Source organism: Leucoraja erinacea, chromosome 6, assembly GCF_028641065.1.
Source record: "Leucoraja erinacea ecotype New England chromosome 6, Leri_hhj_1, whole genome shotgun sequence".
Classification (NCBI taxonomy): domain Eukaryota; kingdom Metazoa; phylum Chordata; class Chondrichthyes; order Rajiformes; family Rajidae; genus Leucoraja; species Leucoraja erinaceus.
This window is the reverse complement of record NC_073382.1, coordinates 79685753-79757841: the sequence shown is the minus strand read 5'-3', so window position 1 is coordinate 79757841 and position 72089 is coordinate 79685753.

Here is a 72089-nt window from a genome sequence, read left to right as displayed (position 1 = left end):
CTTGGTCTTCTGACAATAAACTGTGCATTGCCTGCATTGTCATATGTATAAGCGCAATACAAGAATGTTATTTTAAGCCTCTGAGAATTTCACATAGAAAGCTCATTTCTCAAATGAAATTGAAATGCTAGGAGATTTGAATGAGAAATAAGTACTTGCTCCCTTGCTCACGGCATTTATTCTAACTTCAATCTCCAGGGAAGGGAAGTATATTTCATGTCCTCTTCTCTTTTAAATGCTTTAATTTGCAGCTGTCCATGTAGGCATCTTGACAATACTTGTCACTTATTTCCAACTGTCATGCAATAATGATGGCTTTGTGTTCCTTGTTCATTATTATTTGCCACGTCTAAACCTTTCTTCGCACTGTTCCCAAGGCTAGAGGGTCTGTGCTGTAGGGAGAGGTTGAGTAGGCTGGGACTCTATTCCTTGGAGCGTTGGAGGTTTTCGAGATACAGTGCGGAAAAGTGCCCTTCGGCCCACTGGGTCTGCTCCGACCAATGATCCCTGCATATTAACACTATCCTACACACAAAAAGGACAATTTTTACATTTACCAAGCCAATTGACCTACAAACCTGTACGGCTTTGGAGTGTGGGAGGAAACCGAAGATCTCTGAGGAAACAGGGAGAACGTACAAACTCCATACAGTCCTGTAGTCAGAATCAAACCCAGGTCTCTAGTGCTGCACATGCTGTAGGTCAGCAACTCTACTGCTGCGCCACCGTGCTCCCCAGGTAGAGAGGTGATCTTATAGAGGTGCATAAAATCATGAGAGGAATAGATAGGACAGATCAGTCTCTTGCCCCCAGAGTACGTGAATTGAAGACAAGAGGCCATAGGTTTAAAGTGAAGGGGAAATGATTTAATAGGAATCTGAGGGGTAACTTTTTCCCACAAAGGGTGGTGGATGTATGGAACAAGCTGCCAGAGGAGGTAGATGAGGCAGGAACTATCCCAAAATTTAAGAAACAATTACAGGTACATTGGTAGGACAGGTTTGGAGGGATATGGGCCAAGCACAGGCAGGTGGGATTAGTGTATGGGACATGTTAGCCAGTGTGGGCAAGTTGGGTGGAAGGGCCTGTTTCCACACCGTTTCACCCTATGACTGTGCAACTCTATGAGACTAGCCAAAACCTCATTGTACTACATATCCCAAACAGAATTATGCGTATCTATTTTCAAATGCTTGTGTTTCACTTTGGGGTCACTGTAATAGAATAACTAGTAAATGACATCCATATCACAATCCAATAATGTACAGAACTGCTGTAAGTTCACATAATGAATAATTTACACTGGCATAATGAATTTAATCTTGTGGAGCAGAGAATGATCACTGATAAAACCTCCAAGAACAGAAATGTCTGAAATTTCCCTTCAGCGAAGGAATCAATTTCATAAAAGCATTTATCAGTCTGTTGCACACTGCAATATTTTTACTATCTTCAATTCTTGCATTATCTATGTGCTGGCTTGTTAGAAGCTCATCAATGGATTGAAAGTAAATGGTTCATCACTTGCATATAAATTGAAAGTAGTTTCATGAAACTGGTAGTTTTACTAGAAATTACTTAGTTTTTTTCTGGTCATTGAGTTTAAAGGAGAGGATTTGTTTTGTCTTTACTTTGCTTGTACATTCATTTTAAAATAATATAAATAACTCATAGCTGTGTAACATTTTTGTAATTCAGTGAGGAGGGGAGGCTTCATTGAAACTTGCCAAATAGTGAATGGCTTGGATAGAGTGGGTGTGGAGCGGATGTTTCCACTAATGGGAGATTCTAGGACGAGAGGTCACAGCCTCAGAATTAAAGGATGTTCCTATAAGAAGGAGATGAGGAGGAATGTATTTAGTCAGTGGTGAATCTATGGAATTCATTGCCACAGAAGGCTGTGGAGGCCAAGTCAGTGGATATTTTCAAGGCAGAGATAGCTAGATTCTTGATTAGTACGGGTATCAGGGGTTATGGGGAGAAGACAGGAGAATCGGGTTAGGAGAGAGAGATAGATCAGCCATGATTGAATGGCAGAGTGGACTCGATAGGCTGAATGGCCTAATTCTACACCTACAACTTTTGAACGTGAACTCAGAGCAATAGGTGCTTGGGATGTAATTTTAGTGGAAGTGATAGATGCAGATATGAAAGGAAAGATAAGATGTTTGTACAATCACACAAATTTCCCATTCCCGACTCCCATATTTCCATATGAATTGCGGAGTACACTTGATGGGGAAAATCACCCAATTCTGCTCCTATAACTTATGAACTTACGAACTTATGAAAATCTATTTTCTGTTGTGTTGAGCCAACATACCATTTTAGTCTCGACTCCATTTGCTGGTCCCTGATTTTTTTTTGTAATTTTGCAAAGATTTTTAATATCTACTGTACTTGGTGCTTGGTTTACCTGAAAGGCAGAACCCCTGACAGTTAAACCACCCCCTATGTTGGTCGGTGCCTCATTGGATTATGTGGCTAAATCCCTATGCTGTTTTATGGTGTGAATCCCCTTGTTGTCCAATTCCTGGTCACCTTGGCTCATTGCATTTAAATCCAAGATCTTTCATAATGTGCGTATATTGAAGAGACACAAAATGAATCAATCTCATATTTACTTTCAAAATAGCAAGGGGCCAGTTGGCCTCTAGTTTTAGTTTAGTTTAGTCTATTGTCACGTTTACCGAGGAACAGTGAAAAGCTTTTGTTATGTGTTAACCAGTCAGCAAAAAGACAATTCATGATTACAATCGATCCATTTACAGTGTACAGAAACATGATAAGGGAATTACATTTAGTGCAAGGTAAAGTCAGCAAAGTCTGATCAAGGATAGTCCGAGGTTCACCAATGATGTAGATAGTAGTTCAACACTGCTCTCTGGTTATAGTCGGATGATTCAGTTCCCTGATAACAGCTGGGAAGAAACTGTCTCTGAACTGGAGAGCAGTCCTGAACTACTATCTACCTCACTGGAGACCCTTGGACTATCTTTGATCAGATTTAACTGGCTATATCTTGCACTAAATATTATTCCCTTCATCGTGTATTTGTGCGCTGTGAATGACTCAATTGTAATCATCAGTTCCTGCTGACTGGTTAGCACACAACAAAAGCTTTTCACGGCACCTCAGTACGCATGATAAATAAATAAATAAATAAATAAATGGATAAATAAAAATTTCCCACCATACATACAAACTCCACACTGCCAGGACCATGGGCCAGAATCAAACCCAGATTGCTGGAGAGGTGAGAGAATAGAACTGATCTTCAAATTGGAATAATCTCGCAAAGTCATGAGAAATGAATCCTTGAACCTCTAGTCTCAAAGCTACTCTGTGCCTGAATTTGTGATCAGACCTTTTTGGAGGCTTGTGCTATATATGTTTATAATCTCCTAGCTTTGTAATAAATGTGCTCATAATGACATTGTGAAAAAAGGACATATTTGATCGCATGCAGGGGCTTTCCAGTTTGACAGTTCCAGCAGACATTCTGCAGGTAAAGCAAGTTACTTTACACATGAGGAATAGGAACAATAGTAGGTCATTTAACCGAGCAAATCTTTCCAGCTATTCAGCCCAACTTTCCCATGCCGACCATTATGCCACATTTACATTAGTCCTACCTGCCAGTCCCATATGCGATATGATCCAATACAATATGATAGAACTTTATTTATCCCAGGAGGGAAATTGATCTGCCAATGGTCTTAAAAATACAAACTACATGAAACATGAAATTAAAGTAGCAAGCTGAAAGGATTGGGGATATGCAAAAATTGGGGAGGAGGGGGGGGGAAGGAGGGGAGTGATGGGAGCATGTCTCAGTCTAAGTTGCCCCTCAGGTTCCTATTATATCTTTCCCCCCTCACCTTAAACCTATGTCCTCTGGTTCTTGTTTCCTCTACTCTGGGTAAAAGACTCTGTGCATTTACCCGACCTATTCCTCTCATGAACTTGTAAGATCACCCCTCATCCTCCTGAGCTCAAAGGAATAAAGTCATAGCCTGCACAACCTCTCCCTATCTCTCAGGCTCTTGATTCCTGACAACATTCTCGTAAATCTTCTCCGCACCCTTTCGAACTTAACAATATTGTTCCTAATTCAGGATGACCAAAACTGAACACAATACTCTTAATGTGACCCTACCAATGCCGTGTACAGATAGAAACATAGAAACAAAGAAAATAGGTGCAGGAGGAGGCCATTTGGCCCTTCGAGACAGCACTGTCATTCATTGTGACCATGGCTGATCATCCACAATCACTAACCTGTGCGTGCCTTCTCCCCATACTCCTTGATTCTGCTAGCTCCGAGAGATCTGTCCAACTCTCTTTTAAATTCATCCAGTGAATTGGCCTCTACTGCCTTCTGTGGCAGAGAATTCCACAAATTCACAACTCTCTGGGTGAAAAAGTTTTTTTCTCATCTCAGTTTTAAATGGCCTCCCCTTTATTCTTAAACTGTGGCCCCTGGTTCTGGACTCCCCCATCATTGTGAACATTTTTCCTGCATCCTGCTTGTCCGATCCATTTATAATTTTATATTTGTATATAAGAATCCCCCTCATCCTTCTAAATTCCAGTGAATACAAGCCCAGTCTTTCCTCATATGAGAGTCCCATCATCGTGAACCTACGCTGCACTTGCTCAATAGCAAGGATGTTCTTCCTATAATTAGGAGAATGTTACATGACCTCCCTGCGTCTATACTCAAAACTTTGACTGATGAAAGCCAATGTGCCAAAAGCCTTCTTGACCATCCTATCTGCCTGCAGTGCCACTTTCAAGGATCTATTTACCCGTACTCCTAGACCTCTCTGCTCTACGATACTGCTCTGCGCCCTGACATTCACTGTGTTCTGTCCTACTTTGACTTCCGAAAATACAACACAAGGCATTTATTTGTATTAAACTCCATCAAGTTAATTTCCAAACTTAATAATCATGCCTTGTACATTCTCATTCAAATCATTTATATAGATGACAAACAGCAATGGACCCAGCACCAATCCGATCTCTGGAACTCTCTGCCACAGAGGGTAGTTGAGGCCAGTTCATTGGCTATATTTAAGAGGGAGTTAGATGTGGCCCTTGTGGCCAAGGGGATCAGTGGGTATGGAGAGAAGGCAGGTACGGGATACTGAGTTGGATGATCAGCCATGATCATATTGAATGGCGGTGCAGGCTCGAAGGGCCGAATGGCCTACTCCTGCACCTAATTTCTATGTTTCTATGTTTCTAATCCCTGAGGTACTCCACTAGTCAGAGGCCACCCGTTCAAAAACCAACCTTCCAGCATCACCTTCTGCTTCCTTCCATGAAGGCAATTCAGTCAGCTGGCTCGCATTGGATTCCATAACCTTCCAGAGCAGCCTACCATATGTAACCTTGTTAAATGCCGTGCTGAAATCTATATAGACCATTACCACCGCTCGTCCATCATCAACATTTTTGGTCACATCTTCAAGAAACTTAATCAGAATTGTGAGACACCATGTCCCATGTACAAAACCGTACTTACTATCCCTAAGATAGACACAAAAAGCTGGAGTAACTCCGCGGGACAGGCAACATCTCTGGAGAGAAGGAATGGGTGATGTTTCGGGTCGAGACCCTTCTTCAATCAGCCCTTGTCCATCTGAATCCATGTACTGTATATCTTATCACTCTGAATATTCTGTAGTAACTTTTTGACCACACATATTGGACTCATTGGCTTATAGTTCCCCTACTTTTCTTTGCAGCCCTTCTTAAATGGAGGCACACCATTTTTGCCACCCTCCAGCACCTCACCTGTATTTAATGACAACTCACAAATCTCATCCAGGGCACCTGTAAACTCCAGCTTCCCAAAGTATCCTCAGATATATCTCATCAGTCTCCCTTCATTATCTCATGATTTATTGTCCTCACCCTGGTTTAAACTGCCTTGTTTATTTTTACTCCAGCTAGCAATGCCTAATCTAAACACTTTCTGTATCTATTTATTGCCTCCCACCATAACCTTTACTGAAGAAGGGTTACGACCGGAAACATTGCCCATTTCCTTCGCTCCATAGATGCTGCCGCAGTATCATGCTTTCCCAGTTTATACGCTCTTGGGTTTAAGATATTACAACATTTTCCTAATTTTCTAATCATTTATAAGGTTTCCTACAACACTGCATTTCCAAGAGGATAGGATGTGAAAACTTTGGAGAGGGAGCATAAGATCATCACTAGAATGTTGCATGTACTGTATTAAAGTCTATTGGAAGAGGTTGGAAAACTTGCCAATTTTCCATAATGTAAAGCTGCATCACATGCACATGCATCAAAACATGTGAATTGATGTGGTCTGCATTTATGGACTTATTATAAGCATAAGGTGCAATAGTAATTTAAAAAATAAATGGTGCCAGGATCTGGTAATGGGGGGTGAAAAATATGGTTGGTATATCCCTTTTTGCATTTTTTTTCTTTTTTAATTTTTATAATAGAGCGATTGTTACTCTTTCTTTCTTTCTTTCTTTTCTTTCTAGGGTCTATTTCTTAACTTTCTTCTCTAACTCCTTTTCTAATGGGCTTTCTTTTCCCAACATTTTCCTGCACCTTCACGACTCTTTCTCACTTTCCTTACTTCTTTTATTTCTATCTTTTTTAAAGTTCAAAAATGAAGGGGTACAACAAATGTAATGAGATATATGTGGTGTGTATTACTGCAACTTAATGTACTTCTAATTTAAAAAAATAAAAATAAATAAATAAAAAATACTAATTTGTTTTGATTTATTTCCATTTTATTCCATGAGAATGATTTTTATTGAGCAGTGATCAGTGAATTCTGTCAGATTGAATTTCTGTAACTCGAACAGTTGTACAATTCTGGTCACGTGTACCATAAGTTCATAAGTTCATCGACTCTAGGAGCAGAATTAGGTCATTTGGCCCAACAAGTCCACTTCACCATTTAATTGTGGCTGATCTATCTTTCCATCTCAACTCCATTCTCCTGCATTCTCCCCATAATGCTCCGCATCCTTACTAATTAAGAATCTATCTGTGTCTGCCTTAAAAATATCCATTTACTTAGCCTCCACAGCCCAGATGGTATAGCTTTACTATGTGATGGGAAGTGTTTAAAGGAGATGTGCAAACCTAGGTTTTTGAAAAGAAAGTGGTAAGTGCTTGGAATTCACTACCAATGGAGGAAGTGGAAGTTTATACCATGTCAACATTTTAGAGGTATTTACACAAAGCACATACATGCACAAAACAGAGTAATATAGAGACTGTGCAGGCAAATTGATTTAATTTAACTTGGCATCATGGTTGGCATAAATATAGTGAGCTGAAGGGTCTGTTTTGTTCTATGTTCTTTGTTCTCTGTGCTACAACCTATGTTCTAAAGGTTGTACAGGTGCACAACCTTTTATCCGGAGTTCCGCAAACCGAAAAACTCCGAAAACCGGCCATTTTTCCAGGATGTCGTCTGCACACCAAAGCTCGCGTTTGGCGCCAAACTTGACCCGAAACGACCCACGGTCAACCCAGGTCTGTACTACTGTAGCGGCTGCCTCCTCCCCGGAGACTAAAACATCTGTAAATCATTGCTTAAATGTTAGTCAGTTAGTTTGGAGGGCTTTTATGTGAAGGGGGGGTGAAGGGGTGAACTTTAATTCTTAGTCCCCTACCTGGTCGGAGAGGCGGGGAGCGGTCAATGCCTTACCGGGTCGCCATGCAGTAAGCTCCGCAGCGCTGTGGCCGCCAACTCCCAGCTGGGGCTGCGGGCGTCTGGCCGCGGGCGGCGCCGGTTGGAGCTCCGGCCCCGGCAACTCTACCCCTGGCTGCGAGGCGCTCCAAATCCACCGCCGCCCGCGGCCGGACGCCCGCAGCCCCAGCTCCCAGAATGTTGGGAGTCGGCGGCGTCGCAGCGCTGGGATACCAGCGGGGAGCGGGCAATGCCTTACCGGGTCGCCGTGCGGTAAGCTCCGGAGCGCTGTGGCCGCCGACACACAACATTCGCGGAGCTGGGGCTGCGGGCATCCGACTCCCAACATTCGCGGAGCTGGGGCTGCGGGCGTCCGGCCGCGGGCTGCGCTGGATTTGGAGCGCCTCGCAGCCAGGGGTAGAGTTGTCGGGGTCGTGCTCCAACCGGCGCTGCCGCGGCCGGACGGAGCCCCCAACTGTTGGGAGTCGCCGACCAGGTAGGGGACTAAGAATCAAAGTTTCCCCCTTTACGCCCACCACCACCACCACCACATAAAATCCCTCCAAACTAACTGACTAACATTTATGCAATGATTTACAATGATTCCCCGGTCTCCGGGGAGGAGGCAGCCGCTCCAGACTTTTCAAGCCGCCCGTGCTACCTTCCTAATCTACGCTAAAAATCTTCCATTCGTAAATACGAAAATGTCCGAAATCCGACAAGTGTCTGGTCCCAAGGCTTTCGGATAAAAGGTTGTGCACCTGTACTGGGAACTCATGATCAAAATATGATTGAATCCCAGAAACAGTCTAAGGGTGAACATCATAATACCAAGTCACTGTATTTAACCTAAATAAAGACAACTAGAAAGGCATGGAGGTGGGGTTGTGGATGGGGAAAATAAAGAAAGAGTCACATCATTAGATGAAGAGTGACAACGGGTCCATTACTCTCAGCGGAAATTTATCAAAATCAGAAAAAGTGATTGAATTTGTGGTGAAATTGTGTTGAAAAAAGTATGTCAACAATAATGTTAAATTAAAAATTGGCAAGAGTGTGAGATATATGTAGGAAAGAACTGCTTATGCTGGTTTAAATCGAAGGTAGACACAAAATATTGGAGTAACTGAGCGGGACAGGCAGCATCTCTGGAGAGAAAGAATAGGTGACATTTCGGGTCGAGATCCTTCTTCAGACTGATGTGAGTGTGAGATGGGTCAGAGGGCTGAGACATTTTTAGGATCCAGCAGTGAAAGACAAGCAAGCTCAAAAGAAGGAAAAAATAGATTTTAGAGAAAACTTGTATTTAATATGAAAACAAATATTCAAAGTCAAAGTATCCTTTATTGTCATCAGACCTTCCAGTCTGAACAAAATGTTGTTGCCTTGCAGTCATACATATAATAAAATAACAAAACACACAATAAACACAAATTTAACATCCACCACAGTGAGTTCACCAGACACCTCCTCACTGTGATGGAAGGCAAAAGTCTCTTTGTCTCTTCCCTCCTTGCTCCCTCTGCACTGAGGCGATCCAGGCCTCCAATGTTGTGACCCCACCGGGTAATGGTAAGTAAGTCCCGCGGCTCAACCGTTCTCCGCAAATGGGCCGATTCAAACTCCGTGGCACGGGGTGGTCGAAGAAATATTAAGTATTTCTATAGGTATATTCATGGGAAGAAGGCAAGTTAGCTAAACGTGGGATAAGTAGAGAACAAGGCTGGTGAATTAATTACAAAAAAAACAAAAATATGGCAGGCACATTCATTTTATTTTTGCATTTGGCTTTACCATGGATGGCTCTGCAAATGTCACTAAGATAACATATGGGCTAAGAATGCGACATGGTGACACAGCGGTAGAGTTGCTGCCCTGCAGAGCTTGATGCGCCAGAGACCTGGATTGGATCCAGACTACGGGTGTTGTCTGTACGGAGTTTGTACGTTCTCCCCGTGATCTCTGTGATCTTCGGTTTCCTCCCACATTCCAAAGATGTACAGGTTTGTAGGTTGATCGGCTTGGTATAAATATAAATTGTCCCTAGTGTGTACAGGGTAGTGTTAATGTGCAGGAATCGCTGGTCAGTGCAGACTCGGTGGGCCAAAGGGCTTGTTTCCATGCTGTATCTCAAAACTAAACTTCAAGTAATGCAAAACAGAAGATGAAAGTAGATAGAATTAAGGAAGCTCAAGGAGCCAAAGGCATACAGATCACCAATTTCTATTCTCAATACCCTGACTGATGAAAGCCAATGAACCAAAGCCTTCTATCTCACCCTATCTGCAGGAGATGTCACTTTCAGAGAACTACCTGGAGCCCTACCATTCATTATGAAGGTCTGGCCCAGGTTTGACTTCTCATAATGTAACACCTGAAACTTATCTCAATTAAACTGCATTTGCCTTTCCTCAGCCCACTTGCTCAGCTGATCAAGATCCTATAGTAATTATTCTTTTTATTGACTACAATAATGAATTAAGTGCATTAGATTACTTATCCCTTAAGCATGCTCTGTCATTTAATAAAATCATTTTTGTTTTAGTTCCCTTACCCATTCTTCTCTAACAATGATAACCTTTTAACCCCCTTGTTTATCTATCTCTGCCTTAAAATTGTGCAATGGCCATGCCTCACCCTTTAAGAGGTTTGAAGACTTATAACCATTTGAAAGAAAAATAGATTCACTTTGTCTTTGTCCTCCATTTGTTGATTTAGGTCCATTGTCAAGGTACGTGAAGCCAACAGTTGTGAACCTGGGTTTTAGGATGGACAGTGACTTTAAATTAGATCGCCAAATATGCGCGGTGGTTAAGTCCAGCTTCTTTCACCTAAGGAAGCTGGCGAAGGTGAAGCCCATTCTCGAGCGGCAGCATTTTGAGACAGTAATCCATGCCTTTATTACATCTAGGCTGGATTACTGTAACTCGCTCTATTTTGGTGTTGCTCGTTCTTCACTGGCTCGTCTCCAGTTGGTTCAGAATGCTGCTGCTCACCTTTTAATAGGGACTCGAAAGAGGGAGCACATATCGCCAATTATGGCCTCCATACACTGGCTCCCGGTGCACTTTCGAGTTCATTTTAAGATACTGTTATTTGTTTTTAAATCTCTGAATGGGCTCGCCCCGCCTTACCTCTCTGAGCTGCTCCACCCATACGCTCCTGCCCGGTCCCTCAGGTCAGCTGGTCAGCTGCTCCTGGAGGTACCGAGGTCTAGTCGGAGGCTCAGAGGGGATAGAGCCTTCTCTGTTGCTGCTCCGGCACTCTGGAACACCCTGCCGTTGCACATCAGACAGGCCCCCTCACTGTCCATCCTCAAATCCAGTGTTAAAACACATTTGTACTCCCTGGCTTTTGACCATACCTGAGGCTTTGCTTCTGTTTGTGGTGTTTTTGATGTTTCTTTATTTTACATGTCTTTTCCTACTATTTCTTTTGATTGTTATTTTTGGTGTGTATTAACTTTTTTGTCAATGATTAGTGATGTACAGCACTTTGTTGCAGCTATGTTTGTTTTTAAAGTGCTCTATAAATAAAATTATTATTATTATTATTATTATTATTATTATTATTATTATTAAATGAATAACTGTTTCTTTTTAAAAAGCAAGTCCTCAGTCCTAGGTTCTCCCACAAGAGGAAAAGTCCTCTTCAAATCCCCCATCACATTTTCTCAGGATATTTCAGTTGTTCCCTTTTACCCATCTGAGCTCCAAAGCGCACAGTAAACTCTGAAATAAAAGTCAAAATGAAGAAATAGATGTACAATAATTAAGAGTTAATAATTAAAATAATTTAGGGTGGCATGGTGGCGCAGCAGTAGAGTTGCTGCCTTACAGTGCCAGTAGACTCGGGTTTGATCCCAACTACAGGTGCTATCTGTATGTAGTTTGTATGTTCTCCCCATGGCCTGGTGGTTATTCTCCAAGATCTTCGCTTTCCTCCTACACTCCAAATGTTTAGGTTTGTCGGTTAATTGGCTTGGTATGAGTGTAAATTGTCCCTAACCAGTGTAGGATTGTGTTAATGTGCAAGGATTGCTGGTCGGTGCGAATTTGGTGGGCTGAAGGGCCTGTTCCTGTGCTGTATCTCTAAACTAAAGAGAGATTATTTGGAACTAGGACTGAGAGGCAGATTTTGAGAAGGACTATGAAGGGTTATATAGATGACAATGTAAAAGGATCTTAGGAAGAATATTCCAGCATGAGTGGTTCAATAGAGGGACTCCTGCAGTCAAAAATGGTAACAATCTTATGAATATAGGAGCAAATCGCTGAACAGATTCCAGAGTAGAAAACAGGGGGGGGATTTGTGATCAGGCAAGATTATGAAAATAATATAGTCACAAATAGGAAGGCAATGGTGACTGGCAAACATATTTCAGTACACAAGCTGCTGTGGGATAGAAGTTAAACATATTGCAAATGGAAGCTATCGTATGATCCGATACAGACACTGAAAATTGAGTAATTTGTGGATGTGTATATTTGTGTGTGTGTGTGTGTGTGTGTGTGTGTGTGTGTGTGTGTGTGTGTGTGTGTGTGTGTGTGTGTGTGTGTGTGTGTGTGTGTGTGTGTGTGTGTGTGTGTGTGTGTGTGTGTGTGTGTGTGTGTGTGTGTGTGTGTGTGTGTGTGTGTGTGTGTGTGTGTGTGTGAAAGAACTGCTAACTCAGCGCGACAGACAGGATCTCTGGTGAGAAGGAATGGGTGACGTTTCGAGTCAAGATCGACCCGAAACGTCAACCCATCCCTTCTCTCCAGAGATCCTGCCTGTCCCACTGAGTTACTCTAGCATTTTGTGTCCATATATGTATTCTCTATAATATAGTTCTGTATTTTGTTTCACCACATGGAATCAGTATCCCAGGTGCATGAGGGATATGATCCTCACCATAAACTCAATAGCTTAAAATGTATATCACCAGATGTCACTTACATGTAACATAGTGAGATAGAAACATGGAACATAAATTTGTGGTGATTTCATAATAAAAGGATATTTTAATGAGATTTAAAACCTTACTAAAACCTAAGGTCATAGGTTTAAGGTGAAGGGGAAAAGATTTAATAGGAATTTGGGGGGTAACGTTTTCACACAACTGGTGAAGGGTGTATGGAACAAGCTGCCAGAGGAGGTAGTTGAGGCTGGAACTATCCCAACATTTAAGAAACAGTGGACAGGTACATGGATAGGGCAGGTTTGGAGGGATATGGAGTAAACACTGGCAGGTGAGACTAGTGTAGATGGGACACATTGGCCAGTGTGGGCAAGTTGGGCCGAAGAGCCTGTTTCCACACTGTATCATTCTATGACTCTAAGACATTATTTACAAGAGGTCAGTAGTCATTGAGTTTGTTATCATAAGATATTGTCGGGAGATTGTGGCTACAACATGTGGACCAGCCATTGCCATTCCCCAGTGATTGCCTTCTCTCTTTGTGCCAGCCAGGATACAGACCCGTGCGCTGCATCTCAGTGCCTCAGCCTAACCAACGTTAGGTCTCAATGGAAGACACGCCTAGCCTTCAGACAATCTGTTGCCCTGGGACATCAGCAGAGCTCATGGATTTACTATAGGCTTCTCATACACCAGTGGAGATGGTTGGGTTTACATTGGCCAATTGCTCAGGTTCCCAACACATCAGTACACAGCAGTGGAGAAGGTCAAGGGTCCTCTCGTACACTTGACCCTTGGAAAGTATATGGTGAACTAACCAAGGTACCAGTGTATCATGAAAATATCATATAGGTTATCATGTGAATTGCATCATTGGTCATGTTATATATAACGTGTAAACATGTAAATAAGATTTAGAAGGATATGGGCCAAACATGGGCAAATGGGACTAGCTTAGATGAGACACCGTGGTTACAAACATCGTGGTTTCAATGATTTTGATGAGAACAAACAGGGCAAGATTAGTAACGTTTGCTGATGATACAAAAGTGAGTGGGTTTGCAGATAGTGAAGATGGCAATGGAAGAATGCAGCGTAGGAATTGTTGATGGAATTTAATACAGAGAAGTGTGAGGTGTTGCATTTTGCGATGTCGAACAAGGGCATGACCTACACAATAAATGGTAGCCTCTAGGGAGTGTTGTAGAACAGAGGGATCTAAGAATACAGGTGAATGGTTCCGTGAAGGTCGAGTCACAGGTAGATAAGGTGGTCAAAAAGGCTTTTGGCACTTTGGCCTTTATCAGTCAGAGTATTGAGTATAACAGTTGGGAGGTCATGTTGCAGTTCTATAAGATGTTGGTGAGACTGCATTTGGAATATTGTGTTCAGTTCTGGGCACCATGTTATAGGAAAGATGTTGTCAAGCTTAAAAGTGTTCAGAAAAGATTTACGAGGATGTTGCCAGGACAAGAGGGTGCGAGCTATATGGAGAGGTTGAGTTGGCTGGGTCTCTATTCTATGGAGCACAGGAGGATGAGGGGTGATCGTATAGAGGCGCACAAAATCATGAGAGGAATATTTATTTGTGGAATATCCATTATTGTGGAATTCCCTGCCACGGAGGGCAGTGGAGGCCAAATCACTGGATGGATTTAAGAGAGAGTTAGATAGAGCTCTAGGGGCTATTGGAATCAAGGGATATGGGAAGAAGGCAGGCACGGGTTATTGATTGGGGATGATCAACCATGATCACAATGAATGGGGGTACTGGATCGAAGGGCCGAATGGCCTCCTCCTGCGCCTATTTTCTATGTTGCTATGCTTCTATGAGTAGATCGGGTAGATCCATACAGTCTCTTGCACTAGGAGAATTGAGGTCCAGAGGACATAGGTTCAAGGTGAAGGGGAAAAGATTTGATAGGAATATGAGGGGTAACATTTTGCATACAAAGGGTGGTGGGTGTGTGGAAAAAGCTGCCAGAGGAGGTAGTTGAGGCTAGGACAATCCCATAGTTTAATTCCCAACAGTTAGACAGGTCCATGGATAGGAGAGGTTTGGAGGGATATGGACCAAGCACAGGCAAGTGCGACTAGTGTAGCCGGGACATTGTTGGCTGCTGTGGGCAAGTTGGGCCAAGGCCCTGTTTCCACACTATATAACACTATGACTCCATGACTCTATATCTCAGCTAAGGCTCCTGCAATTTCTTCTCCAGCTTTTCACAGCATCCTCGGATAGATCTGATCAGACCCAGGAGCTTTATCTACTTTAATATGCCTTAGAGTGACCCGAACCGTGATATGAACTGTCTTCATTATTTGACATTTCCGCTATAGTCACTGGCTCCCTCATCTTCATATTATTCTCCACAACAAAAACAGAGGAGAAATACTCATTGATCATCTCCTGCAGCTCCGCACATAGATGGCTACTTCAGTTATTGTGAGGCCAAATTCTCTCTCTAGTGGCCCTCTTTACCTTAATGTACTCATATAATACATTTGGACTCTCTTTAATCATATCTGACAGAGCTGTCTACTGCCCCATTTTTTTGCCCACCAGGTTTCCTTCTTCACTATGCTCCTCAGTTACATAAATCCTCCAGGGATACATTTGAACCAAGCTACCTTTACCTGACACCTGCTTCTTCTTTATCTTGACCAGAGCCTCAATATTTCTCATCATCCAGGCTTCCTAGCTCCCCCCTGCCTTGTCCTTCACTCTGTGCCGTATACCTCCATGACTATGAATCATTTAAACTCATTCACAGTTAAATTACAGTGAATTTTACATGTATAGTGAAGCAGGAGGTCCAGCTGTAGATACACTCCATTGTCACTTGTGCAAATGGCAGAGAACAGTCTTACCAGGCAATGTTCTCTGTAATGTTACATCTAGCAACTGAGTGCATTACATACACTCACATAAAGAAAGTTGGACTAATTGCGCAAGGTATCTGTTGGACAACACTGGCTTGGTCTTTATTGGGTAACACTCCATTGCCATGGCTGTGCAGCCAAACAAAGGTTTTACTGTAACTCCATCTTCACATTTTTTTGAAAAATTGTGGAAAATTATTATTCGGAGTAAAGGAGGGAGATCAACCATCTGACTGAATGTTGCCAGAACAACCACCTTGCTCTCAACATCATGGTGGCGCAGCTGTAGAGTTGCTGCCTTACATCGCTTGCAATGCCGGAGACCCGGGTTTGATCCTGATTACGGGTGCTGTCTGTACGGAGTTTGTACGTTTCCCCCAGGGACCGTGTGGGATTTCTCTGAGATCTTCGGTTTCCTCCCACACTCCGAAGACATACAGGTTTGTAGGTTAATTGGCTTGGTAAATGTAAAACTTGTACTTGGTGTGTTAATGTGCAGGGATCACTGGTTGACACAGACTAGGTGGGCAAAGGCCCTGTTTCCTCTCTAAACTCAAATGAATCAGTCAAACCAAATAACTGATTGGTGACTTTAGAGGACGAAGGCTGAGGACCCATAAATCTGCCTTGATCTGTCTGAAGAAGGGTCTCGAGCTGAAACATCACACATTCCTTCTCTTCAGAGATGCTGCCTGTCCCGCTGAGTTACTTCAGCATTTTGTGTCTATCTTTGGTTTAAACCAGCATCTGCAGTTTCTTCCTACAACAACCTGTCTTGATTGATGGGTAGTGGAAAGTTAACAACTTCAAGTTCCTGGGAGTGTATATCTCTGAAGATCTTGTCCTCGACTTAGAACATTAATGCAATCATAAAGCCCACCAACGCCTCTACTTCCTGAGAAGATTGAGGGCATTTGATATGTTGATGAACACTCTATTGAATTTCTATCGGTGCACAGTAGAGAGCATATTGACTGGTTGCATCACAACCTGGTTTGGCAACTTGAACGCAAAGGAATGAAGGAGATTACAAAAAGTCCTGAACACTACCCAGTCCATCACGGGTACTGACCCTATCACCATCAAAGGTATTTACATTAGGCATTGCTTCAAAAATGCAGCCAGCATCATCAAGGACGTGCAACACCCTGGACAGGCTCTCATTTCACTCCTGCCATTGGGATGAAGTTATAGGGGCCGAACAACTGTAACATCCAGGTTAGCACTATATTTAGAATCCCAGATAAACACAAAATAACTCAATGGGACAGGCAGTATCCCTGGATAGAAGGAATGGGTGCCGTTTCGGTTCGAGACCCTCCTTGAGACTGAAAATCAGGGGAGAGGGAGACACGTGATATGGAAGGGTAAGGTGTGAAAATTAAACATCAAAGGAGATGAGTTTCATGGAAAAATATAATATAGATCATTGTTAGCTAGGTGAATGTGACAACGAAGCATACAGGGATAAATTTTAATCAGGGAACTGTCAGCCTGGTCAGAGAACCACGTGTTTAGAAATCTGTTGTACTGCTGCAAGTAAACATAGAAACATAGAAACATAGAAAATAGGAACAGGAGTAGGCCATTCGGCCCTTCGAGCCTGAATCGCCATTCAATATGATCATGGCTGATCATCCAACTCAGTATCCTGTAGCTGCCTTCTCTCCATACCCCCTGATACCTTTAGGCACAAGGGCCACATCTAACTCCCTCTTAAATATAGCCAATGAACTTGCCTCAACTACCTTCTGTGACCGAGAATTCCAATGTTTTTTTTCTCTGTTTAGTCACACAATGGCACAGTAATAGATCACACCATTCACTAACAGTCACGCTATTTAAAGGGTTGTTCATACACTTCCCACCATATTTTGCAACCTGCCCGGCAATACAGGGTATGGTTCAGTTTAGAGATACAAGATGGAAACAGGCACTTCGGCCCACTGAGTCCGTCCCAACCAGCGATCCCCGCATATTAACACTGTCCTACACACATTTGGGAACATTTACACTTATACCAAGCCAATTAACCTACAAACCTGTAGGTCTTTGGAGAGTGGAGATCTTGGAGAAAACCCATGCAGTCACGAGAACATACAAACTCTGTAGTCAGGATTGAGCCCGGGTCTCTGGTGCTGCAAGCGCCATAAGGCAACAACTCTACCGCTATGCCACCTGCACTATGCTGCTGTACAGTGCCATTTCACCAGTCTTTGTGTCTTTGGAATCCCTTGGGTCAATAATGACATTTCTATTTCAGTTCAGTCAAGGCTTTGCTTCATAGACGGACAATCCAGATCTGCACATTGCTTTACCTCCCTCTATTTGAGCAGTTGTAACAACTGATAGCAAGGGTAGCTTAGAAACTGATCTGGCAAATGGGGAGAGTTGATTGTGTCGAAAGTAAAAAGTTATAAAGGCAGTGATGGGTAAAGATTGCAAGCCATTGAAATGGCAAGCATATCTGAAAAATGAATACATCAAGCAACAATCTGAGAAGGCAAAATCAAACACAGAATAAGATTGAAGTCGTATAATGAACTGCATAAAGATGATGGATCATGTTGCAACAGAATATATTGCTAAAAGGGCAGAAACTGTAATTGCAAATACATTTTGAATAATTAATCTGCGTGTGTTTGCATTAAAATGTAACTATTACTTACACTGATTATTTTCAAATTGTATAATGATTATTATGTGCACTCAAGGATGCATTAATTAGAAGTTGCTTGGGCACAATACAATAGAGAAACCATTGCTTCTGCTGAAGTAAATGAAGGACAATTCATTTTGACACATAAGGTCATAACGTCATAAGTGATGGGAGCAGTAGACTTGATGGGACCATTCGGCCCATCAAGTCTACTCTGCCATTCAATCATGGCTGATCTAACTCTCCCTCCTAACCACATTCTCCTGCCTTCTGCCCATAACCCCTGACACCCATATTAATCAAGAATTTATCTATTTCCGCCTTAAATATATCCACTGACCTGGCCTCCACAGCCTTCAGTGGCAAAGAATTCCACAGATTCACCACCCTCTGACTAAAGAAATTCCTTCGCATCTCCTTCTTAAAGGATCGTCATCTAGGACCGTCTAGTCCTAGATTCTCCCACTAGTGGAGACATCCTCTCCACCTTCACTCTATTGAAGCCTTTCACTATTCTGTGTAAGAAGGAACTGCAGATGCTGGTTTAAACCGAAGATAGGTACAAAAAGCTGGAGTAACTCAGCGGGCAGGCAACATCTCTGGAATGAAGGAATGGGTGACATTTTGGGTCGAGACTCTTCTCCTGTCTGAAGAAGGGTCTCGACCCAAAACGTCACCCATTCCTTCATTTCAGAGATGCTGCCTTTCACTATTCAGTAAGTTTCAATGACTCATTGATGGGCCAAGAGTTTGAGGATCCTCTCCCAAAAATTCCATGTGGATTCCTGATAAACAAGGTGCTGCAGCCAGTCACAAACAATATAATTAATCATTTGACAAGCCCTCCCTTATGAGGTTACAAACAGAAAAGAGCACTGAACATTACCATGATTCTCGGACAAGATTTTGTGCAAGACATGGCGAGAAACAAAGACGTTGTGCATCAATAGGAGGAGGAGGTCATCCAAGCGCAGGCACGGCGATCATTTCGCTGCACACATCTGCTCAGTCTGCCTAAACCTACCTGATTTCCCGGTTGCCAAATACTTTAACTGCCCCTCCCATTCTCACACTGACCTCCCACACACACAGTCCTGGGCCTCCTCCACTGTCAGAGTGAGGCCCAGAGCAAATTGGAGGAACAGCACCTCATATTTCGCTTGGGCAGCTTACATCCCAGCGGTTTGTACATTGACTTCGCCAACTGCAAGCAACCCTTGCTTTCCCTCTCTCTCCATCCTTTCCCCGTCCCAGCTCCCTGACCATGGATTGTCTCCCTGATTAAATGTTATCTTTGTATGCTTTGTTGTCACCTTCCCCCAGCTAACAATGATCTATTTTACATTTTCCTCGATGAGCATCTCTTTTGATGTCTCCCTTTCACACCTTACCCTTCCTTATATCTGTCTCCCTCTCCACAACTCTCAGTCTGAAGAAGGGTCTCGATGCAAAACATGACCCATTCCTTCTCTCCAGAGATGCAGCATGTCCCACCGAGTTACTGCAGCATTTTGTGTCTATCTTCAAACATTTGCCCAGCTGAGGATGGAAAAATGATTGGTGCAGCAACATGTCCACAAAGCAAAACATTTTGATGAACAGAAACAAATTATCAAGATGAATGAACAAACTCCAAACGGAATATTCTCCTAATTCTATAGCTGGCTTTTTGACCAGCATTTCCATCAACTGCCTAATAATAGAAACATAGAAACATAGAAAATAGGTGCAGGAGTAGGCCATTCAGCCCTTCGAGCCTGCACCACCATTCAATATGGCTCATGGCTGATCATCCAAATCAGTATCCTGTACCTGCCTTCTCTCCACACCCCCTGATCCCTTTAGCCACACGGGCCACATCTAACTCCCTCTTAAATATATCCAATGAACTGGCCTCAACTACTTTCTGCGGCAGAGAATTCCAATAATGATTGATCAATCTTGATTTTGCAGGTATGCAAGGTCTAGGTTCTCAGGTGCAACAAAATATCTGCAGGATTCATGGATGCAGATCAAGGAATGGAGAATGCACATGCTGAAGTGCGCAAATAACTATTTATTAAATCAAGAGACAATTAAAATACAGAACAAAACTGTATCAATAACAATACAAAATAGCAGGCTCTCTGTGTATTTGAGTCTATTGTTTGCACTGTTTACACACCACGGTCTAAGCTCTTCCTCGCTCTCTCTCTCTTTTCCCCTTTAGGTGAAGATTTTTTCAACCCCCCCCCCCCACGGTGAAGGTCTGCTGTAAAGGTGGCAGCATGAAGTCACAAGGTTATAGGTGATAGGAGCAGATTTAGGCCATTCTTCCCATCCAGTCTATCCCACCATTCAATCATGGCTGATCTATCTCTCCTTTCTTACCCCATTATCCTGCCTTCTCCCCATAACCCGACACCCAATCTATCTACCTCTGCTTTAAAAATTTCCACTGAAGGCCTCCGCAGCCTTCTGTGGCAAATAATTCCACAAACTCACCACCCTCTGACTAAAGAAAATCCTCCACATCTTCCTAAGGGGACATCCTTTAATTCTGAGGCTATGACCTCTAGTCCTAGACTCTCCCCCTAGTGGAAACATCCTCTCCACATCCACTCCATCCAAGGTTTTCACAATCGTGCACTTTCTGTATAATAAGCATGCACTTATACAATGACTTTAATCTCTGAGAACAACAGGTGACTACAGTATGTGTCAAACTAGCTGTCTTCCTTGTTACCATAATGTCATGAGCAACATAATGTGTCCTATCAGATACAAAGCTAGTCTCGGATATCTCTGGGAAGGAGAAGATTATCTCAATGACCTCGCAGGTGGCTTAATGATCTACCAATACCTTTGAGTCAGCCCAAGTATTCTTTGAAAACATCTATTTGGGTCTCGACGTCAGTAGAAACAGATTAATCAGATTGTGAAGCCAATTAGTGTGAAATGCTAGTTTTATGCCAGTCGTCTTACCTACATCTTGGTATTTTAGCTGAAGAAGAGTCTCGACCTATTCCTTTTCTCCACAGATGCTGTCTGACCCACTGCATTACTCCAGCTTTTTGTGCCAATCTTTGGCACAAACATTGTGGGCCTCCACTGTGCTATGTTATAGGCTCTATGTTAACATCTCAGTAATTCTTTCTGCATTAACTCCAGTGTATTAATTCCAGTGTATCCTTCCGATAGTGGATGACAAGAACTGTATACTGTGCTTCAGCATCTATACTAACCAGCATCTGCAGTTCCTTCTTACACATTTCAGCTGCTCCACTGCAAAATCTCCTCAAGGTATGTCTATGTTGAAGAAGTTCACCTCCTTTCTCCAACGAGAGTTCAGCAACATCCTCTCTCGCTCCTCCTCCTCTGTGATTCCTTCTGCTCTCCGATTCTATGACCACGTTTTAACCCAGAACCGTTACCACAGCCATGTGTGTTTTCTCGGTGCTTGCCTGCGCCTCCATCTTCTAGCACATGGATTCCTGCTCCGGTTCTAGACATCCCAGTATGGTACCAACCCGGATTACAGTTACGTACAGTCGATCTATCGGTTTTTGCAACTGTTCTCCTTCCGTGCCCTTTATTCTACCCTGGCTGCGATACGCTGGCACCAGCAGGCCCTCGTTCTGACTCTCAGACAGCTCCGGGCCTCACTCACCCACACCTGCAATGGACCCGAATTGCACTTAATTTAACGGCAGATCCATCCCCTCAACAAACGCTTCCTTGCTTACCTGGTCTCTAGCAAGTATCACAAGCTTGCCCTTTTTCAGACCGGCCCCTCCACGGACACTCCTCGACTCGACCGCCGATGGCCTGCGGCTCCACCACTGGACCTCACCACCTGCCCGAACACCACAAGGCCAAGATTGCCACCACAAGGAGCAGCACCAACATCCACCGTCTCTCCGCCCTTCATTGCCTTCCTGGCCGAATCCAGGCCCGGACCACCAAAACTGCTGCTGCCGCCGACTCTCACCCACCTCCCTGGGGCCATCACTGTTGTTGCCGATTCTCACCACCTCCCCGGGGCCATGGCCGCCGCTGTCGCCGACCTTCACTGTCTCCCAGGACAGAAAGGTCAGATTGGGAATGGGATGGGAGTGTTAGTTAATACCCTGCCCTTAATGCCCTGACCAATAAAGGCAAGTGCACCAGATGCCTTCTTCACCACCCTGTCCACTAATGTCACAATTCATATAACTATATTCCTGCACCCCAGGTCCCACCATTGCAGTTCACTCCCAGGTCCCTACCATTTACTGTGTAGGATCTGCCCTGGGTTGTTCTACCAACATACAGCACTTCACATTTATATGAATCAAACTCCATCTGCTATTCCTTGGCTCATTGGCCCATTTGGCTAGGATTCCATGGTAATCTTGGATAATTTACTTCACTGTCTACTATATCACCAAATTCATTGTAATTTGTAAACGCACTAACAATGCTATCTAAATTCACACCAAATTTGTTTATATGAACTACTGGAGACCCAACACCAATCCTGGCAGTGCACCACTTGTATTTAGCCTTCAGTCTGATTGTTAATAAGGTGAGTACGAAGGAACTGCAGATGCTGGTTTAAACTGAAGACAGACACAGAATGCTGGAGTAACTCAGAGGAACAGGCAGCATCTCTGGAGGGAAGGAATGGGTGACTTTTCGGGTCGAGACCCTTCTTCAGACTTGATGAGTTGAGATGAATTTCTGAAGTTGATGATGTAGGTCAATAATTATTTTGCAATGTGCAGAATGTAACAAGTCTTCAAGTTAGCTCATTGAGTTATGAGGGGATCCTCCAGTGAGGAGTGGAAAAGACAAGATCAGATAAGAAGCACATAATACAATGCACAAACCTACTGCTTCATGGCAAGATCTGCAGACAGTGCATATCTCAGCTGCTTATCCCTGGCAAGGTACATTGAGATTAATTGACTTCCATTTATACATCCGGTATACTGCAGTGCACAGCAGATTATTAGATGCTGCTCATATCTCCAAAGCAGCCTGGAAGAAGTTAATAGATACAGTCACCTTAAAGTCAAAAGCAATGCTACCTCGACCATAGATCGACACAAAAAGCTGGAGTAACTCAGCGGGCCACTCAGCATCTCTGGAGAGAAGGGATGGGCGACGTTTCGGGTTGAGATCCTTCTTAATTCGACCATGTTTTACAATTGCAGTCATGGTTGTAACACATCTGGATATTTCATAAAGACCTCATTTTTGAAGGGGTGCCTTACTCATTCATCTCTACAGAGGGTGAGATCGTGGAATTGCTTCCTTAAAAGTGTAGATGAAGGGACCTCCGACTGACAGTTATTCTCCCTTCCATCTCCTCTTCTACCACTCTGCCTGGTCTTTCTTCATTCTCTATGTCTTGCATGGTTCGCAGAAAAAACCTATTAGGCCACAACTTGTTTTGGCTTCGGTTTTAAAAGTCTAATAAATCACTTCAAAAACTGGAACTTTAGCTGATTATTTGAAAGCATCAGAAATGAACAAAATTGTAACAGTAGTCAATAAAATAATTCAAATACAAACACGTTATTAGCTTGTTGCACTAAAGTACTGAAGAAACTGTTCTGACAGAACTTGTGTCTGTGTCCTATCAGATGGAGATAAAAGACTCATCAAATATAAAATATTACAGTCAGGAACAGGCCCTTCAGCCCACAATGTCCATGCCAAACATGATGCCAAATTAAATGAATCTCTTTTGTTTGTTCATGATCTATATCTCAACATTCCCTGCATATCCATGTGCCTATCCTGAAGGTTCTTAAATCTTATCTGTCTCCACTGCTGTCGCTGACAACATGTTCCAGGCATTCACCAGTCAATGTTTAAACTATTTGCCCCACACATCTCCTGTAAACATGGATCCTCTCACCTTCAAGTTCCGCCCAATATTCATTGACATTTCTGCCCAGGAAAAAAGGTTCTGACTGTCTACTCTATCTATGCCTCTCATTATTTTACATACATCTATCAGGTTTCCCCTCAGCTCAATGTTCCAGAGAAAATAATCAAAGTTTGCACAACATAGAAACATAGAAACGTAGAGAATTGGTGCAGGAGTAGGCCGTTCCACTCTTCGAGCCAGCATCACCATTCAATATGATAATTGCTGATCATCCAAAATCAGTATCTGGTTCCTGCTTTTTTCCGATATCCCATGATTCATTTAGCCCCAAGAGCTAAATTGAACTCTCTTTTGAAAACCTCCAAAACCTCTCCCTGTTGCTAAAAAAAAGACACAAACTGCTGAACAATGGGTCAGGAAGCATAATTGGAGAAAATGGATAGGTGACGTTTCAGGTACTGACCCAAAATGTTGCCTATCCATTTCATCCACAGATAATGCATGACCCGCTGAGATACACCACTATGTATTTTGCTCAAGATTCCAGCATCTGATGCTCTTTGGGTCTCCATTATCGTAAACATCTTCTGCACTCTCTCAATGTCTCCACTTCCTCCCTATAGTGGAGCGACCAGAACTACATACAATACTCCAAATGTAGTCAAACCAAAGTTTTATAAAATTGCAACATGCCTTCCCGCCTCTTTGACTCTATGCCCCAACCAATGTCGGCAAACATACCATGTGCCTTCTTTACCGTTCTAACTACTGGTATTGCCACTTTCAGGGAGTTATTGACTTGGAATGCAAGAACCCTCTGTAAATGAATGCTGTTAATGGTCTTGCCATTAACTATATACTTTTTCCTGTTTCAGAAAGAACTGCAGATGCTGGAAAAATCGAAGGTAGACAAAAATGCTGGAGAAACTCAGCAGGTGAGGCAGCATTTATGCAACAAAGGGATAGGTGGTGTTTCGGGTCAAGACCCTTTTTCAGACCCTTCTTCAGACCCTATGTTTTTCCCTTATATTCAACCTGCCAAAGTGCAAAATGTCACACTTGCTAAGATTAAACACCATCTTTCATTTCAGGACTCATTTCTGTAGCTAATAAATCCCACTCTTTATTTGACAACATTCCTCAATGTTTGCAAACCTAACCATTGTGGCGATGTCTGCAATATTACTAACCAACCTAAAGATAGACACAAAGTGCTGGAGTAACGCAATGGGAGTTCCTACTTATTTCCTGTACATTTTGTTTACCAACCAACCCATCTATATTTACATCCACGTTGTTTATATATATGCTGCTTTCTGCAGCACTAGTATAGGTGTTGTGGGCCGAAGGGAATGGTTTCCAGAGGGCTAATATGGACATTGTGGGCCAAAAGGATTCTTGGGCTGGCAGCTCAGCCACTCAGTCACTCGGTCACTCAGGCCTGGTGCGTGGAAGCTCAGTCACTCAGGGCTGGTGGGCTGGCAGCTCAGTCATTCAGGGCTGGTGGGCTGGCAGCTCAGTCATTCAGGGCTGATGGGCTGGCAGCTCAGTCACTCAGGGCTGGTGGGCTGGCAGCTCAGTTACTCAGGGCTGGTGGGCTGGCAGCTCAGTCAATCAGGCCTGGTGGGCTGGCAGCTCAGTCATTTAGGCCTGGCGGGCTGGCAGCTCAGTCACTCAGGACTGGTGGTCTGGCAGCTCAGTCACTTAGGCCTGGTGGGCTGGCAGATCAGTCACTCAGGGCTGGTGGGCTGGCAGTTCACTCACGGCTATTCCTTGAAATTTCATTTCAGGCAGAGTGCAGGCCAGCAAATTCAATTTAGATATTTAGATAGATATGCCATTTATTGTCACTATACATGTACAATGAGATTAAAAGCAGCTCTTACTCAGTGCATACATATATTTTAGTACAAAAAACAAGAAACAGAAAACAAAAACAAAAGGGGGGGGGGGGGGGATAGGTGCACAATTCTGCGGCGCTATATACATATCTATAAAAGCAAAATGGTGAAGGATGAATAGGTAGTATTCTTAGGCAGATGTTTAAAGATTATATTAAATATTAAAAATGTTTTTAAAAAATATTTAAAATTACAGTTACAATACACATTACAGTTCCAAATTTCAGTACGTGGATAGAATAGATGGAAGTCCGGGTGTTGGGCTGTGAAGTCAGTGCATGTGTGAATTAAGAGTAGTTATGACTTTCGGAAAACAACTATTCCTGAGTCTATTTGTCCTAGATTTGATGCACCTATAGCGCCTTCCAGAGGGCAGCAGGTTGAACAGTCCAAACGCAGGATGGGAGCTGTCCTTGATGATATTATTTGCCCTGCTAAGGCAGCGGGAGGTGTAGATATCCATCAGGGAGGGGAGAGGGCAACCAATGATCTTCTGCGCTGTCCTAGTTACCCTCTGAAGCCTCTCCCTGTCTGCCATGGTGCAGCTGCCGTACCATGCTGTAATGCAGTATGTCAGCAGGCTCTCGATGGACGGGCGGTAGAAGGTCAGCAACAGGTTAGAGTCCAGGTTGTGCTTCCTGAGAACCCTCAGGAAGTGCAACCGCTGCTGAGCCTTCTTGATGACCGCTGTCGTGTTGTCTGTCCAGGAGATATCAGCAGAGATAAGGACGCCGTGAAACCGGAAGGTGTTGACCCTCTCCACACACTCGCCGTTGATATGTAGGGGGACTAAGTCGGTGCTGTGCCTTCTGAAGTCGACAATAAGCTCTTTTGTTTTCTTGGTGTTCAGAGCCAGATTGTTTTCTGAGCACCAGGTTGTCAACTTCAGGACTTCCTCGCTGTAGGCTGCCTCGTCTCCCTTTGAAATAAGTCCGACTACAGTAGTGTCATCAGCAGATTCGACGAAGAGGTTGTTGTTGTGGGCCGGACTACAGTCATAGGTGTAGAGACAGTATAGGAGGGGACTATAGCATTTCAAGCCGAGTGCAGGCCAACAAATTCAATTTCATAGCATTTCAAGCAGAGTGCAGGCCAGCAAATTCTATTTCATTGTATTTCAAGCCAAATTTCCATTTCTCTTTGACCTTATTGTTCTGGGTCACCCTAGTAAGCTGGCATTATCTCTGGATTGAAGGAATAGGTGACATTTCATGTCGAGACCCTTCTTCAGACCTAAAACGTCACCCATTCTTTCTATCCAGGGATGCTGCCTGTCTCGCTGAGTTACATCAGCATTTTGTGTCTTTCTTAGGTGTAAACCTGCATCTGCTGTTCCTTCCTACACAAAGAACTGTAACCTACAAGGTTATTAATGACAGTGGGTGAGCAAGTAATCTATCTTTATCTAAAAATTAGGTCAAATGGCTTCCTATCTGTTCTGTGAATTGATGAGTATTATATTTTTTTGATGATTCTATGATATATAAATTCAACAGAATGCATACACTTTCTTGGAACTAATGTTTGCGAATTGAGAAGGCAAGAATATGAAGGCAGCTCAGACAGATTCAGATTCTCTTCTCCATATGGCGAGAAAATATGAAAATATGATGTGCACAAAAGCATTCAATACAGTAAGTGGAAGATGGGTGGTGAATGATCAAATGATGCTTGAATATTAGAGGGATTCAGAGATAGTCAGTTAGTTTAGTTTGTTGTCATGTGTACTGAGGTACAGTGAAAAGCTTTTGTTGCATACTATCCAGTCAGCAGAAAGACAATACATGATTACAATCGAGCCATTTGCAGTGTGTAATGATAAGTGAATAACTTTTAGTGCAAGATAAACCTAGCAAAGTCCCATCAAGGATAGTCCGAGGGTCACCAATGGTGTCATGAGTAGATCAGTACTGCTCTCTGGATATGGTAGCGTGATTCAGTTGCCTGATAACAGCTGGGAAGAAACTGTGTGTTTCCATGCTTCTATACCTTTTGCCTGAAGGGAGAGGGGAGAAGAGGGGAGTTGCCAGGTTCAGTAGGATTTATATAATCAGTGCCAGTGTCGGGGGTAGAATATCTTCCTGCTTGGTTATGTTCTGAGCACACGAGAATACTACTCATTTTTGTTTTAAGCTGTCTTCTGTTTTATGTAAGTTTACTGAATCAAAGAATCACAGATAGACACAAAATGCTGGAGTAACTCAGCGGGTGAGGCAGTATCTCTGGATGACGTTTCAGGTCGAGACCCACAAGTGGTGTCCTCTTGTGCTCAGAACATATCCAAGCTGGTAGATATTCTACCCCTGAACTGGAGCTGATGATATAGACTCTAGTGAACCCTTGGGTCTCGACCCGAAACATCACCCATTTCTTCTCTCCAGAGATGCTGTCCGGCCTCCTGAGTTATTCCAGCATTTTGTGTCTATCTTTGATTCAAAACAGCATCTGCAGTTCTTTCTAACACATCAAAGAATCACAGATAGGTTACAACATAGATGGCAGACAATGTGGATCTTCTAGTCTGCACTTCAAGCCTCGTGAATCATTGTGGATCATCAATTCATTTTAGTTTAGTTTATTGTCACGTGTACCGAGATACAGTGAAAAGCTTTTTTGTTGCGTGCTAACCAGTCAGCAGAAATGATTACAAGCGATCTATTTACAGTGTGTAGATACATGACAAGGGAATATCATTTTGTGCAAAGTAAAGCCTGAAAAATCTTATCAAGGATAGTCCGACGGTCATCAAAGAGGTCGATATTAGTTCATCAAGTATCTACTTAAAAGCAGATTCTATTAGGAATCCGAGGGGTAACTTTTTCACACAGAGGGTGGTGGGTGCTTGGAACAAGCTGCCATAGGAGGTAGTTGAAGCTGGGACTATCCCATCGTTTAAGAAACAGTCGACAGGTACATGGATAGGACAGGTTTGGAGGGTTATGGACCAAGCGCAGGCAAGTGGAACTAGTGTAGCTGGGACATTGTTGGCCGGTGTGGACTGAAGTTGGGCTGAAGGGCCTGTTTCCACATTGTACCACTCTATGACTATGACTCTCTCTATGAGCTAATCCCACATGCCTATTGTCTCTACATAACCCTGCAAATTTGTTCTTTGGATTCCTATCCAGCTCCCTTTACTTGGCTGCAGTAGACGCTGCCACCACTAATACCACTGGCATTTAATTCCAGATCGTAACCATCTTCTTCATACAAAATGTTGTTTTTCCTCACATCAATTTTTTTTTGCCAAACTCCTCTATCCTAGAGCTTCCTTCTACATTGTGACCAACTGGTTCTCTACCCTTCACCCCATGTGAAGAGTGTATTTTATTCCCCTCGCAAACTTCCTCCATTCAAACCTAACCAAATGTCTCCAAGATATCAACATAACTAAAGTTTCTCATCCCTGGAAACTTCACAGTACATTTCTTGCACATCCTCTCTAAACTTTTAACAATTTTGTGAAGAATAGCACATGTAGTTGCGCAACAAAATGTCCCACCTCGACGAGCTCAATGCATTCTCTGTATAGGTAGGAACTGCAGATGCTGGTTTAATCCAACGATAGACACAAAAAGCTGGAATAACTCAGCTGGTCAGACAGCATCTCTGGAGAGAAAGAATGGGTGATTTTTCACTTCAAGACCATTCTTCAGACTGAGAGTCAGGGGAAAGGGAAATTAGAGATATAGACAGTGATGTAGAGAGATACAGAACAAATGAATGAAAGATATGCAAAAAAGTAATGCTGATAAAAGAAACAGGCCATTGTTAGCTGTGGCCTAGGTGAAAATGAATACTGACAATGAGACTCAACAAGATGACTTTGAAGCTGGTACGACTTGGCTGAGGGAGGGATGTAGAGAGAGGGAATGCTAGTGCTACTTGAAGTTGGAAAAATCAATATTCATACCACTGGGCTGTAAGCTGCCCAAGCAAAATATGAGATGCTGTTCCTCAAATTTGCGTTTAGCCTCATTCTGACAATGGAGGAGGCCTAGGACAGAAAGGTCAGTGTGGGAATGGGAAGGGGAATGAATGTGTTTGGCAACTGGAGATCAGGTAGGTCCAGACGGGCCGAGCAAAGATGTTCAGCAAAATGATTGCCCAGTCTATGTTTGGTCTCGCCGATCTATAAAAGTCCAAACCTTGAACAACAGGTGCAGTAGATGAGATTGGAGGAGGTGCAAGTTAACCTCTGCCTAACGTGACAAGACTGTTGGGTGTGCTTAATATTCAGTTTGAGCAACAGACATGTCACATTAATGGGCGGAACAGTGGTGCAGCAGTAGCGTTGCTGTCTTATAGCGAATGCAGCGCCAGAGACCCAGGTTCGATCCTGACTAAGGATGCTGTCTGTACGGAGTTTGCATGTTCTCCCCATGACCGTGTGGGTTTTCCCCAAGTTCTTCAGTTTCCTCCCACACACCAAAGACAGGTGTGAGGTTAATTGGCTTGGTATAAATGTAAAATTGTCCATCATGTGTGTAGGATAACGTTAATGTGCGGGGATCGCTGGTTGGGACGGACTCGGTGGGACAAAGGGCCTGTTTCTAAACTAAACTTCTCTAAGTACTCTAAACTAAAATTAAGATTCACAAAAGTTTATCAGTGGGTGAAACTTTACAGGCCATGGTGTAGTGGGTGAACTTATCTGCAGGTTAGCAACAGTATTTTTAGGAGTTACCCATTCTCTATAACTCCAAGCACATTGTGCATAATTTGCCTGTTGTGGCATCAAATGCTTTAACTGACTTGATATCGCATTCTGACTTAGAACAACACAAGAGATTGCAGATGTTCAGCTTACACAGAATGTAATCTGGAAGGACAATTCCGCAGTCCCTTGCGCTAAAGAAAATACCAGGACAAATAGGTCAAAACTCTGTTTGTCTGTATTCCATCTCTTTGATTTTGATCACTGATATTGTATACATGGTGACCACTGGTGATGTTTATATTTATATCAACATTACATTTCTACACTTCTCCGGAGCAATTGGGAACCATAGTTAAGGAACGGCAGGTCATCTAATTCAAAAGCTAGTCCACTCGCAATTGGACAATTGTGCTTGCGAGAGCCAAGGTCGGCATGGACATACTTTTCAAAAGGTTAGATCTTGAGTACTCAAAAATTCATTGCTTCGGGCTAGGTAGGAACTGACACTTAAATGGTCAGGGGGGATTGGATACAGCATGTTTTTCCATTTCAAAGAACATAGACTAACAGTGGAAGAAGTCTGGGGCTTCGTGGAGGCTGATTCTCTGACACAAATTTAATAGGTAGCACGTTTCTGTCAGAAGATCACATATTTGGCTGAAGTTTCATTTCATTGGTAGAGTGGTTCATCTGAACTCAGTGTGGGTGCTTTGAACATATATGTCATTCAATTACAAATTTGATTATTTTCATCCACTGTGTGTAGGACCAATCTACTGTGGTAGATTTTGGACCTGCTGCTGTGTGTCTGGTTTCATTTTAAGTTAAGAAAGACACAAAATGCTGGAGTAACTCAGCAGGACAGGCAGCATCTCTGGAGAGAAGGAATGGGTCGGGTCGAGACCCTTCTTCAGACTGCTTCATTTGAAGTTAATTTATCTGATGGAATTATGATCATGAGCCTGCAGTCAAATTCCTTGCTGTCTGCTGACTGACTGATATTTGTACACCAGCTAGTCCTTTTGAATTGGCCCATCTCACACTCTCTCGTAAGTTAGTTCAAGATGGCATAATTTATGTCATTTGATTGCATCCATCCATTTGGCTTAAGTCTCCTCCTGTTTTTATCCAACTATTTGCACTAAAGTCACTGCTTCATACAGCATGGAAACAAGCCCTTTATTCTAACATCCATGTCCCATCTAAGCTAGTTCCATTTACCTGTATAACCTCCTTTGTTTGCTGGAATGCAGGAGACAGAGAGGTGACCTTATGGAGGAATATAAAATCATGAAGGGCATAGATAAATTGAATGATCCATGTCTCGTTACCAGAGTAGGAGAGTTTTAAATTAGAGGGCTTACGTTTGAGATTTAAAGGGGACCTGAGAGGCAGCTTTTTGCACAGAGTGCAGAGTATGTTAACTAAACGTTATTTCCTTATCATGCATTTATACACTGTAAATGGATTGATTGTAATTGTGTATTGTCTTTCTGCTGACTGGTTAGCACGCAACAAAAAGCTCTTCACTGTACACGTGACAATACACGTGACAATAAACTATTTATAGGACATTTGGATAAGCACATGGATAGTAAATGAGTAAAGGGATAAATGCTGGCACATAGAACTGGGTGCAGATGTTCAGTGGAGCAGTCCTATTATTTGAGATTAATTCTTCCAACTCTAGAGACCAATACTCAATTCTTTGCACTGAATGGCTTTTAATTTTAACTTTTAAGTTTGTTGAAATTAAATAAAATTTGATATCATAGTAAATACAGCTTTTAATATTTTATTTTATTTGACTGAAGATGTACATTTTATATATTTTAAAATGATTGAAATGCATCCATAACAGTTTAATTCTGCATACGTGTCATGCCCAGAAAACTCCTAATTCGTTTATCAGGGATCTTCCATCTCAATCAACCTGCTGCTGACTCTGACAATTTTTGCTCTATTTGTTTATAGTCATAGAGTGATACAGTGTGGAAACAGGCCTTCGGCCCAACTTGTCCACACCAGCCAACATGTACCAGCTACACTAGTCTCACCTGCCTGTGCTTGGTCCATATCCCTCCAAACCTGTCCTATCCATGTACCTGTCTAACTGGCAATTAAACATTGGGATAGTCCCTGCCTCATCTACCTCCATTGGCAGCTTGTTCCATACACCCACCACCCATTGTGTGAAAAAGTTACCCCTCAGATTCCCATTAAATCATTTCCCCTTCACCTTGAACTGATGTGCTCTGGTCCTTGATTCCCCTACTCTGGGCAAGAGACTGTGCATCTATACATGTGGATGTATAAGAGCTTGTTTCTCCCTTGAGTTGCCCATTTCTTTTTTCTGCTGTTGGTTTCTGGTGTATCCTCTCTGTACATTTATGGTAGATAGACTTCTGATTGAACAAGCTGGCCTGTTGGACTGTATTTTGTCAATGCGGAGCACCTGGACTTGGCTTCCCTCTCTTATCCCCCTTGTCAGGATGCATCTGTCTGAAGATGTGGAGAGGCAAGATGTTGCTCTGTGCACCAGTTTCAACCTTGCATCTTCAGGTTGTTCTTCTGAATGTGGACTTTTGTGAAGATCTCTTTATGATGATACTTATAATCCAAGTTATGAATTTGAATGATCCCTACGTTGAGCTCAAGGAACTCCACATTATATTGTTCTTGTGAGTGTGCAATGTTTCTCTCTTCTTTGTTTGCTGTGATTTGTATTGAGCTCTGCAGACTGACTGCCGGTGGTTCTGTTTTCCAACTTCCTACAAGTGGTTCCAAAGGCTGGGCAGTTGGTTTTATCACTCAACATGTGATCCGCCACATCTGTGATCGGCCTACTCCTGCACCTATTTCCTATGTTTCCATGTTTCTAATTCCTGCATATTTGCGGTTTCATTTTGATTGGGGGTTGGGACATTTTCTCAGATCTTGGATGTTTGGGTCTATAAAGGCTTTCATTGCATCCACTGTCCTGCCTCTAAGACACATTGGGGACATCAGCCTGTTTGTAGCTTCATGTGCTATGTCTATGGCTTCTTGGAGAGTCAATTGTTCATCCCTACCAATGAGAGACATCTGGACCTCTTTGTGACATTAATTGGTCAAGCACCCTCTTGCATATCACTGAACTTACATTTCGATGTAATGTTCTTCAGCTTTGTGAGATAGTCATCCACAGATTCATCACTAGCTTGCGTGAGCCCTTGAGAAGTGTAGCGATGCATGCGATGATTAGTCTTTGGTTCGAAGTGTTCATCAAACTTAGCTAAAATAACTTTTGTCTTCTCTTTGTCCTCCTCTTGCTCAAATGTCCAGCTGTTGCTCAACTCTAGTCCTTTCTCTCCTGAACAGAGAAGCACTTTCACTAGCATTCTTTAACACACTGTTGAACATATGTCCACATTTTTGTCTAAATCTGGCAAAGGCATTTATTATATCAGCTGCTTCCCAGTCTATTTATGGTGCTAGAATAGGTGTGTTTGTTGCAGTCGTATCTATTGTGATGTGCACAGCATTGTCGTTCCAATTGTACGTGGTAAGTTAATAACAGATTCAATCCGTTATACATATTTAAGTCTGCAGTGTAGTTACTCATTCATTTTCCCTGTGTCTAGCGACAAAACAAAGTAATCTTGCGTTGAACGATTGAGTCATCGGTAGCTGAGTAAAGCATATTTAGCACTTGTGGGTTGCTTTCAGAATCATAGTCTCAAATACCACTGCCACTATGTTATGTTTTGTGTTAGAAGGAACTACAGAGCTGGAAATAGGCACCAAAAATAGATTCAGATTCAGATTCAGATTCAATTTTAATTGTCATTGTCATTGTCAGTGTACAGTACAGAGACAACGAAATGCATTTAGCATCTCCCTTGAAGAGTGACATAGCAAACGATTTGAACAAAAAAATAATAAGTGTCCGGGGGGGGGGGGGGGGGGGGGGGTGGGCAGTCACCGAGGTACGTTGTTTAGTAGAGTGACAGCCGCCGGAAAGAAGCTGTTCCTCGACCTGCTGGTTCGGCAACGGAGAGACCTGTAGCGCCTCCCGGATGGTAGGAGGGTAAACAGTCCATGGTTGGGGTGAGAGCAGTCCTTGGCGATGCTGAGCGCCCTCCGCAGACAGCGCTTGCTTTGGACAGACTCAATGGAAGGGAGCGTGGAACCGGTGATGCGTTGGGCAATTTTCACCACCCTCTGCAATGCCTTCCGGTCGGAGACAGAGCAGTTGCCATACCATACTGTGATGCAGTTGGTAAGGATGCTCTTGATGGTGCAGCGGTAGAAGTTCACCAGGATCTGAGGAGACAGATGGACCTTCTTCAGTCTCCTCAGGAAGAAGAGACGCTGATGAGCCTTCTTGATGAGACACAAAATGCTGGAGTAATTTGGTGGAGCAGGCAGCATCTCTGGATAAAAGGAATGCATGACGTTTCGGGTCGAGACCCTTCTTCAGACACAATGCTTTCATTGTGTATTCAATACGACATGATACGATATGATAGTACTTTACTTATCCCAGGAGGGAAATTAATTTGCCAACAGTCATGAAACAAAAATACATGAAACATGAAATTAAAGTGACGAGTGGCAAGGCTTTGGGGATGAGCGAAGATTGAAGAGGGTGGGGGAAGGGGAGTCAGTCTACCCCACGACAGAAGGGGGAGGAGTTGTACAGTTTGATTGCCACAGGGAAGAAGGATCTCCTGTGGCGTTCTGTCCTGCATCTTGGTGGAACCAGTCTGTAGCTGAAGGTATTCCTCACGTTAACCGGTGCGTTATGGAGGGGGTGAGCAGTATTGTCTAAGATGCTCCGCAGTTTGGGGAGCATCCTCCCCTCCAAGACAATCTCCAATGAATCCAACTCCACTCCCTGGATGGAGCCGGCCTTCCTCATGAGTTTGTTGACCCTATTGGTGTCCGCAGCCTTCGTCCTGCTGCCCCAGCACACGGCAGCGAAGAAGATGGCACTAGCTATGACTGAATGGTAGAACATCTGCAGCATCTCACTGCAGATGTTGCAGGAGCGGAGCCTTCTCAAAAAGTACAGGCGGCCCTGGCTTTTCTTGTACAGGGCCCCAGCGTTCCTGAACCAGTCCTGTTTACTGTCCAGTCCATGTTATGTTTTGTGTTGCCTGGAAATCTTTCTTCAAGTTGAAGAATGGAGTCAGCACCTTGTGTCGTAGTTCTCTTTTAATAGTTCCAACTATTTAAGTGGCTTCCACTGGCTTCACATTCTGCATCTGTTCTCGCTCTCCAGATAACGTGACTTCTCTATGTCATTCATTTAATTTGCAAGTCACGGCCCAGTTTTAATATTAACAATATAACAAATGCTGTCAAAGAGGAAATGTTGCCCATTCAAGCATTGATATTTCTCTCCAGGAGGCATCATGTGATATATGTTCTCCGAGTTAATTTGTTGTCCATACCTGCATTGAGTAGGTAATGGACATTTCTTCATAGAGAATAGTCATAGCTTTGCATGGACATCATGGCTTGAGGTTGTACAGAATCTGCAGCACGTAAACCTGGGGGAATGTCTCTGATAAGATAAACCGCTCCCGCACTCTCCCAGTGACATAACACCAAATAATGGAAGACCTGGATAGAGTGGGTGTGGAGAAGATGTTTCCACTAGTGGGAGATTCTAGGACCAGAGGTCATAGCCTCAGAATTAAAGGATGTTCCTTTAGGAAGGAGATAAGGAGGAATTTATTTAGTCAGAGGGTGGTGAATCTGTGAAATTCCTTGCCACAGGAGTCTGTAGAGGCCAGGTCAGTGGATATATTGTAGGCAGAGATTGCTAAATTCTTAATTAGTATGGATGTCAGAGGCTATGGGGAGAAGGAAGGGGAATGGGGTCAGGAGGGAAAGATAATCAGCCATAATTGAATGGCGGAGTAGACTTGATGGGCTGAATGGCCTGATTCTACTCCTATCTCTTATAACCTTATGACCTTATGATCTTATGGACATTTACGACAGGCGGTACTGGAGATTTTTCAAAGTATCTTGAGCTGTGAGCTCTGGAACTTCAGCGCCGGGTGAAGTCTGGTGAGCTCGCTCACAGCATGCACTGACATAATCAATAAACCCGAGTCTCTACCTTAATCTAAAAACTATGTTTTAAAACTAACAAACCTTGTTAGTGCTGAATATAAGTATGATTTATTGCATCAGGTGCAAAGCTAGTCTTGGATGTTTCTGAGAAAGAAAAGTTAATTTGATCTTCTGACATGGTGTGCTTGCATTTGTGTGATCAGGGGCGTCTTGATTTAATGGTTCTTCCAAGTGAGCACAAATAATTCCCCATGCGACTAGTTGTTTTCCTAAGCGAGCCTGCTTGGTTGACATATGATACTGTTAGCAGACAAACCTGTTTAATCCCTTTGTTACAATAGCCTAATTAAATGATCCAGGATGGACGGGGTGCAGAGAAGAGTTACAAGGATGTTGCCAGAACTCGAGGGTCTGAGCTATAGGGTGAGGTTGACCCGGCTGACTCTATTCCCCGGAGTGCAGGAAGATGAGGGGTGACCTTATAAAGGTGTATAACATTGTGAGGTTTGGTAGACACTCCTGTCCAGAGTAGGGAATCAAGGTTGAGGTCTAGGAGGAAAGATTTTATAAGAATCTGAGGGGTAACCTTTTCACACAGAGGGTGGTGTGTGTATGGAATGTGCTGCCAGAGGAGGTAGTTGAGGCAGGGACTATCCCAACGTTTAAGAAACAGTTAGACAAGTGCATGGTTAGGACAGGTTTGGAGGGATATGGACCAAGCGCAGGCAGGTGGGGCTAGTATAGCTGGGACATGTTGGCCGGTGTGGGCAAGTTGGGCCGAAGCGCCTGTTTTCATGCTGTATCACTCTATGACTCAAAAATGCTTAACTGGAACATTCTCAAACAAAGTTTGACATGAAATAGAATCGTGAGTTATTAGGATATGAACAAAAGCTTCAGAAAGTGAAACATTTAATACAATATATGAAGCATGTTGTCATTATGAAAGCCTCATTAAAGATTCACAAGATATGTTTTTATTTCCCTGTTAAAGACAGACGTCAAAGTATTCTCAAATGCTTATTGCTTTACTTTTCAGCTGCAATCGGGGAGCCAAATTGAACATTTCCATATTCTTTAGCAGGATCGGCATTTTGTATCTGATGGATTTCCAATGTCCCCAACTGTTTTCTAGCAAACACTGCAGAGACGGTTCATGTAGCAATTGCACCTAAGGCTGTATTGGACAGACAGTCTGCCAAATTGTTTAGATGCTCTAACTACGAATTAACTCCAGTTGAGTAAGTGACCTAATTACTACTTGTCCGTTTAGCTTCTTCAGCAGCGAACTGCCAACTCCTTCTCTCGGAACACATTTGAGGCATTAACAGGCCTCAACCTACAGCTCAGTTGCTGCATACACATGTAACTAATATTATTTATTGTGTAGGAAGGAACAGCAGAAATCGAAGATAGACACAAAATGCTGGAGTAACTCAGTGGGACAGACAACATCTCTGGGGAGAAGGGATGGGAAATGTTTTGGTTTGAGACCCTTCTTCAGGTGGGAGTTTAGTATAGTTTAGTTTAAATAAAATGTTGGAGTTACTCCAGAATGTTGTGTTTATCTTTAATAATATATCTTCCCTGTTTAAGAAGGTTGCAAAAACAAGGGCATCACAAAAAAGCAAAGATCCAGCTTACCTTATGACTTTTCTCTTTCAAAGTCCTTTTCCAGTCATGTTACTATTGAACGGCAGTAGTTCATTTAATCAGTTCTAATGCAGATTACACCATTCTACTTTGTTGCATGCAGCTGCCAAATGACCTCCGAATACAAATTCATCCAGATTTTCCGAGCAATATTGATTAGCTTCATATTTTTCCACCCATTTCAGAATACTATGATTTAAATACCTGCTGTTGCATTAAAGATAAAATGATTGGAAAACAAAGCCTCTTTCATCCAAGCATATTTAATTGATTCTGACAGTCATCTCACTTTTTAATCTGTGTAAGAATGAACGTAATCACAGTCTGGTCTAATGCTAATTCATTGCAGAGGTTGTATGCATGCCAAGCAAAGACTGTCACAATGTGGCATAATTGGTTAGGAAGTTACAATGTCATAGTGGGCTATTTTGTTCATAAGGTCATATGGTCACAAGAGGTAGCAGTAGAATTAGGCCATTCAGACCATCAAGTCTACTCCACCTCATGACCGATCTATCTCTCCTAACCCCATTCTCCTGCCTTCTCCCCATAACCCCTGACACCCATACTAATCATTAATCAATTGATCTCTGCCTTAAAAAATATCCACTTACTTGGCCTCCACAGCCTTCTGTGGCAAAGAATTTCACAGATTCACCATTGTCTGACTGAAGAAATTCCTCCTCATCTCCTTCTAAAGGAACATCCTTTAATTCTTTAACCTCCAGTCCTAGACTCTCCCACTAGTGGAAACTAGTCCTAGACTCTCCCACTAGTGGAAACATCCTCTCCACATCCACTCTATCCAAGCCTTTCACTGTACAAAGGATACTGTAAATGTTCATTCCATTCTAAAGTGAACTTGTTTGACTGTGATACTGTGGAGTTCGTTCTAAGGAGTAAGGTAAATAAAGTCTTGTCTGGTATTACACTTTGAACTTGGTTTTTCTTTGAAGTAAATAAAATAATGTGAGTTCGTATCAAAATCAGAGGAGAAATCGCTGAGGTGCATTTACAAAGAGAGAAGAGAATATATGGTAACCCCCTTCAGTATTCCCCCCACTCTTTTAGGCATTCCATCCCCCACCCTAACTTATCTTTAGTGTTGCAACTGTAAGGTTATTAAAAATCACTCTCTCATTCCGAGTTCTGCAGGGAAGCACACTTTCGGTTGAGCTTTGCAGAGATTGTAAAATTTTGCTTATGTCAGGATAGACGATATGAATCCTAAACAACTAATTCACTGAAAATCCTGTGTGCACTCACGTGCCATAAATTTATGTAATTCACATTTCCCCTGACTCAAGGGTCCAAACTAAGTCTTGACAAATATTTAGGAAGGAACTACATATGCTGGTTTATAGCAAAGATAGACACAAAATGCTGGAGTAACTTATCTTGCAACCCAGTGGTATGAATATTGATTTATCTAACTTCAAGTAACCCCTGTATTCCCCCTCTCTTCATCCCTCCCCCACCCAAGTTGCACCAGTTTCTCATTCTTACATAGCATTAGACATTTGGGCCAATGTTTCCTTTTTCAGTTTCAATCAGTAATCTATCTACAAATTATGCTCAAAACCAGTCTGTTAATTTACAAAACTGAATTTTTGTCTTTTTCTCCTAAATTCTATATCAAGCATAATTTTTCTCTAATCTACAATTTCAGATTTCTTCCTTTAATCAAGTTAGGTTCAAAGCATTAGACATTTGTTTTCCTTTTCATATGTTCTGTAACAGTGGACCCATTTTATTTATACGGATAAATATGTACAATCATAATTTTTTACTGAAAAACAATTTAAAGTAGGCATTTTTCTTTATTCAGTGGCATGTTATGTTTAACATTATTTGATAGGCAACCTCAAAAGTAAAATAAATAGATCAGTGGCTTTATGCTTTAAGTCATTTAAAATGTGAAGCATGTACTAGTTACTACAGTTAGTAAATTAAAAAACAAAGTTTTATCTTAAGTAAATAATAGTGCTCTTAACATCTATAATTAATATATATGTCTCTCTTTGAATATGGCTGCCAACGTTGTGATCAGGAATGAAGATTAGGTTCAGGGTGAGATACTTCAGGCAGGGACTGGCATATATGAAGCTGTACCATTGATCCTGTGATAGACAAAAAAACCTGAGTTACTCAACTCAGCGGTTGAGGCAGCATCTCTGAAGAGAAGCAATTGGTGACGTTTCGGGTCCAGACACTTCTTCAGACTTTCATCAGCCCTTCATCAGTCTGAAGAAGGGTCTCGACCCGAAACATCACCCACTCCTTTTCTCCAGAGATGCTGTCTGTCCCGCTGAGTTGCTACTGCTTTTTGTGTCTATCTTCGGTTTAAATCAGCATCTACAGTTCCTTCCTACACATTGATCCTGTGAGACAGATCCTCCAAAGGACCAAAGGTCCTGTCCCACTTAGGCGACTTTTTAGGCGAGTGCAGGAGTCTCTGCGCTCGCCTCATGATCGCCACACGGTAGCCACATGTTCGCTGGTGGTCTCTGGTGAGTCTCCTTCACGGTTGTGAGAAGTTCCCGCATTCTGGGAACTAGTCGCGGACTCAGTATGGTCGCCGCAAATGTTTCAACGTGTTGAAAATTTTTCTGTCTCTCCTTTTCTGACCGGGCATTTTTATTGGCTGATTGGGGAAAAAAGCATAAGCACGAGATTTCAGAACCAAGGATAACCGACTGGTAATGTTAAATGCCCGCCGAACTTCACAGCTGTGTATCTCTGGCTTATTAAAAGTTGTCTGGCTTCTTAAATGTGTCTCTACTCTTTCTTCCCCCTTCTCCCCCCTTTTTCCCCCTTCTCCCCCCCCCTCCCCCCCCCCCCCTCCCCCCCCCCCCTCCCCCCCTTCCCCCCCCCCCCCCCCCCCCCTCCCCTTTTTTAAAGGACTTACACTGTGCAATCTGTCTTAAGCTTCCTGTTCATCGCGATGTGTGTGTATCACCTTGGCTTTGCACCATGTGAATTTCAGACAGCGCTTCCCCCGCTTGCCCTGGCCTCCGCCTTTGCGATGTGTTTGTGTGTGTGTTCCACTCTGACAGTCGCCGTTCCAGCTCCTGGTTTTTCAGGCGAGTGCTGCGGACTTGACAGTCGCTGGCAGTCCACTGAAAAATCACCTAAGTGGGACAGGCCCTTCATAGCTGTTATCTCGGAACCTGTGGTACTTCCTAATCTGGAATGAAAACAGCAAATGTTGGAGTTAGTCAGGCGAAGATAGAAACAGAATTCATATTTTCGATCAATGACCCATTATCCGTTTCCTTCCATGCAAGGCTAAAAAGCTCACATCTCTGCAGGCTTTACATAAACTCAGACCCCTGACAACTTAATTTAATCTTGACGATTTTCCCCCACTGCCTCCAGAAAATGAATATCCATTCTGTTTTTTTTGTCACTTGGATTGCACACAATGCTAACTCCAGTCTAAAGAGGTTTATGCATTGAAGGATCTTTACATCTGATTTTAGCGAGAGATTGAATTGCGTGGAACTGTGCTTCAAAGCCTTTGTGATTATTTAAATCAGCGTAAGTCAGGGAATTGTTGATACAGAATACTAGCAAGACGCCAAAGCACTGCCTTGGGTAAATTTAGCTGAGTATTACCCAGAGAATGAAATGTTGATCCTTTGCTCAGAATGTATTTACTAAATACTAAACTAAGTAGGACCCATTGGGTCCCACGTTCACACAGGAGGCTGGTCCCCCAACGCAATATTCCACCAATATTCCTCCAATTTTGAGATTTAAAAAATCAAGTCTTTAATTTAACCCATCAGATAATGCATAAAAATAAGTTAAATTTGACACCTAATTCACTTTCATATCTTCAGTATTAAAAAAGTTATGGCCATTTTCATACTTGGAAATTGGCATCTTGTTCCCTATTGCTTTTTCATTGACTTAACACAAAAGCTGTGACATCTATGGATATTTAAAAGCCCATAACTTTCTTGAAATTTAAGAGAACTGAAAGAAATTTTCAGTTATTGTAGATTGAAGCATTCTGAAACAAATATAAAACAATCTTACTTAGATGACTTGAAATTAAAGCATATAATTAGTTAGTTACCTAATTGTAGCTAATTACAAAATTCAATTACTAGATCTCAACTATCCATTTCTTAAGAATAGATTAACATTTTTAAATAGCCTAAGTGTCCAAATAACAATCACACAAGAATTCAGAATATAACATAATTTTTAAATCTCATTGTCATGGCTTTATAGGAAGAAATTTAATGTTTAATACCTGTAAATTAATGGCCATTTAAATGAACTTGCCTGTGGGATTTTCTGGAACGGGACCATTTGGAACGTTGAGGTTGCAGTGATTTAGTCCCCATATTGGCAGCAAATACACTGCCAGTTCTTCGGGGAAAAAAATCACCGTTTCGCAACTTAAAATGTGAATTAAATGCATCTTAAGAAACACTTTTACACATATAAATAAACTACTTTATTTTACCTGTCCCCTACATAAAATTTGGCCCCGTCGTCGGCATTGACGGCTTCAGAAGCTGATTTTAAAATGACTCCAGCGATTAACTTGTCGGGCAATTAAAAAAAAAAAACACACAGAACGGCCGTCGGAATGATTCTTTAGCAACATCTTGCACTTCAACAAATATAATTCAGGACCAGGTCGGAAAAAAAACGCGTTTTAACCCCGTGTCCCCCTCAAACGCGCCAAAATCGCGCACACGGCCAGTGGCAGAATTGCAGCACTGCTGAAGGTAAGTATTATAACATACGTACCCACAATGGTTCCCATTATGAAGGAAGGCACAATGTCCAGTCCCCATCCCATGTCCACCCATAGTTGGGCCCTATTGAGGCCTCCACAGTTGCCTTTAAGGAGGCTCGATTTCCAGGCCGTTCTCGCCGGGTGATGGTGCTCCGGCGTTGGGCGAATCCTCTCAGCGGCATGGGAACCCTGGAACGGCCGCTTCCCTTACCAGACTGCGGCTTTCTAAGCCAACATGGCAGCACTGGTTGGAGCTGCACCACTGCCGATCTCAGCGAGAGATCCCAGGCTCCCGATGAAAAGTTCAGCGCCGCCGCCCATGGCTGGCCGCTCCATAGTCCCGCAGCTCCACGATGTTTCATCGGCGGTCTTCAGCTCACCGGAATTCCAACGCGGTGACCCGGGCAAGGCATCGCCTGCTCCGCGATAGCGCTCCAGCGCTGTGCCGCTGCCGAAGTCGGGGCACTGGCCGGTTCCCTCAGGAAATGCCGCTCCAGGCCCTCTGGTAGGCCGCGAGGACAGGTTGAAAGTGCAGCCCGGAGAAAAGCTGCCTCTCCGACCAGGTAGGGATCCTGAAAATTAGTTCCCCCCCCACATAAAAAAAAGACTAGAACTCCAAAAACAAAACACAAAAACTCACAAAAAAAAAGAGTGAAAAACGAACAGTTGCAGGCTGGGCAGCCATACCACACAGGACGGTGCTCCCTTCAGTCTGTTGACACCTAGATGTCTGTTGAATGGAAATTATGAGGAAAATATACAAAAGTCAATCATTAAAAGTTTCCTTGTGTTTTCAAAATTTATTTAAATTTGCTATTTTTTAAAGTTAAAAAATCTGCTGCTGCCCTTATATACCACTGCTGACATAACAGCATAGTAAATAACATTATTGCAGCAAATTAAACTCCACTTGCACCCACTTTAACAAATACTAATTCGATTTTAAAAGATTTTAAAAGTCTGAAGAAGGGTCTCGACCTGAAACATCACCCAATCCTTCTCTCCAGAGATGCTACCTGTCCGGCTGAGTTACTTCAGCATTTTGTGTCCATCCCGGTTTAAACCAGCATCTGCAGTTCCTTCCTACACTTGAGGCTGACACAATGTATTTCAAAACTGAAATCACACTGCTCTTTGCAAGATATCCAGGAACATCATGGCTTTTGCTTTGTCCAGGTAGCATAAAACAATGATTGTAGAGCAGCAGCACTGGAGATGTGTGGTGAACCTTGATTTCAGCCAATGATCCCGGCAAAACCACGGATATGTGTGAAGAAAGGTCTCGAGCCGAAACATCACCTATTGCTTTTCTCCAGAGATGCTGCCTGTCCCGCTGAGTTACTCCAGCTTTTTGTCTATCCAAGGATATGGTCACACCAATCATATTAATAGAGTCTACATGAAACAAATGTTGGATGCCCAACATGCCCTCATATTCAAGTGAGCATTATTTATTACTGCCTTCAGCTTCTCTACTTTTATTTTGCAACTACAGCATTATTTAATTCCATTATATTGTCTATTGTCAAATATTTTGTAGCTGGTAGAGTCCGCGTGAGAAGGAACGTCACCAGGATGAATTTTCAAACAAATGATAAACGATATAATCATAATTTCAGTGCATGAGGTAAAATCATACTTCACAAAGTTTCCATTCTCAAATGCATCAAACTGAGGTCCAATCTGCCCATTCAAGTATAAAAGGCCTTCTGTTAATTTAGATTAGATTTTTTAGTTTAGTTTAGAGATACAGTGTGGAAACAGGCCCTTCAACCCACTGAATCCGCATCGACCAACACTACCTTACACACACTAGAATATTGAGGACAATTTACACTTAAAGCAAGCCAATTAACCTCCAAACCTGTACACCTTTGGAGTGTGGGAGGAAACTGAAGATCTTGGAGAAAAACCATGCAGGTCACGGGAAGAACGTACAAACTCCGCACAGACAGAACCCGTAGTCAGGATTGAACCCAGGTCTCTGGCGCCATAAGGAAGTAGCTCTACCACTATGCCACCATGCTGCCCAAATCAATACCGTTAAGCTGCTTTTTAAGTAATATTTGCAAAATTGTTGCGTATATAACTTGATTCGTGGCCTGCGTCAATTAGCTGTTATACTTAACCCTTATGTTTAGGTTGGTGGGTTGCCCTGTCAAGTGGTTCTCTAAATTACAATGATATGTACCTTGCTGCAGTTCAATTAACCATATAACCATATAACAATTACAGCACGGAAGCAGGCCATCTCGGCCCTACAAGTCCATGCCGGCACAACTTTTTTTCCCTTAATCCCACCTGCCTGCACTCATACCATAACCCTCCATTCCCTACTCATCCATACGCCTATCCAATCTATTTATTTATCCATTTATTTATTTATTTATCTATCAATCTATTTATTCATTTATTTATTTATCAATTTATTTATCTATTTATTTATCTATTTATTTATTTATCTATCTATTTATCTATCTGTTTATTTGTTTATTTATTTATTTATCTATTTATTTATTTGTTTATTTATTCATTTATTTATTCGTTTATTTATCCACCTATCCATCTATTTATTTATTTATTTATGTATTCATGTATCTGTTTATTTATTTATTTATCTATTTATCTGTTTATCTATTTATTTATTCATTTATCTATTATTTATTTATTTGTCTATTTATTTATTTATTTATTTATTTATTTTTTGGATTTGTTTGTTTACTTATTTATTTTTTCAAGAGACAATGTCCACAAATAAATTGTTGCTTCTTGTCTCAAATTGTTATGGTATTTTCTGTAATACAAGTTTAAGAATGTATTGATTCTAAGAATACAGTTTTGCACTCACGGTTCAGTTTTTCAGATATGTGTAATCTACAAAGTGTTGGCAGATGCACAGTGACCGAGGCACGAACCTCTTATATGACTGGAAGAGAGGATTGTATGTCCTGGGGGTAGGTGGGGGGGTGGGACTATTTGTAAAGCTTTGTTGCTTCAAATTAAGAATGAACAATTTGATTTTTTATAGTCCTTTACACAACCTCTGCCCAGCCTTAAACATTTTGCACTCACACGGTACTTTTAGAATGTTAGTGCAGGTTAAATATTTTCTTCTTCTCAGGCTGAACCTCAAGATTGAACACAATTAACTTCATTCTGGTTCTTTGTGAGGCCCGGCACAAATTGGAAGAACAGCACCTCATATTTGCTTGGGCAGCTTACACCCCAGTGGTATGAATATCGACTTCTCTAACTTCAAATAGCCCTTGCTTTCCCACTCTCTCCAACCCTCCCCCATCATAGTTCTCCGACCAGCCTGACTGTCCCCCTGATGAAATTTTATCTCCATATGTTTCATTGTCACTTTCCCCTAGATATCAATGGTCTATTCTACATTTTCCTTGTCAGCATCCCCTTTGATGTCTCATTTTCACACCTTACACTTCCTCTCTATGTCTCTCGTTTCCTCGACTCTCAGTCTGAAGAAGGGTCTCAACCAATTCCTTCTCTCCAGAGATGTTGCCTGCCCCGCTGAGTTACTCCAGCTTTTTGTGCCTTTCTTTGGTTTAAACCCCTTGCATATTCCAGTTCCTTCCTACATATTCCTTCCCTACTCTATATATAAACCATTCATAAGTCAAGATGCATTTTGCATGTATCAGATTTACAAAATTGTTGCGTATATAACTTGATTTGTGGTCTGTGTCAATAAGCAATTATACTTAACTTCTTCAATGTTGGTGGGTTGCTCTGTCAAGTGGTTATCTAAAGTACAATGGTATGTACCTTGCTGCAGTTCAATTGGAGAGACATTGTCCACAAATAAATTGTTGCTTCTTGTCTCAAATTGTTATGTCATTTTCTGTAATACAAGTTTAAGAATGTATTGATTCTTAAGCCCCTGTCTCACGATGTGAGTCCACCCATGAGTGACCCCGAGTGAAAGAAAAAATCAGACTCATGGCTGTCTACGAGATTCTAAGTTTATGTTCAAGAGTTTAACCGAGTTCCCATGGGTATGTCTAAGTTTGCCGTTCACTTCTCATTTCTGTGATGTTCCAAGTTCATCTCCCTAGTTACTCTTGAGCCAACAACGTCTACCGACGTGTGGAAAAATCATCACATGGAGTGATGTCATGCAGTTTTTTTTTCACTATAAAAAGACCCAGCCTGAAGAACAATCTCTTTTTTTTTTTAATTTTATTTTTATTAGCAGTACAGTAAATTACATTAATATATCGCATATATCTTATTACATTATGTTGTACCACTTCATTTTTTGCGCTTTAAAAAAGATAGAAATAAAAGAAGTAAGGAAAATAAGCAAGAGTCGAGAAAGTGCAGGAAAGTGTTGGGAGAAGGGAACCCCTCAGGGAAGGAATTAGAGAAGGAAGTAAAGAAAAGAAATAAGACCCTAGAAAGAAAAGAAAAAAAAGAAGAAAGGAAAATCAATCGCTCTATTGTAACACAAAACTCCGCAAAAAAGGATATACCAACCGTGTTTTTATTAAAAGTTTATTTTATACCCCCCGTTACCAGATCCTGGTAGCCTTCATGTTTTAACATTATTGCACCTTATTGAAGAACAATCTCGACCCGAAACATCACCTATTTCTTTTCTCCAGAGATGCTGCCTGACCAGCTGAGTTAGTCCATCATTTTGTGTCTATCTTTGGTTTAAACTAGTATCTGCAATTCCTTCCTTCAAGCTTTTAGACCAGTTTGGTTCAAGAAACAATCCTTCCTAAATTGCATTCAAAAGTCCATTTGAACTGCATTTGTTCAAGGTCTGGCATCAATCATAGGCTGTTGTTTTTTTTGTCGGGAGGAACTGTAGATGCTGGTTTACACCGAAGATAGGCACAAAATGCTGGAGTAATTCAGCGGGACATGCAGCATTTCTGGAGAGAAGGAATGGGTGATGTTTCTGCTAGAGTCCCTTCTTCAGACTGAAAAAAACGTTTCGACCCTTCTCTCCAGAGATGCTGCCGGCTTGGCTGAGTTACTCCAGCTTTTTGTGTCTAGTAAGGTTATTTAATTCATCTCTCATCAAAAGGTTGGTAAACTTCTAACAAAAAGATGAGGTAAATTGAACATTAATGGTATTTTTTCCCCCCAAGAGTAAGGTCCGTAGACCAGAGGAATAGCAGAGCGTGTCTCTCTATCAAGCAGCGGCTCAAAACTTTACTGATTGGGCAGATATGCCGAGACACCACCCTTTTCACACTCACCCCAACCCTGGGAAACAAAGTTTTCAGAGCCCTACAGTCACCCCAGCTCACCCGCGAACCTCTGAATGAAAGACAAAGCTCAGATGTTCTCTTCAGCAGTGGCGTCCCAGAGTTTCCCAGCGCCTGGCCCAAGTTTTAATTTAAACTCGGGTAAACTGAATTTGTATTAAAAACCCGAAAACAATTGTCCCTTAATTGTAAGTATGAGAATGTTTTCCGATATTGTACGGTAGACTATCATCCGGTGTAGATACCATAATTGGTACCATAATTACAACTGGTAGCAATGTTATAAAATTTTGAGATTTAAAAAATCAAGTCTGCAATTTATCCCATCAGATAAAGCATAACAATAAGTTTAATTTGACACCTAATTTACTTTCATATCTCAAGTATTTAAAAAGTTATGGCCATTTTCATACTCGGAAATTAGCATCTTGTTCCCTATTGATTTTCTATGGACATAACAAAAAAGCTGTGATCGCAGACAGTCAAAAGCCCATAACTTTATTAAAAATTAAGAGAACTGAATGAAATTTTCAGATCATAGATTGATGCATTCTGAAACAAATATAAATCAATCTTACTTGGATGACCTGAAATTAAAGCATATAATTAGTTAGTTACCCAATTGGAGCTAATTTCAAACTTCAATTACTAGATCTAAACATCTATCTATTTCTTATTAAATGATTAACATTTTTAAATAGCCTAAGTGTCCAAATAATATTCACAAATAATTCACTATAAAAACATGAATTTTAAATCTCACTAGACCAAGTGCAGACCCGTTGGGTCTTCTCCCCCAATGGTGTGATCCCCCAACCCAATATTCCACCATGCACCCGTCTCCTCCATTGGAAGTGAGCCCGTTCCCAAATGTAAGATTGCAGCCCTCCCCTGCCTGCTGCAGCAGTGAAAAGTTCAGTGTTCCTCTCTTGCAACTTTGTTTCGAAGTGTGTTGGAAGCTGACATGTAAATGGAGAAGCCTGTTTATTTTTGAAATACTTGGGGGTGGGTGGGGGGGGAGAAGGATTTGATTAAAAACATGTACTTGAACACGACGAAATGAAATGAGGAGCAGATACTTAGAAAGAAAAGCGAAATCTCTACCGAAATGGAAAATATCTCGGAGATTGAGCGTCTGGATTGGGCGTGGCAATGAATCAAAGGAAGAAATGCAGCCGGCATCCGTACATGCAAATGAATCCATTCCGATTGGACATCTGCGAGCATCGGCCATTCCGATTGGACATCTGCGAGTATCGGGCACGAATCGAAAGGCAGGAAGGGATCCGTACTGCAGGCGGACGGACGGATTTGAGTTTTATATATATATAGATAGATTTACATTAATTTATAGGCCAAATGGAAGGAATTTAGTGGGTTACACAGAAAAGCTGGAGAAACTCAGCGGGTGCAGCAGCATCTATGGAGCGAAGGAAATAGGAATTTAGTGTTCAATTGCAGTAAATTAAAGTCAATTTAAATCAGCTTTCTAGTGGGTTCCTGTGAACGCGCTGGTTTAGAACGTTCACATTACGCTAGATTTGTGCCCTCAAATGCCCAGAAAAATACTGCGGGATATAATGGGGCCAAAATGAGCTACTCGCAACTTTAAACTTTGTATAAAGGGATCTTAAGAAGCTCTTTTTAATGTAAAAATAAACAGCCTACCTTCTGTTGTCTGCTGTATGAGACCCTGCCGGTTGCCGGTGGTCGGGGGTTTAGAGGTTAATTTTTAACCTACTACAACAATTATATAAAGCCTTTAAAACTAAGAATAGCTAAAGCGACAGAATATTCCAGCGATTTTCCGTTAATAATTAACTAGGCTGAACATCCTCGATTTGAACAGCCTAGTGAAAATCGCGTTTTAAACCCGCCCCCTCTAAACGGCGCCAAAATCGCGCACACGGGCTGGGACAGATTTTCAGCGACGCTTCAGGTAGGCTTTGCAACATACCTACAACTGGTTACATCATTGCATTACATCATGAACTCTCCAAAAGCTATCGGCCGGCGCATGATATTTCATGAATATCCCGTAAATCATCAGCAGAGAGCTGACTTTCTGGCTTATCATTCTTTCAACATGGAAGGAGGCCATTTGGCCTATCAAGGCGTAGCAAGCTCTGACAGCAATCCCATCAATCACATTCCCCATTCGTTCCCCATTCATTTCCCTGCAATTTATTCTCTCTCACATGCTCGTCAACTGTCCCAGATGTGGGAGGAAACCAGAGCGGCTGGGGGAATCCCGCTTGGTCACAGGGAAAAGGTGTAACCCTGACACGGACACCACTGGAGGTCAGGATCGAACTTTTTGATCGCTGGAGCTGTGAGAGAACCATGTGCAACCTTCTGCGCCACCTCGCATTATTTCTTGATGGATTATTTTGGAAGAAATCACTTTGAAATTTTTTGTTTACAAAACCTTCTTGTATTTCACTGCCGAAGCACTGTTTGGTCAATGAGGCTTGTACCTGTGGTAGGTCAATTATTTGTTTCATTACGCAATCTTCACAATTTGCCTGGATGTTAGAATATGTCACTATGTAAAGCATGTCAAGGTTTAATAGTAATTTACTGGTTAACTGAGGAAACCAAGTGGAGTGGACCCCGGCAGTAACTTCAGGTGCTGCGTGGAATGGGCTTGGGAACACAAGACAGACCAACCAGCCGGCTTCACGGGGCCTTCCTGGAACTGTGGTGGGCTAGGACTGCAGGCTGGGTGATGTGTGAACAAATGGATATTCTACACACCTTGAAAAGCTAGGAGACACCTTGTCGCTTGAAAGGAAATGATTCACCATCAGGGCATCAAGTGTACTTCACAAGTGGCTACAGTCTGGGCTCACAACTGAAAGCCTCCTTAATGCAGACAGACTGGGTGGAAAGTGATGCCTGAAAAAATCCCCTGTATAAATGCATAACATTTGTCGGATATAAATCCTGAGACGGGACACCTGTCCCATATATCTGCTTCTCCATAAAAAGTGCATTAATCTAACAAGGATTCATGGCACCGTTTCAATGTGAAAAGTTAAAGTTCTGAAGGGAACTAATTAACTCTCGCAATGCGGCTTTCCCCACACTGCATTGTTCATTCCTTTTGCCACTGTTTCTCAGATCCCCGGTGAGTGCTTTTTGCTCCTTCACTGAAAAATTTCCATTAAGATGTGACTAATCTTCAACATTTCACTTCTGGCACTCGGGCCAAACACATGAGTTACTCACGAGTCACTACGGTAAACTCACGGGCCACTACGTTCTTACAACGAGTTTAAATGTTTCAATTTTTAACTTCAAGAGTAAATTTGACTCGTGGAAAACTTGAAACATGTTTGAAATTTTTCAAGAGTTAACAATTTTCACGGGTACCTGCCATTAGCGCCACGAGTCGCTAAGTTGTGTCCACGAGTTCCGACGTTCCCGCTACGTTAATTGTACGTGATTACCACAAATTTAATTTGTTTTAAACTCGGGGTCACTCGTGGGTCAACTCGCACCGTGAGACACGGGTTTAAGAATATCATTTTGAAATCACAAGGTTCAGCTTTGTGAACATGAATTGCTCTCTGTTCTAGCTGCATGTGTCCGCTTGATGTAAATAATTTAGGAAATTATCATTTTTATACAAACAATGGTTGGCTTCTCAATATGTACACTGCACGCTGGCACAGAGGTAGAGTTACAGCGCCAGAAACCCGGGCTCGATCCTGACTACGGGTGCTGTCTGTACATTCTCCCCATGACCTGCGTGGGTTTTCTCCAGAGATCTTTGGTTTCCTAGCACACTCCAAAGACGTACAGGTTTGTAGGTTTGGTCTAAAGGTTTGGTATAAAATTGATGTAAAATTGTCCCGTGTGTGTAGGGTAGTATTAATTTACAGGGATCACTGGTCGGTGCTGTCTCGGTGGGATGAAGGGCCCGATTCTATGCTATATCTGTAAACTAAACTAAATATACAGATTTTCAATATACAGAGCAAATATAATGTTAATATATGGCATAAATGTTCCAGAAACATATTGAGGCCACATGAAGACATGTGAGACTATGTTCATTTGATTCCAGTGCGCTCCTTGAAAGACACATTACAAGTCTAGAGCATGACACTTTGATCGATGTACCCTGGCGAGATGTGAAATGTACCACGTGGATAAAAACAGCTATTCATACAGGGACACAGTAGATGTACGGGCCAGGCATTTGAGCGGCTGCTGGATTAAAGGTTTTTGGCACCATTGAAAAACAAATGTCCTCACATTCAAACATATCACAGGACAATTGAACGTCCTGCGTGCCTCTCCAGGGACAATCAAAATTGCCAGAGCAACATTTCATGGGCTGTCAATTATCTGCTGTGTGTTACTATAGTATCTATAGTCTTGCGTTTTGTAGATCTTCCATCTGCTCTGTCCCAGTGTGCTTTCTTGAACTGTACAAGGACCTGTTTACATTTATGGCTCTAGACTCTGTGTGACTTTGCTCAGGACAGCCCGAGACATCTCAGTTAGTTCCACCATAACCATTTTGATATAATGTCCTTCTCCATTCCAAAATCAGGCTTCTTTAGTTATTATATATATTTTTTATTTTGGAGAGTGAAACGTCAGTTGATTAGCGTACTGTAGTTATTGTTTTTCCTTGGGCTGGTTAGCACGCAACCAAAGCTTTTCACTGTACACGTGACAATAAATGAACTAATCTAAAGTAAACTTTATCCTACCCACCTTTTCTATTTCTAATGGATATCTTAAATCCTTGCATTTAATATTTGATCAGTATCATTGCCTGGCTGCAATAAGTCAAGTTAGGTTCCTTAATTTCACTGCTAGGCTAGACAAGTATTCAGAGATTGTTTCAATTCTTCCAAAAAGTTGTGACCTGAGTAACAAGGAATTTATTTCTGAAAATAAAAAAAGCATCTGAAGAGATTTAAGTCAGTCTGTCTGTTTGCTCTATCATTTCACTACAAATTATCAATATCCACAAATATATGCACATTCTGCAAACTCCTGTTTCATTCAATATCTCATTTCATTAACAATCTGGACATCGTCGATACCTCGTATGATGATTGTAAAGAAAATAAAAGATTCACTATAAACTTTTACCAAACATAAGCTGTCTTAGATTTATTTAAATCTCAATACAACAACAAGATTGAAGAGCGTTGTAATTCTGTGTTTAACTCGGACAAATAAACAGGGCATTAGAACGAGGCTGGCCAGGCACTGAACTCACACTTCATGCAGGTTCACACTTTGTGGAATCTTCTGACATAATGTTGGGAAAGCAGTGTAATTTGTCACTTAATCTTTGGTTAACCTTTGGCACATGTTGCTGTACTCCCAAATGTGATGACTAAAATCATTAGTAGCGCCGCTGAATGTAAGGGTGAAATTCTGATGTGTTGTGACAGTTTCTTCATTTTGCAATGCCAGAACCCTCATTATTTCCATTTCAACACCTATAGATTCAAGGTTAGCTACCAAAAGGGCCCACACCTCCAACGTCTCATGGCTCCCTTATCAAACACATCAACAATGCCTTGATTTACAGACACATGGATTTCTGCATGATCTCATCCTTCATTTTTTTCAGATATGTGTAATCTGCAAAGTGTTGGCAGATGCACAGTGACCGAGGCACGAACTTCTTATATGACTGGAAGAGAGGATTGTATGTCCTGGGGGAGGTGGGGAGGCGGGGCTATTTGTAAAGCTTTGTTGCTTCAAATTAAGAATGAACAATTTGATTTTTTATAGTCCTTTATACAACCTCTGCCCGGCCTTAAACATTTTGCACTCACACGGTACTTTTATAATGTTAGTGCAGGTTAAATATTTTCTTCTCAGGCTGAACCTCAAGATTGAACACAATTAACTTCATTCTGGTTCTTTGTGAGGCCCGACAGAAAATGTAGGAACAACACCTCATATTTGCATGGGCAGATTACACCTCAACGGTATGAATATCGACTTCTCTAACTTCAAATAGCCCTTGCTTTCCTACTCTCTCCAACCCTACCCTTCCTAGTTCTCCGACCAGTCTCACTGTACACCTGATAAAATATTATCTCTGTATGCTTCATTGTCACCTTCCCCAAACTATCAATGATCTATTCTTCATTTTCCTTGTCATTATCCCCTTTTCACACCTTACACGTCCTTATCTCTGAGTCTCTTTCTTTCCCAACTCTGAGTCTGAAGAAGGGTCTTGACCCGAAACGTCACCCATTCCTTTTCTCCAGAGATGTTGCCTGGCCCGCTGAGTTACTCCAGCATTTTCGGTCTATCTTTAGATGTCTGTTCTGACTGATGGCCAATCTGGGAACCACAGGTTCTTCAATAGATGGATAATATTTGATGATTTCATCCTGGTAAAATAATTCAGAATGTATGCTCTTTCTATGCCACTCATAATTTTATCACGTCTCCCCACAACCTTCACCATTCCAGAGAAAACAATCTAAGTCTATTCAACTTCTCTCTTCAGCTTACTTCCCTTTCCCCAACTATCATTCTGGTGAACCTTCTCTACACCATTTCCTAAGCCTCCACATCATGATGTCAAACTAATTTACGTTTTGTGTCTTGCCTGAGTCTATCTGCTTCTGCTGCTGCTGCAAACAAGATTTTCATTGTATCTGTACCTCTGTGTACCTGGGCACCTGACAATAAACTTGACTTGACTTGGAAAGAGAAACTCTGATAATCCACTATCCAATTGTTCTAATATCCATATGATTTGCCATCTGGATTACTGAACGTTAATTCTGTGCTTTCTCAAACACACGTTGGAGCCATATCCAACAATCTTTACATTTACTGGGGCACGGTTCCTTTTATACCTTTATGCTTCCATGCTTCCGTATAATTCACCAAGCCCCTGTTTCTTTCACCACTTTGAAAAACAACTGATTCCGTTTCCTAAACTCCTTTAGAACTTACTGGTTTAACTGGAAAAAAAAATTAAATTGCTGTGCGGTTTAAACATCTAAACAAAGTGAATTATAACAATGTGGGAGTATTACTTGGAATAACATCCAATGTTCAGTTTACTTTAGTTTAGTTTAGTTCAGTTCAGTTTAGTTTAGTTTAGTTTAGTTTAGTTTAGTTTAGTTTAGTTTAGTTTAGTTTAGTTTAGTTTAGTTTAGTTTAGTTTAGTTTAGTTTAGTTTAGTTTAGTGATACAGTGCAAAAACAAGCCCTCAGTCTAACAAGTCCGCGCCGACCAGTACGCTAGTATTCTCCAGCTTTTCTGTGTAACCTTCGATTCTCCACACTAGGGACAATTTACAATTTTTCCACACACTAGGGAAGCCAATTAACCTACAAACCTGTATGTCTTTGGAGCGTGGGAGGAAACTGGAGCACCCAGAGAAAATCCACGCGGTCACAGGGATAACGTACAAAGTCCGTACAGACAAGCACCCATAGTCAGGATCAAACCCGGGTCTCTGGCGCTGTAATGCAGCAATTCTACCACCACCATAAATGGTCTGGAAAAGCTTCCATCCAGTATTATCTGAGTGTGCTGGATTATCAGAATATCCATGTCATGGGCAAGTCAGTAAATGTAAAAACACAAGATTATTCAATGGCAGTAGAATGGGATAGTGGCCAACATAAATTGGAGGGTAAGTGATTGTCTACCAGATAAGAGTTGAAAATACAGTGCTGTTCCCAGAGTCAATATTGGAACCACTGCTCATTTGTCATATTTTAATGGCATAACTTTGGGTGAATGTTATCAAGGCCAATCATGAGTACATGAGGGAGCGCAAGAGAGAAAATAAACAGAGTGCAGAGTATTGTGTCACACTAAAGAGAAAGTACAAGAGCCACAGCAACATACAGTAGGTTGGATAATCAGGAAATTCATTCCAAGCATATGAGAGGGCCGTTCGAGAGTCCGTTAACAGTGGAAAGGAATGTTTTCCTGTATCTGGTGGTATAAACCTGAATGGAAACCTCTGGAGTCTTTGCGCCCCACCCAAGGTTTCCGTGCGGTTCCCAGAGGTTGCAGGTGGTTGCCGGAGGATGCAGGTAGTGGAAGCAGGCAGGGAGACTGACAAAAACCTCCGACAAGGTAACTCAGCATCTCTGGAGAAAAGGAAGAGGTAATGTTTCAGGTCGAGACCCTTCTTCAGACCAAGTTTTCCTATCTTCAGCCCCACAGAAGAAGGGGGAAGAGATAATGGTGTGGTCCTTAATTATGCTGGCTGTTTGCCTGATGCATTGGTGCAGCAATCCTCCCACTTGGCATGTGGGATTGTATTGAAGCTCTGCTGGAGAAGCCTCTCCTGATTCTTAAGCACTGTTGTTAGGTCTGACTGGATTTACAACCATAGAGTGGCGTAATCCATTACTGTATTTCAAACCTGTTAATCATTAGTAATAATTGTGTACATTTGCCATTGTAATTATATATGTTCAATTATCCCTAAACTTGACTTAAAAAAAGACTTTACCACCAATAATTTACGTTTCTCTAGCTATATGAAGGATGTTGTATACACAAGATTGTGAAAACCAAAGATAGACACAAAAGCTGGAGTAACTCAGCAGGACAGGCAGCATCTCTAGAGAGAAGGAATGGATGACCTTTTGGGTTGTCCCTTCTTCAGACACTTTCGACCCGAAAGAATCTGAAGAAGGGTCTTGAACCGAAACATCATCCATTCCTTCTCTCCAGAGATGTAGCCTAACCTGCTGAGTTACCTCAAAATTTTGTATCTATCATTGGGGTAAACGAGCATCTGCAGTTTCTTCCTACACATTTTATGAAAACCAAGGTTGATCAAATTGCAGGTAAATCAAATTGTTACCCAGAAATTTGAATTCAAAGTAGTTTGTATTTTCAGCCATTTCCAGATCTAATTATACCAGTTATAAAATGATGAATGATGTTTGTGGCACCCAGTGTTGCTCCTGATATCCCTAGTGGTCTGATGGGGATATCAATAAGTCAGCTGTTCGGTGACAATACATAGTCGACAATAGGCAATAGGTGCATGAGTAGGTCATTCGGCCCTTCGAGCCAGCACCGCCATTCAATGTGATCACGGCTGATCATCCCCAATCAGTGCCCCATTCCTGCCTTCTTCCCATATCCCCTGACTCCGCTATCTTTAAGAGCCCTATCTAGCTTTCCCTTGAAAGTATCCAGAGAACCGTCCTCCACCACCCTCTGAGGCAGAGAATTCCACAGACTCACAATTCTCTGTAAGAAAAAGTGTTTCCTCGTCTCTGTTCTTATTGGCTTAACCCTTATTCTTAAACTGTGGTTCTGGACTCCCCCAACATCAGGGAACATGTTTCCTGCCTCTAGTGTGTCCAAACCCTTAACAATCTTATTTGTTTCAATAAGATTCCCTCTCATCCTTCTAAACTCTAGAGTCTACAAGCCCAGCCGCTCCATTCTCTCAGCATATGACAGTCCGGCCATCCTGGGTATTAACCTTGTGAACCTACGCTGCACTCCATCAATAGCAAGAATGTCCTTCCTCAAATTTAGGGACCAAAACTGCACACAATACTCCATGTGTGGTTTCACCAGGGCCCCGTACAACTGCAGAAGGACCTCTTAGCTCCTATATTCGACTCCTCTTGTTATAAAGGCCAACATGCCATTCGCTTTCTTCACTGCCCACTGTACCTGCATGCTTACTTTCATAGACTGATGAACAAGGACCCCCAGATTCCATTGTACTTCCCCTTTTCCCAACTTGATGCCATTTAGATAGTAATTTGCCTTCCTGTTTTTTATACCAAAGTGGATAACCTCACATTTATCCACATTAAACTGCATCTGGCATGCATCTGCCCACTCCCCCAACCTGTCCAAGTCACCCTGCATTCTCAAAGCATATAATGGGTGATGCCCATTATACCACCAACCCTGCAAAGCAGCTCCTTAAAGCACTGGCCCACCAACCTCTGACATCTCTGGATAGCCTAACAATTCTCCCAACATCTTGGTGTTCTGATACTCCCCAGTATACTTCAGGCCCTCCAAAAGTGTCCCCAATATCTATGATCCTGTAGTGATACTTCCTCTAATCAACTACTCTTCTCGTGGCATTTCTCATTGGCTTTTGATAATGATGTTGTATTTTTTTAGGTTTGGTTTTAGTTTTAGAGGTACAGAGCAGAAACCACCCCATCATCCCACCGTGACCGCACCGACCAGCGATCCCCACACATTAACACTATTTGGCACACACTAGGAACAGTTTAAACATCAATCAAGCCAATAACCTACAAACCTTTGGAGTGTGGGAGGAAACCGAAGATCTCAGAGAAAACCCACGCGGTTACGGGGAGAACATACAAACTCAGTACAGACGCACCTGTAGACAGGTTTGAACCCGGGTCTCTGGCACTGCAAGCAATGTAAAAATGCCCCTGTCCCACTTTGGAAACCTGAACGGAAACCTCTGGAGACTTTGCGCTCCACCCAAGCTTTCCGTGCAGTTCCCGAAGGTTCCCAGAGGTTTTTGTCAGTCTCCCTACCTGCTTCCACTACCTGCAACCTCCAGCAACCACCTGCAACCTCCGGGAACCGCACGGAAACCTTGGATGGGGCGCAAAGTCTCCAGTGGTTTCCGTTCAGATTTCCTAAATGGGACAGAGGCATAAGGCAGCCACTCTACAACTGCGCCACCATTCTGCTGTGTAGTTACCTCTGATCCTTCTGGCATCTTGTGCCTTGGTCATTGATTAATTTTATGTGATCGGAGAAAAACACAATTTATTTTGGTCCACTGGTATGTCTTGGCATTTGGTTTAATGGTGCCGATTGACCAGAACACTTTGAGAGCTTTCCACTTTGAATATTGATATGGGAACTGTTCTGTGCAGATGAATAGGCAGCTAGCAAAACTCTTCACTTGAAGGGTAAATATTCTGATGTTGGAGCATGAGTGTGGGAGCATCAGGCTAGTTTAGGCTTCCAGATTTTGATTGGTCATGTCATAAGGTCATGTGATAGGAGTAGAGGTAGGACATTTTACCCCATCAAATCTACTCCGCCATTCATTCATGGCTGATCTATCATCCCCTCCTAACCCCATTCTCCTGCCTTCTCCCCATAACCCCTGACTCCTTTGAGTTTAAAACTTTTGATTGTTAACTACTGAATCAAATTTACCCCTGGTGAGCTATGATTAGCACTGCCAATCTCTAGTTTTTAGGACTATGTGTTTTTGTTTATGGAAAGAATGCCAAGATTTCATAAAACTTTCACCAAATATCAAAGTCCTTTTATAAGGTTATATTGGTTATATGAATGTGTTTCTTAAAAATGGGCTTTCGTAAGAAATTTAACAATTAGGACTATTAAACAAATCTCCAAGCAATGGATAAACATTTTAAATAATTGGTTCAATTTGTCCAATCCTGCCTCTTGTTTTTCAAACTCACTGACACAAAGAGTGAGCCTGTTTTCTTTATGTAGGCCAGTCTGACACAGGATGGATAATCATAGTAATTGGGTTTTGTTGTCCATTGTTAAAATATAAATATTGTCATAATTAACCAAGTGGGCCTTTCCCTTGTCACACCATCGAATGAACAATGGAATCATCAATGGAAAGGTAGTGTAGTCTTTTGATCTTAGCCGGCTGTTTTCAAAACAGAGAATATACTAAAGGGTGAAATGAGATTATCCACCATTCCCAAGGAGGATGGGAGTTTTTAGATCCATTCCCACTACTTACTGAACAATGGAACCATCAACCCCACTTTAGCACGTCAGCTTAATGCGACCTGTCAGCTAGCAATTGGGTCCCTTTCACAGTCCTTATCTCAATGAAATCTGGTCTATTAGAAGTACACCACCCCGGCCACTGTTTCAGCATGACTACCAATAGAGAATAGAATGCAAAGTGAAGCACATCTTGTGGTTCATGCTATAGACAGGAGTTGAATCCGTCACAAGCTGACCAGGCAGAGAAAGAGTGACAGACTGGTCTGTGCCCTACAGTTATTTTGTTGGCCTATTCACAACTTTAAGCTGTGCACTCTGTATGAACTGCTTCTTTATTTAGAACTCAGAGTTGTGCAACACAGTATGTTTGTATCAGATGGGAAATGCTGTCTTTTAGGGGCATTGTATCTCACAACAATGGCCCAATAACACCATGCATGCTTCCCCCCCCCCCCCCCCCCCCCCCCCCCCCCCCCCCATCATCAACTTCACCTCACAGTCAGCGTCATGCCATCATGGTGGGGTATGTGGAGGGCGAGAGCAGTGATCGGTCAAGCCAGCATACAAATCGTGCCCTAGAGGTAAACACTTAGTGCTTTCATTAGTCAACTTTCATCTTCCTCTCAAAAGCAATCAGGATTTTAAATCAGATGAGATGGCATCTGTGCTCTTGGGTTGAACATGAGTTAATGAAAATGAAAAACTAATGTTCGTCGGAGTAGAAAAAAAAAAACACAGCTCCAGCATTGGTAGAGTGCAAGTAATGTTTTCTGATATGACTGATGCCTTAGCATGATTGTTCAATGAAAGATTATTCTACTTACTGTGATTTAGAGTGACTGCAATTCCAGGCAATGACAGATGTTGACGCTAACATCCTAGATAATAAAAGTGCATTCGTTTTTGCATGGTAAATATCACCTAAAAATCGCAAAGCAAAATAATTCAACCATTTTATATGTATAATTTGCTGCAAGGCAAACCAAGATTGTTGGATTTGAATACTTTCATCTTTGTATACCTTTTTTTGGTGTAAATATTCATGTAAATTGCAAATTATTGTGCCTTTTTGACACTCTCCTTTGTAATATTTATTGTAATTTGCACTAAAGTGAGAATAAAATTGTAATAGATTCTTAGTAAATTGCTTCCTCCACAAGATACAAATTTGCTCTGTTAAGAATATGTGTATCTGTTATTGTCACCAGTGCAATTATTGCTTCTTTACAACCTGCAGACAGCTCTTTATCTATTCTAAATTCTATTTCTTGGCAGTGATTATTTTCCCTCATTTCATGAATGTTGGAAGCAATGCCTAAGAAGGTTTATTTGTACTCAGAATCTAAGGAACGGCCAGGGAATAAGCTTAAATGCTTAAAGTCTTCAGATTTCTATAGCATGCTAGCCAAGAGAAAGCAAATTACAACACACTGGGTTCTGAAGCTTTAGTGTATATAAAACAAACCACTTGAAACTTGTGTAAATTACATTGTAAATACCAATCAATGCAAGTGACTAGATACTCGGGAAGGTCTTATTGCATTAGATCAAGGCTTTTAAATTCAATAACACCACAGGCAAACCGACAAAAACACGTAACGCAACAACTTTATTCCTTTTCTTCCTGATACCTTATAAAACACTTGTATCTGGAGTGGTGGCGTGGCTCTGGCTGCAGCGGCTCACCGGCAGTCCCGTTTGTTTTGTGTTTTTTGTGTTGTTTATTTTGTTTTGGTTAGTCTAGTTTTTGGTTTTTAGTTTGTGTTTTGGGGGGGTGGGGTGGGGGGGGGGTTGAAACGGGGTTTGCAGTCTCTCCCTGCGGGGGAATGCAACCTTTTTGTCGTATTCCCCTTCTCTGCCTCCGTCTGCGCTGAGGCCTAATGGAGCTGACGACCTCGAGGCTCCGGAGGCATAGCCCGTCAGGACTCGCCCTGAGCTCGCTCCCGTGAGGGTGGTCCGGCTCAGGGCTGGAAGAGGTTGGGACGCTCCCGTGAGGGCGGCCAGCCCGAGGGTGGAACGAGGCTCCCGTCGGAGCGGCCGAGTTCGGGGAGGTGCGATGCTCGCAGCCCGAGGGAGGTTCGGCGCCCATGTCGGGGCGGCCCAGCCCGGGAAAGAAGCGACGCCCAAGACGGGGCAGCCCGGCTAGAGGGAGAAGCGACGCCCAAGTCGGGGCGGCCCGGCTTGGGGAAGAAGCGACGCCCATGTCAGGGCGGCCCGGTCTGGGGGAGGTTCGGCGCCCATGTCGGGGCGGCCCAGCCCGAGGCTGAAGACGGTGCGGTACTCACGTGAGGGTGGCTGGGACAGTGTTCTGGCAGTGGTGGCCTGAGTCCGGGGTTCGGCCGCGGGCCAGTGGCTGCGTCTGCAGGACTGGTGGGCGGCAGCTTCGACCACCCCGGGCTGCGGTGTTTGAGCTGCGGGACTGATTATCACATAGTCCAGGGGGTATCACCTCAGTGCAGAGGGAGAAGAGGAGGGAAGAGACTGCAGACCTAAGACTTTTGCCTCCATCACAGTGAGGAGATGCTGGGTGGACTCACTGTGGTGGATGTTAATATGTGTTTATTGTTGTTTTTTATTGTATTATATGTATGACTCCTGCAATTTCGTTCAGACTTCGGTCTGAATGAAAATAAAGGCTATCTATCTATCTATCTATCTATCTTATAAAACACTTGTATCTGTATTGAAGAGAACTTAAGATTCCTTCTACAGCTTTTGTATGGTATCAGAACTCCCTTTCATGTGCTTGAATAATGCTGCACTACTTACATCCTTTGTTGTTAGACCATTGTATGCTAGGATGAGAGGCTTGTTTTTATATTGGTTCAGTAGTTCAATGTCATCACAGTAAGTTGATCTACTTGCTATTGTTTTGAGCGATGCATCCATTTAACATTGTCTGCCGATATGTGCTTGTTATTTTTTAAATTGGCATTCTAGGGATAGCCAGTCGAGCAGGGAGAGTCCTCTAATATCTGCTAACATGGAACAAACAAGAAAATGTACAAGGCTTTTTATGTAACTGCACCAATAAAAACTGAGGATGGTTCGGAGTAACGCATTGTGGCTGAAATTATTTTTTAATGATTTTAAAAGTCCAGTTACACAAATCCCCACAGATGTAACTGTGTCACTGGTATTTAATGATGCAGGAAATAAACAGAATGAAGAAATTGTAAATGCATGTTTATCAATGTTAAGTAGAATTTCCCTACAGGAATCAAGAGGGATGGAATCAGTGCACGACCACATTTCCATCAGCTTCCTCCACACTATGTTCCAGCCCATACCTCTGTTCTTTTGGATAAATGACAACAATTATTTACTGAAAATATGTTTGGTGATAAGGTGGTCTTCTGGCAGACTTGTGGTTAGAAAATGTGCTGCAGAATCAATTGGAAGCACTGACCACTGATGTTAATACCCCATGGAGATAAGGTCATATGAGATAGGAGCAGAATTAGGCCACTCGGCCCATCCAGTATACTCTGCCATTCAATCATGGCTGATCTATCTCTCTCTCTAACCCCATTCTCCTGCCTTCTCCCCATAACCATTGACACCCGTACTAATCAAGAATCCATCTGTCTCTGCCTGAAAAATATCCATTGACTTGGCCTCTACAGCCTTCTATGGCAAATAATTCCTCAGCTACACCACCCTCTGACTAAAGAAATTAGAAAATTTAGAGACTAAAGAAACTGAAGACAGTGGCTTGGCTATACTTTTGGATGTACTGGACGTGGTAAATACAGCAGCTAGTAGGGCCATGGGTTCACAATGTGATCGAGCCTGGTTCATTCCTGACCTTGTCTACATGGAGTTCACTTGTCCTCCCTCTGACCATGTGTAGTTCCTCCTGTCGCTATGATTTCCTCCCATATCCCAAACACGAGTGGGTTGGTAGATTAATTGGCTGCTGTAATTTGTCTCTAGTGTGTACGTGAATGGCAGAATCCGGGAGGAATTGCAGAAAATGTGGAGGGAATTAAAAAAAACATGAATGTAGGATTAGAGTAAATGGATACTTGATGGTTGGCATTGACTCAGAGAGCTTAAGGATCCGTTTCTGCATAGGAAGGAACTGCAGATGTTGGTTTAAACACAAAAAGCTGGAGTAACTCAACGGGTCAGACAGCATCTCTGGAGAAAACGAATGGATGACGTTTCAAGTCGAGCTGCAACCATGATATTATAATCAAACCCGCTGACAAGGGAGCTGCCGTGGTAGTCTGGCACGCTGACGTCTACCGGGCTGAGGCCCACAGTTGAGCAGCAGGCCGTAACCTCAAACACCATTACTGATTTCATCACTTCTGGCTGTCGGCCTTCCACAGCCTCCAACCTTATCGTTTCCCAACCCTGCACAGCCCGTTTTTTACCTTCCCCACAAAATCCACAAACACAACTGCCCTGGCAGACCCATTATTTCTGCCTCCTCCAGTCCCATGGAAATGATTTCCATGTACCTCAACTCCATCCTATCCCCCCCCGGTCCAATTTCTCCAGATCTATGTTCAAGATACCTCACATGCCCTTCGTCTCATTCATGTCTTCCGCTTCCCAAGCCCCCACTCCCTCATCTTTACTATGGACGTTCAGTCACTCTATACCTCCATCCCCCACCAGGAAGGCCTTAAAGCTTCTTCCTCGACCGCAGAACCAGCCAATTTCCCTTTACTAACACTCTACTCTGCCTAGCGGAGCTGGTCCTCACCCTCAACAACTTCTCCTTCGACTCCTCCCACTTCCTCCACGTCCAAGGCGTAGCTATGGGCACCTGCATGGGCCCCAGCTATACCTACCTCTTTGTAGGGTACGTTGAACAATCCCTGTTCCAGGCGTACACTGGCCCTAACCCCAAACTCTATCTCCGTTACATTGATGACTGCATCGGTGCTACCTCCTGCACCCATGCAGAACTCATGGACTTCATCAACTTCACCACCAATTTCCACCCTGCACTCAAATTAACTTGGACCATCTCTGACACCTACCTCCCCTTACTTGATCTCACGGTCCCCATCTCAGCAAATAGACTATCGACTGATGTCTATTACAAACCCACAACTATCTTGACTGCACTTCTTCCCACCCTGCTTCCTGCAAAGACTTTATCACCTACTCCCAATTCCTCTGTCTATGCCGCATCTGTGCCCAAGATGATGTATTCCATATCAGGACATCCGAGATGTCCTCATTATTTACAGAATGGGGGTTCCCCTCTCCCATCATAGATGAGGCCCTCACTCCTCGGTACCCAGCAGCTCCGCCCTTGCTCCCCCTCCCCCTAGTCACAACAGAGACAGAGTCTCCCAGTCCTCCTTACCTTCCGCCCTATCAACCGTCACATACAACACAAATCCTCCAAAATTTCCACCACCTCCAACGGGATCTCACCACTAATCACATCTTCCCATCTCCACCCCTATCCACCTTCCACAGAGACCGTTCCCTCGTCAACTGTTTCCGGAGGGATGGATGTGGTTGTGGAGTTGAAGGGAAGGGGGAATCACAGAGGCTAGGGGTCTGAAGAAGGTTTTTCGGACCAAAATGTTGCCTATTCCCTTTGCTCCACAGATGCTGCTGCACCCGCTGAGTTCTCCAGCAAATTTGTCTACGTTCCCTCGGCAACTCCCTGGTTAACTCATCCCTTCTCACCCAAATCATCCCTCCACAGCTACCTCCCCCTGCAACTGCAGAAGATGCAGCACCTGTCTCTATATCTCCTCCCTCATCTCAGTCCAGGGACCCCAACAGTCTTTTCAGGTTAGGCAGAGGTTCACTTACAGCTCCTCCAACCTCATTAACTGTATCCATTGTCCAAGATGTGGACTCTTATACATTGGCGAGACCAATCACAGACTGGGCGATCATTTTGCAGAACACCTTCGCTCAGCCCACCTGAACCAACCTGATCTCCTGGTTGTTTGACACTTCAATTCTGCTTCCCATTCCCACATAGGCCTTTCTGTCCTCGGACTCCTCTATTGTCAGATTAAGGCTAAATGTAAATTGGAGGAACAGCATCTCATATTTCCCTTGGGCAGCTTACAGCCCAGTGGTATGAATCTTGATTTCTCTCACTTCAGATAGCCCCGGCATTCCCTCTCTCTCTATCCCTCCCCCACCCAAGTCACACTAGCTTCTCATTTTCACCCTACAAACAGCTTACAATGGCCTGTTTCCTTTATCATCTGTTACTTTTTTGCATATCTTCCATTCATTGTTCTTTAACTCTTCACATCACCATCTATTACTCTTTTTTCCCTTATGCCTAACCAGTCCGAAGAAGGGTCTCGACCCATAACGTCAACTATTCCTTTTCTCCAGAGATGCTGTTTAACCCGCTGAGTTACTCCAGCTTTTTGATTCTATCTTTGGTTTAAACCAGCATCTGCAGTTCCTTCTTACACAAGGTGACCTGTTTGCCAGGCAAATGCCCACTATAGCGTAATTCATTCACTTACTCCCCAGTGCACTGTGGCTGCAGTATGTTCCATTCACAAAATGCATTGCAATATCTTGCTGAGGCTTTCATTGGAAACACCTCCCAAACCAACAGCCTTTACCTGTTTGAAAGAGAAAAAACGTTGTTGCTTGGGTACACCACTGACTTCAAATTTTCATCCATCACATGCACTTTGATTTTCACAGACTCTCTTGCCTAGGGTAGGTGAATAAATTGTTTGGTTGTTTTGTTGTTTGTCTTTTGCACAAAAGTCCGCGAGCATTGCCACTTTCATTTCACTGCACATCTCGTATGTGTATGTGACAAATAAACTTGACTTGACTTGACTTGAATCGAGGACCAGAAGACATAGGTTTAAGGTGAAGGGGAAAAGATTTAATAGGAATCTGAGGGGTAATCTTTTCACACAAAGGGTGGTGGGTGTATGGAACAAGCTGCCAGAGGAGGTAGTTGAGGCAGGGACTATCCCAACATTTAAGAAACAGGTTTGGAAGCATATGGACCAAACACAGGCAGGTGGGGCTAGTGTAGCTGGGACACGTTGGCGGGTGTGGGCAAGTTGGGCTGAAGGATGCTGTATAACTCTATGACTCTAGGACTTGGAAGTGTATCATGGTGTGTCAAATCCTTGGAAATCCCTACCTGGCAAGATTATGCCAATCCCTTTGCCATGTTGCAGTTCATGAAGGCAGGCAGCTCAAGGATAATTAAAGAAAGATAGTGAACAATCATAATCCAAGAACAATTATGCGGGCATGCTTGCTACTGAGACATGAATCAACATGATGCTATAATTGACAGATGACCATTATTGACTAACTAGTATTCTCTCTGTTCTAAATGATGAGCCCAAATATAGTGACAGGGCTTTTTGTGATGCAGTGTGAACACAAGGACCTAGGATGGTTTATTAAATGAGCTTAATTACGCTTGTTTTTGGTTGTGATGTTGTTGGTTGCGAGCTAAATATTAAACAAAAATAAAACAGGACAAAATATCCCCATTCTTCTTTAATGCAATTTAAAACACTAGGCAAATATTGTTTGCAATTGGATTATGGAGGGTAGAAGGAAGCAAAGTAGATAGAACTGTTTTGTAACAGTTAAGAATGAAGATAATATGTTCGGTAACCAAAATTATTAAATCATGTTGCCTGATGGTTATCATGCTGCGTTTTATGGGATAACATATATAACATGCAAGTCCTATACTTTTCCTATATATAAGCTTTATATGTTGCTTTTCCTATATTACTACAGTAACATCTCTACAAATGTGTTTGCTAAAGTATAAAGCACTTCGGGTTTCCTTATGATGTGAAAGATGTAAATACGAAATTTGTAAATTAAGGGACGGGCTCACACCTGTTTCCATATCTAGTCTTTTCCAGCAATCTGCCTATCAGTGAACTTCCCTTGCCTGAGGTCACATGTTACCGCCTGTGATTTGTTGGACAGTCTGTCTGAAGAAGGGTTCCAAAACGAAATATCTACTATCCATTTCCTCCATAGATTCTGCCTGACCTGCTGAGTTACTCCAGCACTTTGTGTCTATATTTGGTACAAAACCAGCATCTGCAGTTCATTTTTATTACCTTTAAACATATTGCTGTTGCTATGCCATTCTATTCCCACAATTCATTATAGCAATCAGTTTAAATTATTTATTTACCACTAGCTTAAATTTAAAATATTACCAATATGAATACCTAGGCAGCACAATTGCACAGCTGGTAGAGCTGCTGCCCCACAACGCCAGAGACCTGGGTTCAATCCTGACCTCAGGTAAGGCCTATGTGAGGCTTGTACATTCTTCCTGTGTTTAGTTTAGTTTAGTTTAGTTTAGAGACACAGCGTGGAAACAGATCCTTCGGCCCACTGACCAGCGATCCCCGCACATTAACACCATCCTACACCCACTAGGGACAATTTTTTACATTTACCAAGCCAATTTACCTACAAACCTGTACGTTTTTGGAGTATGAGAGGAAACCAAAGATTTTGGAAAAAACCCACGCCAGGTCACGGGGAGAACTCCGTACAGACAGCACCTATAGTTAACTAATGTTCTCCCTGTTCTAAATGATGAACACCGTAGGATCGAACCCGTGTCTCCGGTGCTGCATAAGCAGTAAAGGGCCTGTCCCACGAGCATGCGACTGCACGCGGCGAGCGCGACCAAACCGGAAGCGGGGGACGCGCGGAGGTCGAGTGATCCCATACGAGTTGACATGAAGTTCGAGCGAAGTCCGTGGGAAGTTCGCGCATGACGTATGGCGTCAAGACGCTGCATACGGCGTCAAGACGCTGCGTACGGCATCAAGACGCTGCGTACGACGTTGAGACGCTGCACATGCCCATGGAGGCAGTGCGTACGGCTTCAATGCGGCTGCGGGCCGGCAGGCCGTTGCCGCGCGGAATTTGTGGACAGTGTCAGTTTTTCGGAGCCCCTCGCGATGTCGGGACCAGCTCCGCACAACTCCATACAGCTCCGGCGATCGACGTGGGACTGGCCCCGCGAGGCTGTACGGCTCAAGCGACCACATTAGGTTGCGCTTGCCGCATGCAGTCGCATGCTCGTGGGACAGGCCCTTTTGTCAGCAACTCTACCACTGTGACCGCTGTGATCACATGGTTTTCCTTCGGGTGCTCCAGTTTCCTCCCACATCCCAAAGATGTGCGGATTTGTTCTTTGATTGGCCTCATTAAATTGCTCTAAGTGTGTAAGGAGTGGATGAGAAAGTGGGATAACATAGAACTAACATCTACTTGAGAACAACTTCTGTACTTGATGGGCTGAAGGTAGACAAAAATTCTGGAGAAACTCAGCGGGTGAGGCAGCATCTATAGAGCGAAAAAATAGGTGATGTTTCGGGTCGAGACCCTTCCTCAGACCTGATGGGCTGAAGGGTCTGTTACCATGCTGTATTTTTCAATCAATCAGTATAAAAGACATGCATTTTGGAAGTAGGAATAAATGCGTAGACTATTTTCTAAATGGGGAAAGAATACAGAAATCGGTGGTGCAAAGTGTCTTGAGATTGCTGGTGCAGGATTCCCAAAAAGTTCATCTGCAAGTCGAATCGGTAGTTAAGAACGCAAACACAATGCAAGTATTTATTTCAAGAGGGCCAGAATACATAAACAGGGATGTAATGTTAAAAGGCACTGGTCAGGCTGCATTAGGAGTATTGTTAGCTAATTTGGGCACCATATCTGAGGAAGGATGTGTTGGCTTGGAGAGGGTCCAGGGGAGGTTTACAAGAATGATCCCAGGAATGAGTAGGTTAACGTATGATGAGCATTTGACGGCAGTGGGCCTGTACTCACTGGAGTTTAGCAGAATGAAAGGGGACCTCATTGAAACTTACCAAATAGTGAAAGGCTTGGATGGAGTGGATGTGGAGAGGATGTTTCCACTAGAGAGAGAATCCAGGGCCAGAGGTCATAGCCTCAAAATAACAGGACATTCCTTTAGGAAGGAGATGAGGAGGAATTTATTTAGTTAGGGAGTGGTGAATCTGTGGAATTCTTTGCCACAGAAGGCTGCGAAACATCAATAAATAGATGTATTTATTGAAATCATATTCTATGTCGCTCTTCCAGGGAGATGCTAACTGCATTTTGCTGTCTCTGTACTGTACACTGACAATGACAATTAAAGTTGAATCATAATCTGAATCTGAATCTGAATCTGAATCTGAATGTGGAGGCCAAATCAGTTGATATTTTTAAGGCAGAGATAGATAGATTCTTGGTTAGTACAGGTGTCAGAGGTTATGGGGAGAAGGCAGGAGAATGGGGTTAGGAGGGAGAGATAGATCAGCCATGATTGAATGGCGGAGTAGACTTGATGGGCCGAATGTCCTAATTCTGCTCCTACCACATGGTCTTATGATCTTTTTTCAGTGGAAGATTCTTCGTCGAGTTACTCTGTCTCTGACCATGTGAGGGAGCTGAATGAATATAAAAGGACAATTCTAACCTGAATAATTCAATGATCACATACAAGCCGAACACAAAAAAAAACTCCCTCACAATGTTTGCTACAGTTAATGCTCAGCTAAGTCAATCTAATGACTGATCGCCTACTGATGACCTTGGTCCCTTCATCAGTCTGACACCTTCTATTTGGGACATTATTTAACAATTAGAAATTAGTCAGTATGAACAATTCCAAAGGGTTGCTTACAAGATCTGGGTTTCAATTAGGACAAAATATGCTTTGGCGAAAAAGCTTGTTTATTTCAATTAATCTGCTATAGACTATTTCAGAAGATAGACACAAAATGCTGAAGTAGCTCAGCGTGACAGGCAGAATCTCTGGAGAGAAGAAAGGGGTGACATTTTGGTTCAAGATCCTTCTTCAGACTGACCTCGACCCAACCCGGAACATCACCCATTCCTTCTCTCCAGAGATGCTGCCTGTGCAGCGGAGTTACTCCAGCATTTTGTGTCTGTTTGCAGTTTAAACCAGCATCTGCAGTTCCTTCCTAAACATAAAATAGTTCAGCTTTTGTTCTGGATCTTCAAAGCTATGATATCTAACGTTGGACTCTCCTAAATAGCTGAATACAGGACAATAACAGTGTGCAGCCGGGGCCTTTGTGTTTCTCTTTATTGGAGCTATGGTGATTGTGTAGATGTATTGTACTGTATTGTACTTGTAACACATTCAATGTTGTTTCACAGCACCGATGTCAGCAAATGTGGAGAGGAAGGGGTGGGAGGCTGTCAATTGGATCTGTAGTTTCCATTTTATTAAATGAATAGCTCCAGCAGCAAGATGAGGAATCACATTAAATCACTGATCCTTCTGGCAGTCCATCAACAAACAAGTCTATCGACCAGTTCAGTACAGTTGGAATAAGCATTCGGCACAGCTAATATCTACTATTCAAAAGCCTTATGAACCAATGTTTTTTTTAAAGATTACATAATCCAAGCTGAAGCATTTTTGCCACAAAGTGAGTCATTTTCTTTAAAGATATGGTCCAACAATTCTGAGATGGTCAGCAAGAAATACTAATCCCTCGTTATTTCTCTAAATTAACTAGTTTAATGAGAAACTGGTCATGCATCTAATACGCATGAGGGTAAATCACAAAAACACAGAATGCTACATTGATTTTTGCTTAACATTTGCTTTAATATCTCAGGTGTTTAATTCAAATAGTCTGATCATTCATTTCATTGGGTAGGGAGGAACTGCAGATGGTGGTTTACATACTGAAAATGCAGCACGTCAGGCAGCATCTCTGGGGAGAAGAAATGGGTAACGTTTCGGGTCAAGACCCTTCTTCAGACCCAAAGGAAAACAAAGTAGGCATAACTTGAGGAGATTTTGTAGTGGAACACACAAAATATGTAGGAAGGAAACAGCTAACAATGAACCATTCTACATTTCTTTATCAACTGTCATTTTCACACCTTACCCTTCCTTATCTCTAGAATCCCTCTCCCCTAACTCTCAGTCTGAAGAAGGGTCTCGACCTGAAACGTCACCCATTCCTCCACTCCAGAGATGCTACCTGTCCCGCTGAGTTACTCCAGCATTTTGTGTCTATCTTGGTGTAAACCAACATCTGCAGTTCCTTCCTACACATGTTGTTTGTGTGGT